At 37.2% G+C, this 71,114-nt stretch overlaps 2 long non-coding RNA genes across 2 annotated transcripts; one reads left to right on the top strand and one right to left on the bottom strand.

The window, feature by feature from the left end:
- The first annotated feature begins 10,657 nt into the window (after window positions 1-10,657).
- LOC148126830 (uncharacterized) lies at window positions 10,658-30,616 on the top strand. The gene is made up of 3 exons (XR_015741611.1): window positions 10,658-10,673; window positions 11,672-11,718; window positions 30,591-30,616. It is a non-coding gene; the product is annotated as an uncharacterized LOC148126830 (long non-coding RNA).
- LOC148126829 (uncharacterized) lies at window positions 26,158-60,421 on the bottom strand. The gene is made up of 3 exons (XR_015741610.1): window positions 60,276-60,421; window positions 30,937-31,064; window positions 26,158-26,247 (listed from the first exon to the last, which is right to left on the bottom strand). It is a non-coding gene; the product is annotated as an uncharacterized LOC148126829 (long non-coding RNA).
- Window positions 60,422-71,114: the final 10,693 nt, after the last annotated feature.

Raw genomic sequence — 71,114 nt, 5'->3', positions numbered from 1 at the left:
AGGGAACCAAAAGAACCAAACATTATAATTAAAGGAGAAGAGCATTTAAATATGACTTATCAATACAGAATGGATCAAAATGGGCTTTGGACATATTGAAGGGTATTTGTGAACACGGGACTCAGTTAATTTTAAGTGTCTATCATTATAGATAGACTGAAATATGTTATAAAAGAAGAACAAGCTTTATCAGACAAAACTAATACTGATCTCAAAGTGAATTTAAAAATGACAGTTTATAAAAATGATATGGTAAAATAAAGTACATTAATTATACAAATAACTGGAAATGTCTTAATAATTTAATGAGATGTGGACTGATCTAGATAAATTTCCTATATTGGATTTATAAAAGAAATATTTTGATGATGAATTATTAGAATTGTTTACACTTGTTGGGGAGAAGAAACAAATAAAGTAAAATTAATGTCAAATCCAAAGTTTGAATCTAGAAGAGAAGAGACAGGGCAGTGTTTATGCCAAGACAGAAGAAACTCATTCATGTAGTGATATGTATAATAACTACTATTAAAATGGCTATGATAACAATTTGGATGACAAATTGGACAAGCATTAGAATGCTGAAGATTAAAAGCATACATTTCTGAGAAATGAGAAATAGAGAATCCTTCATGTTATTGAGAAACAGGATTATTGTTCATTAAAGCTTTATGTTTTGTCCAGTTATGCTGCTATACTTAATGCTAACTTAAAACTGTGCTAGATAAAAATAGTTGATTTGGAAATAGTTGGGAATAACAAATTAGTTGGTAATAATGTAATTTTGTACATGTCAAAAAGAAAAATAACTAATGATGATTACCATAATATATAATTGGGTATAGGACTGATGCCTTGATAAATTAAATTGTTAAGAAAAGTGGTAAAGAGAAATGAGAAGAATTCTCTGTAGCATACAATAACTAGTCAGATACTATATAGAGATATATCATAGATCCCTTTAATTGTTATATCTGCATATTTTTAAATTATGTGCAGGCTAGTGTTAATCTATATGATGAAATGCTATATTCCATATATTACAATTTATACTATCATCTGTGTATGCGAAGATATGTTAAACATCCAAAGAATTCAAATTGTTGAGGTCCAGGTAGACAGACTATTCTGTCATGGTCCCCCACCCTCTGGAACACAGGTGTCAAACTCGATCATGTCCAATGAGGCTCTTCCAAGAGGCCAGGAGAGCCAGGGCCTGCCTCACCTCTGGGGGAAGAATATTCCACATCAGGGGTGGGTGTGGCATGTGCATGATGCATCCGGCGTCCCAGTTGCCAGATTGTCACCCCTGCTGTGGAGGTGAGGCAGGCCCTGGCTCTCCTGGCCTTTTGGAAGACTTGGCTCTTCCAACTTATGTGGGGCTCATACAGTGGCATGGAACCCTGGGGATAATTAGGATCTTGAAGGCATTCCCCATGCCTTTTTAACATTTAATTTATTTTATCTCCGTTTTTATGGGCTCCCTTTTTACATGTTTTCATATGTTTAGTGGTAAACTACCCAGAGTCACTCTGAGTATGAGATGGATGGTACTTTATTTGAGAAATTAAAAAAAAAATTCTATACAATAGCAACAAGAACAATTTACCAGACTATTTTGAAGATGTGCTATTTTTTTAACTTCTTTAAAACTTTGCATGTATACATTTTAGCCATACACACACTATATACTTAACATGGTATTTACATTATTTTTGGCACTTTTTCCAGCCTCAGGCTATACAACTGGAAATACACAAACTGGATAAATACACTAAACTGAAAATACACAAATTGGATAAATATTTTAAATATAAGGATTTATTATCAGGATGGACTAGAGCATCTTTGTTACTTACAAAGTGTAAGAAATTGCTTATCTTCATTTCCACAATATAAAAAGTTCTGTGGCTCAGTGAGGCACCGTATTTAGAAATGCAGAATGGAAATGTGTGTGTGGGGGAGGCGGGGATGATGACAAATGCAGTGTGCTAATAGCATGTGATGATTGATCCTAATACAATGCAATGTATATGATGATTGATTCTAATTTATCAAAGGCCATAGATGGTTTCTTCTGTATCTGATTAACCTTCTCTGTAAGATGACCATTGTTTCTGTAGTGACAACAGATTTATTCCATTTTTGAAGAGATGAATATCGGCTGGGTGTAATCAATAGCTTGCAAAGGATGATATTTTGAATCATCTGGCTACTTTTTTTATCTGCCAGACACTTCCACTATTTAAGCATGCCAACTTAATTTAAAGTATCCTGAAATAATGTGTGCTCTTGTTCTGTTGCTAAATGCATTGTGACACAGAACAGTAAAACTGCATTTTTGTAGAAAAATCAGATAGTGCAGCTGCTATAAGAGACTAAATAAAAGTTTTGTCAAATGACAGATTTCATTGCCACTTCCAAAGCCTATTTGATATTAATCTTTTTGTCACATGTGTGTGGATAAAAACCTTGTTTTAATAAAACTGCAATCTATTCTACAGTGATTAAAACAAGACATTACACGGCTGCTCTGCTGTTTACGTGGAAAAACAAACATTTTCCCTTCTCTGTAAAGCTGATGAAATTTTATTTGTTTAGCCTTCATGGAACTTCCTCTGAGCCTTTCCCCCTGACAGCTTCTGACGCCATTTCATTTCCGAATGTCTTTTTCAGTTGAAATTAACCTTCATTTCATTATTGAGCCTGAGAAAGGACAGGTACTTTAGCTTGGAGAATTGGTGTCTGCCGAGTGAAGCTTCTGTTTTTTTGTTCGTGTTGGCTTCTTGGCATCACTGACTACCTGTTTTAAAGATTTGCACTGCAACTTTCCATTTTCCTCTAATGCACTTTTTAATAACTGAACTTCAACAAATGGAGACATGGAAAACCTTTTGATGTGTATTTTTTAACAAGCTAGAACAAAGGTGGTTTGGCATTGATTTATTCAATGGAGGAAGATTCTACCACATCACATACTGAAGTCTTGTTATTTAGGTAATTTAGTAGTAATATTGTAGAGAAGCAATTTTGTAGTAATACTGTAGAGAAAGCATATGCACATGTGACCCTAGACAGCTGGTGATGCGGCCCCACAAGATTGTAAACTTATAATATTAATATTTAATATTAAGTATTTTGCCAATATTTATATAAATTAACTATATATATTTATATGCAGCCCAAAACAATTCCTTTGATTCAGTGCAGCCCAGGCAAGCCAAAAGGTTGGACACCCATGTTGTAGAGGGCTCTGTATAACAGGAATATCTTATTTTTATAAAAATTTCTCCATGTCATGTCCTTGTTTCATCTTGATCAGTATTTCCAAGTGGGATAGTTATACATCTCCAGCCCTTATTTTAAACTGACAATATTTTCATCAAATGTTCATCCCCCTCTTGTTTAAAGTGTATGACACATCATCTGCCTAAATCAGAATAATCAAGTTTTCCAATTTCTTTGAATATGAACATTACTGCTGGAACCTGACAATAAAAAAATATTTTCCTTCTTGTATGTTATACTTTGTTTTGGTCAGTAAATATATATTTGCAATTTATATAAGCATTCTGACTACTGTTTGTCTGTAAATTCTGCATAGTGTTGATACATATTTATTTTTCAGATCTTTGTGGAAGAATTCTGTTTTAACGTCACAATATTTAAGTAGTGTTTTTACCCCTTTTGGCTGTAGTACTCAAGAATGTTGCTGTTTTAATACACTTAGCTACTGGTGCATATCCCAAAGGTGCTTTTGCCTTGTTTTTCTTGAAGACTTTTCGTTTCTCATTCAAGAAGCATTTTCAGTTCTGACTGGATGATGGAGAATTGAAGAGTTTACATTCCTGGTCATTAGCACTCTCTCTTGAGAGTTGTTGAGGCCATTTGAAGGTTTATCTGTACCCTTAGGATCATCTGAATAGTGCAAATGGGTGTGGAATCTTATTGGAACTGCTGAAAATGTTTTAAAATGAAAGTTAAAAGAAAATTAACTTTACTTAAAATCACAATTTGATCAGAATGAAGGGACATGAATAATTAACTGCATTTGAATGACAAATTTGAGTACATGGTTTAGTTAATTGTGGGGCTATATTTTCCAGTTTCATGAATGAAATAGTTTTGGACATTTTAGACAAGTATGTAGTGATATATTTAGCTGACACATTGATTTCATGATTGAAGGTGGATATACGTGTCTCAAAGCATCTTTAAAAGGCTCCATGAACATAAGCTTTTTAAAAAATTCAACTATTCAGGATATAGTATCTATACCAAAGACACACACATGGATTTAGTAATGTGGGTGATATACATTTTTTCCTGTTCTTTCCTGACTCTTTTTGGCAGTTCATAGCTAATGTTTAGAAGTTGAAACAGGCACTGTTTCAACTTCTAAAAAAGAATTGTAAGCTCATATGGGTTGTTCAAGAGCAAAAAGCATTCAAGAATTGAAAGAGCTGTTCAGTTCATAATCACAGCTCAGCTAATTCATAGTATGGACTGATGCCTCAGATGTGGCAGCAGGAGCAGTTCTTTGCGGAGAGAAAGAAAAGTGGTTGGATGTACTGCTCTCTGCCTTTTACTCAAAGTTGCTTCTCCTTGAAGAAAGATTTTCAAGTCTTAATTCATGGCAACTACCTTGACTAGTCCTGGTACCTTCCTTGGCAAGATTTTTCAGAAGTGGGTTTTCATTGCCTTCTTCCTAAGGTTGAGAGAGAATGACTAGCCTAAAGTCACCTAGCTGAGTTTGTGCCAAAGGCAGGAATATAACTTATAAATTTCTGGTTTCCAGCCTAATATCTTAACCATTATACCAAAATGGTTCCTTATTGCTTAAATAGATCTTTCTAATTGAATGCTTCTGTTTTACGATCCATTATTTAATCCTAACAAAAATGTTTCTTTTTAAGATCAGAGGGAAATGAGTTCTATTGTACCTTTATTTAGATACAAAAATGCTGGAGACAGAAAAGTATAGAGATGAGTTAATCACTTAGTGATTAACAGAATGGACAAATTCTCAGAAACCTAGAGGACAGGAAATGTTACAAAAATAAATAAGGAGTTCCTGGAAAATTACTCAATGTAAATATAACATATTTGTTAGCACCTGGATAGGAATACAATAATTATAAGAGCCACCAAGGATTTGTCACAAAAAAAAGTCATGTCAGATCTCCTTTTTTCTCTGAATTACAACTTTACTAGTTTGGGAGAAGGTCATGAGTACCAGGCAATAATGTCTATAGAGAATGATTAAATAATAATAAATTATATAATCCTATATATTCAGTATGCAGAACAGAAGATTGAGAGGTATACAATAGCAGTCTTCAGTTATCTAAATGGTTGCTGTTAGTGTTTGGGGACAAACCCCCAAGCAGAGTGCACAGCAGCAGTCAAGCCAGGCAGCCAAATGAGAGAGAGGCTGGGCCCAAGAGTATACACACACTGGAGACAAAAACACTGTTTGTAGTTTTAAATAGTTATTTAATTCACACAGAGATTAAGAAGTGTCATTCAGTCCATATGTCATTATCCAGTATATCCATCCAGTTACCTAGTCCATTAACAGTAAATACAATGTCTTTATCTGCTTGTAAATCTTCTCCTTCCGATACCTTTCTCTCAAAGACAACGCTGAGTATGCACAGCTCACCAAGTAAACAGTCCTTTTGTTCAGTAGAAAAAGGTATCTTGCACAGTAGCCAACAAGCAGACGTCTCATACAGGAGTAAAACAACAGGCAGCAGAGATCAGAGAGACCAGCAGACCAGCGACCAGTAACACCAGGAACCAGGAATCAGCAACCAGTAACCAGGAAGTGTTACGTCTCCCTCACTGCCTTATTACTGCTGCTTGCAACCGCACCCTTAATTATCAAATTACATTGCAGTTTTTGTGCTTAAAGCTGCAAACACTTAAACCTAGGTTTATATATTTATTCACCCAAATTAGTTGGTGTATGCATATACCCAACATACTCCCCTTTTGGGTGACATAAATATATAATACCTTTACATTCTAAACCCATACTTTTTACAACTCTCTAGGTGCTTAATGGCACCTTGGGCTTTAGTAAAATTATCAGCTATATTGTCCTCCGACATGCAGTACTCCAGCTGAATCATTTTACTCTTTACAGATTGTCTAACATTTAGATACCTTAAATCTGTATGCTTGCTCCTAGTTTTTACTGCAATATTTGTGGCCATTTGAATTGCTGCCTGATTATCTTCATGTACAATTATAGGGTAATTTACAGTTATACCCATATCATTCAACATTTGTTTATACATAATTAACTCAGTACATAATAGCGATAAACAGGAGAATTCTGCCTCCATAGTAGACAAACTTATATGCTGTTGTCTTATTGACTTCCAACCTATTAATGTCTTACCCAGCATTATGGCTGTTCCTGAAGTCGACTTTCTTGTGTCTCTTTCTGATGCAAAACTAGCATCTGCATAAGCACTCAATATGAGATCACCTTCTGGTTCTAGATACAGTGCATGGTGTAATGTTCCTTTAAGATATCTTAAGATTCTCTTCAATGCATTCCAATGACATTGAAGCGGATCATTATTATGTCGTGCCAGCTGATTAATACTATAAGCAATATCTGGCCTTGACCAATTGCTAATGTATGATAAGCTACCAATCAAAGATTGATATAATACCTTATCAAACTTGGGACTTTGAGCATCCATTTTGCAAATATCCTGACTCATTGGAGTCTTTGCAGGCTTACAAAGTTCCATCTTATAATCTATTAGCAATTTAGATATCTTATCCTCCTGAGATATCTTAAAACCTTCCTGTGTTTTCAGTATATTTAAACCTAGATATCTCTTTATCTCCCCTAATTGCTTGATTTTTATTTTCTTGCCTAATGATGCTATTATTTTATTTGCTTCATCATTAGTCTCAGTAATCAAGGCAATATCATCAGTGAATAATAATAATAATAATGATATTTTTCCATTTGTCTCCCTCTTAAACAGACATGGATCGGCTAAACCAGCTTTAAACCCTATATTGTTCAGTTCCTTCACAATATACTGGTTCCATTCATAGCCCGATTGTTTAAGACCATAAAGGCTCTTTTTTAACAACCAACAATCATTATTATTTTCACCTTTCAATCCAATAGGCTTTTTCATATATACAGTATGTCTTAGTGGAGCATGCAAGTAAGCAGTTTCCACATCTAAATGGTTAACTATATATTTCTTGCTTGCTGCCCACACTAAAGCTGCCCTTAATGTTGCTGCTTTAAGACTAGGTGCAAATACTTCATCATAGTCATTTGCACTTTGTCTAAAACCTTGGGCTACTAATCTTGCCTTATGGATTATATTTCCATCCTTATCAGTTTTTATCTTAAAAATCCATTTGCAGCCAATGGGTTTTATATCTACAGGTAATCTCGCATTTTCATATACTTTCATATCCTTCAAGGATTTCAATTCCTTATTCATTGCTGCATACCAACTTTCCTTATCTTTAGAAGGATACTTTTTTATCTCATCCACAGTATATGGAACTCTATTTACCTGGCACACTGTGTTAGCCTGGTATCTATCAGGCGGTCTAGATATATGTGTAGTTCTTCTGGGAATTACAGGGCTTGTATGAGGACTTTTTTGAATTACTACTTGTTCCTGTTCCTCATCTTGATCAGCTATTGATTCTATTTCTTCTTCTATGGGCTCAGTTTCTTCCTGTACTTCTCTTTTTACTTTATTCTTAAAGTTACAGGGATACTTAATGGGATTTCTATAGGATTCAATAATTACTTCTTTATTGTTATCCTGTTCTAACTTATCCCATCCTACGTGCTCTAGAAATTGGGCATTGGCACTACATAACACCTTAGATGTGCCTTTCTCCCAAAATCTATATGCCCTATGGTTAGCTTGGTAACCAACGAAGAAAAATTGTTTAGCTCTGTGTTGCCCTTTACGCCTGAGTTGTGTAGGGATATGCACCCATGCTGGTGCACCAAATGTGTGCAGGTAACTCAGATCAGGCTTCCTGCCATGCCACATTGTTCAATGTGTTATTAGCACACATTGCAGCCTCCCCCCACAAAGAATCAGGTAATCCAGAATCAGTTAACATTGTTCTAACCATTGCCTGTAGTGTTTGGCCTCTTCTCTCTATAAATGCGTTGTGTTGTGGTCTGTATGGTGCAGATTTCTTGTGCTCTATTCCAGCTGCCTTTAATCTATTCTGGAATTTGCTGTTAACAAATTCGCACCATTATCTGTCACCAGGGTTATCAGTTGCCGTTTGGTTTTTCTTTCTGCAAACTTTAACCAGTTGAAGAAATGTTGATATGTTTCAGTTTTGCTTTTCATTAAGTAGCAAAACCCATATCTAGAGTAATGGTCCATAATGCTCAGTATATATCGAGCACCCCCCATACTGGGTTTCTTTGGACCTATAATGTCTGCAAATACTACTTCTAAAGGTTCTTTAGTTTTGAAACCATTTAGCCTATTTGCAGGCAATATTTTACTCTTATCTTCACAGCAGACATTACAACGCAAATATTTATCACAGGGTTTTAACCTTATTCCTTCAGATAACTCTACTGTACGTTTTAGCATTTTAAAATGTACATGCCCCAAACGCCTATGCAATAAATGGATACATTCATTATGAGGCTTTATATTGTTAAATACAGTCTGTGCCTCCCCTTTCTTACTTTCATGTAACACATACAATGTTCCATTTAAAGCTGCAGTTACCTTTTTGTTATCTTTTTCCAGTATGCACTTATTATTCTTAAATATAACTACATAACCTAGTTTATCTAATACTCTTACAGAAAGTAAGTTCATCTTTAACTGTGGCACATACAACATTTTTATATTCTGGTTTAAACACGGACAATATGCAATACCTTCACCCTTGGCCTTGAGGTGCCAGCCATTCGCGAGTGATATATGTTGAGAGCTTGTAGACATTTTTATAAACTTTGTCTTATCTCTCGTGATGCAGTGGGATGCACCACTGTCCACCACCCATATATCATTCTTCACATCACAGTTGCTAAACATGGCTAGTTCAAAGGATTTCTTTGGCTTCTTTACATTCTGACTTTTTCCTTTTCTGCAGAATCTTGCCAAATGTCCTCTGCCTCCACAATTAAAACACTTTTTAATTGTGTATGCCGTCGAAGATAAATTCTCTTCTTCCGGGTGCTTTACTTTACTAAGCTGGTTTCTGTCAAGCTTTGAAGATAATTTCTCTTCTTTATTAGGCTTATCTTCTCTCAGCTGGTCACGTTCAAACCTTCTTCTGGCTTCTTCTAATAGCCTGCCGGTTATCTCAGTTACTGATAAACTGTCTTTTGGCAATACTTCTAAAGCAGTCACAAAATCATCATAGCTTCGATCCAATGAAGACAGTATGATGTATACTTGTTGCAACTCATTAAATATAAGCTCTTTTTCTTGTAATTCTTGAAAAATGCTTTTCATACAGTTTAAATGAGTTAACATGTCTCCATTCTTCTCAAGATGTGTTCTAAACAGCTTCCGTGTAAGATTGATATGAGCTCCTAAACTGTCTCGAACATAAATCTTCTTGAGATTCTCCCAGCAGTTAGCAGCATTTAACTCTCCACGAATATGAATCAGTTGCTGGTCTGAGAGAGTCAGTCCTATGATGCATAGAGCCTGCTCATTCTTTTGTTTATAGTCCTGTATCTTTTTGGCATCCTCTTCATCATTAGGATCCAAGTTAGATACATCTGGTGGGTTTGTAATTATGTCCCACAAACCTTCTCTTCGTAGAAGTAAACTACATTTCATTGACCATGAAACATAGTTTGTTCCATCTAGTCTGGATATCATGGACAGACTTGGCAAATTTACTTGTGCCATTGCTCTTCAGATAAATAACTATTCAACAAACAGTTTGTACTTACAGTAATGTGCAACTCACCCCAAACTCTAACTGCTATAACCTGGTTAGCTAGACTGTGCACACTGCTGGGCCCATAACCAATGTTAGTGTTTGGGGACAAACCCCCAAGCAGAGTGCACAGCAGCAGTCAAGCCAGGCAGCCAAATGAGAGAGAGGCTGGGCCCAAGAGTATACACACACTGGAGACAAAAACACTGTTTGTAGTTTTAAATAGTTATTTAATTCACACAGAGATTAAGAAGTGTCATTCAGTCCATATGTCATTATCCAGTATATCCATCCAGTTACCTAGTCCATTAACAGTAAATACAATGTCTTTATCTGCTTGTAAATCTTCTCCTTCCGATACCTTTCTCTCAAAGACAACGCTGAGTATGCACAGCTCACCAAGTAAACAGTCCTTTTGTTCAGTAGAAAAAGGTATCTTGCACAGTAGCCAACAAGCAGACGTCTCATACAGGAGTAAAACAACAGGCAGCAGAGATCAGAGAGACCAGCAGACCAGCGACCAGTAACACCAGGAACCAGGAATCAGCAACCAGTAACCAGGAAGTGTTACGTCTCTCTCACTGCCTTATTACTGCTGCTTGCAACCGCACCCTTAATTATCAAATTACATTGCAGTTTTTGTGCTTAAAGCTGCAAACACTTAAACCTAGGTTTATATATTTATTCACCCAAATTAGTTGGTGTATGCATATACCCAACAGTTGCCATACAGAGGAGTAAGTGAACTTTCTGTTTTGTTATTCTCAGTCACAGGATCAGTTTGCTTCATTAAATTATATGTTCCCATTCACAAGAGCTCCTTAAATAGAAACTAGACCTATCTGTAATGCTTTAGAAGAGCCTGCACTGAGCTGATGATGGGGGTGGTGTTAAACTATATGATTTTAGTGGTACCTTCCTACTCTATGCTTCTATAATTACAGAAATAGCCCTTATGCATAACCTATCCAAATGGAAAGAAGGGGAGAAAATTAAACTCTAAGGCCCAGCTAAATAAGTTCCAAAAGGGAAAATTGCATGTTGTATCTTTGTATGATTCACTTTTGATCTATGCAATCCTTCCATTAGGAGTAGTAAATCTTCTATTATCTCAATCAGATTAGATCATTAATGAAACAGAAAGTCAGGAGAATGCTACCTACCGCAGATGAGGTTATTCAATGCATCACTACCTTCATTACTATTCTGGGACTGACTTCTTCCAGAGAAAAAGCACAAAGTCAGAACAATGTCTCCCACCTAAGTATATGGGATATGAAAATACGTATCTGAGGATTTTTTTAAATATTCATTAAAATAATGAATAAACCTATGTGTTCTGAAGAGACCAACACTTCTGTGTGCAGCATCTCTGATTCGGGGCCTCTAGAGTACTAGTTTGCTTAGATAATATCAAAGGTTTTGTTCACCAATGCATTTCTGCAGGGTGCATTTTTCTTCATGTACTAAACCTGGTAAATCTGAGCCATCCACCATTTTATAGTGTATATTTGGTCTCCTTAAGAAAGCAAGTTTTCTTGTTTGCTAGTTACATTACTGAAATTAAAAATACTGCAAACTCACCACTAGACTAACTACAGTCTATTTTTGGTTAAGCGCCCAGCTAGATTCACGTGTCACTATCATATAAAACTTAATACTTAGTGTTGTCTTCAAGTAGCACAAAACCTAAAGTCCAAAGATACATATTCTGATTTGTATCCCTTTTTTGCAGAAACTCTGTTCATGCTTATATCTCTGTTCTACAGAACTATGCTACCGGTATGTTGACTTGACTATTAATTAAAATTCTCTCCGTGTGTGATTGCTACCTTTCTTAGTTTCTACTTTCTCCTTTTATTTAAATCTCTTATTAAAACCTTCCCAAAATGCAAAGAGCATGGATACTGTGAATACAGACACACATACACACACACAGCTTTTGTGGTCTCCAAATGTTGTACGTAAAAAGTGTTCTCTTCTGTGGTTTAGGCAAATAAATTTCAAGTGCCTTCTTTTATGTTTTGCCCTATCATTGGTATGAAGGACAGAAAGATTTGAGGTAAATCTTAACCAGAAGGACTTAAAGGCAAGTCTCGAAATATATGGTGGAAGGAATTCATTAGTAGGAACAAAAACAAACCATACTATATGGATACTATTTCCATATTTGTAGCACTTATTTTCCTTGAGAAGACAAGAAGTGGTGAAAACACAGCATGTTTTTCAAATGCACTGAACATTTTTCAAGCTAAAACTTGAAGCATCTTTCAAGATGGCCCCAATATGTTATAATTTATGGTTCACAGCATTAAAATGAACAGTACCAAAATGAAAACATGCCATTTCTGCAAGAGTTTCTAAAACCCTCTTCAAATGGTAAGTGGACCATTAGGCTTCACTGATTTTTTTTTACTGCAAACCAAATTCTCTGTGTTGTTAAACAGCTTGAAGCTGCAAAGGAATATACCAGATGGAGTGCAAAAGAAAGAGAAACAAACCCATTAAAGAAAGGGGAACCCAGTTACTTCCCATCAGGGGAGAAAATAACCGTATTTGTTTTGTATGAAGAATGTCAGCACTTTTGCTGCTCGTTGAGGCATTCTGCTTGCTAATTTAATAGATAGGAGAATCTTCACCATTGCCCTAAAACCAAAGAATTTCACTAAAAGCAGCAGCTGTCCTGGTATTCTATAAGGAAGATACATATATTAAAAGTGCAATTTAAGCTTTCTCTTAAACCAGTGGTTCCCAAACTTTTTCAGTCCACTGCTCCCTTGGTGCTACAAACTCATCCTCAATGCCCCTAACCCAGGGGTGGGATTCAAATTTCTGTGGGCGTGGCCCAATTTGAGGGTGTGGCTTGCTGGTCACGTGACGTGGTGTGGCTCGCTGGTCACGTGACTGGGTGAGTGTGGTTTGGTGACTGGCAAACCAAATACAAATGGTTCTCACTTAATGGCCGGTTGCTTAGCAAGTGTTTTAATTTATGACTGGCCTCCCCAGAACTACTTGACCTGGAGTTTTGACAGCCATACACACACATATACACATACTCCTTTCCAACCAGGGGTGGGATTTTACCAGTTCGTGCTTATTCGCTAGAAGCGGTTGTTAACATTCTACGCAGTTCGGAGAACTGGTTGTTAGAAGAAATTACTGGCCTAATCCTGTAAGGAAGGCAGGAAGGAAACATTCTGGTACTGCTTACAGAAACTGCCTCTCCGTTAACCCTTATTACATTTTTGGCAGGACTAGACTTCCTGTCTCAGGAACGTCTCCGGAGTGTTTTTCCCCTCCTTTGCTGGTACTTTGCTTGTGTGGAGTGACCATTCAAAGTTACAATGGCACTGAAAAAAGTGACTTATGACCATTTTTCACACTTACGACTGTTGCAGCATCCTCACAGTCATGAGAGGCCAGGCGAGGAGATGCATGTCTTGATGTGAGTGATATTGATTGGCCACACCCAGCCAATAACATGACCACCAAGCCACGTCCACTAGTCACATGACCACCAAGCCACGCCCACCAACTAAGCCATGCCCACATAACCGGTTGTTAAAAAAATTGAATCCCACCCATGCTTCCAACCCTGCTGGAGCAGATCATTGGCTAGAATCGGCAAAGCATCTCTGATTAGATTCTAGTAGTGAATAAAATCTAATCAGAGATGCTTTGCCGATTCTTGTTGATTTGTTTTATTCGTATTTCTTTATTTTATGTTGCTGAATGGCATTGACATGTGTGTCCCTTGTGCACAACCCAGAAGCTTTTGTGATTCTTTGCAGCAAAAATTACTGACCTCTGGCTTTGCTCTACTTTTCAAATGTGCTGACACTGCCGCGTTCTAGGTGCTGGCCCTGCAGGTCCACCCCATTGAGCCCGCTGCACTGGAGGGACCTGCCCAAGCAAGTCCGAGTGGAGGGGTGCACCAAATCAATGGGGTGAGCCTGAGAGAGGGAAAGAGAGAAAAGAGAAAGAGAGAAGGAAGAAAACAAAAAGAGAAAAGGGAAAGAAAGAAAAAGGGATAAAGAAAGGGGGGCATGGAGGGGAGGGGGAGAGAGAGACCTGATGCATCAGATTGAAATGAGGCCTAGTTTAGAGGCCCTTTTCCATATGGAAACGTCTTTGCCAGCACATTGAAACATCTTTGCCTTCTATTAATTAAAGGTTTTGTGGATAAAACGTGGCCAAGACTATCAGGAAGCTCTCGCATTTTGTTGAGGCTTTAAACGGGATCCACTGGACCAGACCTCCACCCTAAAAAATTACTTTTTCCCAATGTATTACAGTTTGAAGAAGGCAAAACCAAAATGTATTGGTAAATTACGAGAACACACACACACGCACACTCCCTTCTAACCCTGCTGGAGCAGGTGATTGGACTAGAATAGATATCTCATTATCTTTCTTCTCCCTCCCTCCATCCTTTATTTCTTTTTCTTTCTGTCCCTTCCTTCCATCCCCCCTCTTTCTTTGTCCCTTTTTCTTTCTTTCCCTTTTCTTTCTCTTCTTCTTTCTCTCTTTCCCTCTCTCAGGCTCATCCCATTGACTTCGAGCACAGCTCCATTTGGACTTGCTTGGGCAGGTGCCTCCAGTGCAATGGGCTCAATTGGGTGGAACATGGCGGCGGAGGGATGTTTGAAAAAGAGAGCAAAGCCACTCTGTCTTTGCTCTCCTTTCCCAACGCTGCATTTGGGGCAACACCTCCACCGTCCCGAACATGGCAGTGGGATGTTTGAAAAGGAGAGCAAAGCCACTCTGGCTTTGTTCTCCTTTCCCAATGCTGCGTTGGGGGAGCTACTTGCACCAGAACGTGCAAGTCAATGGGATGATCCTGTGGGGCCTTGTATCGAACATGGCGGCAGCGGGATTTTTTCTCACCCCTGAATTGTGCCCTGCCGCTCACTTCCAGCGCCCCCCCTGCCGCCTCTTAGTGCCCCCATGCCAGCCCCTTTGCCTCTCAGTGCCCCCCTAAGGCATCTCAGCGCCCCCAGGGTGCAGTACCGCCCACTTTGGGAACCACTGCCTCTCTTAACTATTGCAGGTCCTTCAAACATTTGAGTAGCAACAATAAAGTAATTTGCAGTTGTTGCAAATTTGCTTTGATGTTATACAAAAAGATACTGGTTTGTTGTTACATAGTCACTGAAATAGGATAGCAGGAGGTCAGATTGAATATTTGCTGGCATAATAGCATTTTCGACTTAAATGCCAATATTGTCATAAAGTACATGTCATACTAGCAAATATACTATCAAGCATAGCAACTATACTATCAACAGTGGACTTTGGGGATAAAGTTTATTGTTGTTTATTATTTCCATCAGTGACATAACTTTTTTCAGTCTGGGATGCAGCTCACCTTTAAACCTTCGAATTTCTCTAAAACTTATTTCTTCACCATATTAGGTAAATGCTATTATTTATGATAGCTAATCTTTTTGATTTGTGAGGGGTTTACTTTGGCTTTAAGTTTTTGTGAATAGTGGAAATAGGGTCCTCAGAGAAGTAACCTGCTCATATTAAAAAAGACTTAAACTGTACCACTAAAATTTGGCATGTTAGCTGCCATTTTGTTTTTATTGCAAAACCTCAGGATAGCAATAGCACTTAGATTTATATACTGCTTCACAGTACTTTACAGACCTTTCTAAGCGGTTTACCCAATCAGAATATTGTCCCCAACAATCTGGGTCCTCATTTACTGAATAAGATTTGAACTGTCAAACTTCAGACAGCCAGCAGTAAGCAGGAGTAGCCTGCAGTACTGCATTCTAACCACTGTGCCACCACTTCAATTCATCTTCAGTATGCTGGGAAAATATCATATTATCTGGGTATGATGACACTAAAATTAAAGAAGCAACAAAGTATAAATCTGCTTTTTGTGTGAAGTAATGCTTCTTTCAAACCAAAGTTTGCTCCTGATGATTTTATGAACATATAAATCTAGGCTTTGTGGAAGCTTAGAAGAATTACTTTTTGAACAGCTTTATCTAGTTAATAACTTTGATATTTCCATGCAGTCATCCATGTAAGCATTTTTAAATACAGGATTCAAGCATTAGACATTTTAAATGCAAGGCAGACCACTTTTTGGTTATGTCAAGAATGGATCCTGACAAAAGATATTGGAGAAAAAAACCCTAAAAGAAACAACTGAAAAAAGAAAATGACTTCAGAAAGTAAAAATACAAGTCATAGAACCATGGTGGTGAACCTATGGCAAGCATGCCATAGGTGGCATGCAGAGCCCTCTCTGTGGGCACCTGCGCCGTTGCCCCAACTTGGTTCTGCCATGCATGCAGCTAATCTTTGGGTCTCTGCCATGAATGTGGAGGGGGCGGGGTGCATGCACAAGGGGCAGGGGGCATGCATGGGCAGCACACACGTCGTATTTTGGGTATGCACACACTTTGGGCATGCGGTGCCAAAAAAATTCGCCATCACTGTCTTGAAAGGTAAAGTATTAGAAAATAGGTTCATCTATCCAATTTAAAAAATGAAATATGGACATAAAAAGTGGATATTGGAAACTGGAATTATAAATAATTATATTACAGAATGCCTAATGGAAGTGTGTTAAGTTACACAAATGGCATTTATAGAAAAGATTCTTGGTGGAATGATAAATTGAAGGAAACTGTGGAATAGAAAAAAAGCATGTAAGAAAATGCAAAAAATGAGGAAGACATAAGGTACTGCATATATAGAAAAACTATAGTTGCAAAAAAGAATGAAATTGAAAAGGAAGAGTTAAGTTTAAAAAGACAATGCAAATGCAAACCACTACTGATGAAAACAGATGATGAAATTGGCAAAAAGGAAGTCACAGATGTTCTAAAAATGTGGAAAAATGATAAGGCTGGAAGTGCTGATTATGAAACCAGAGAAATATTAAAATATGGATTGGTTTTGCTGTGGAAGAGTTGTGTGACTTGTTTAATGTGCCTATGAATATTATATCTGCACAGAGTATTGGAAGGATACTGTTATTGTTCCCCTTCACAAATGGGAAAGTAGCAAAAATGAATATGGCCATTTCAGAGGGATTATTTTGTTAAGTATAATTGGGAAAATGTTGAAAAAATTTTCTCATAGAAAAAATACAAAAGGTGACGAGAAAGAAAATTTGCAGTATGCAGTGAGGTTTTATGCTGGGCAGGGTGTGTGCCAAAATGTGACAAATGTATGATGGAGAAAAAGTTGGAAAATATATTCTGTATTTGTTGATTTATAGAGGAAAGAAATAAGAAAACGTGTAATCCCTAGAATAAAAAGGTTTCTTTCTGCAGGGAGTTCACACATTTTAAAAAGAGATTATTTTGTCACATTTTTCCTAGTGAAACAAATATTTCTTTTTATATGATCAATTGCATCCTTGAAAATTGCTTCATGAGATAAATAAAAGATGAAATGTAGCCTTTTATAAATTATTTCAGAATAGCCAGTTTCCTGTTGAAAGGGGTATCTATAAGCCAGGTAACAAACATGGTGTAAGTAAATACTATGAAGCCCTGTATTAAATGCAATTTCAGCTTTTTTTCTGTATCAACTAGGCACTAAATTAGAGGTATGTTCTGCAACCTTCAGAAACTGTAGGTCAGAGATGTATGCTTTTTAATATCTAGTTGCTTTTCAGCAAGGCTTTCATCAAATTAATGACTAAATTGTACCATTTGTAAAGTTGTTGTAATGAGATAATTAGTAAAGCCAATGACAAACCATGGAGAATGAAATAAATGAGCAATTCAATACAAACCAGATTGATATCTTCAATATATTTCTTGTTATCTGCTTATGGTGTTATGCTAAATTGCAGTGAATCAGTACTCAGGAAAATCATTTGAACAACAACAAAAACAAGACTGTCTGAGATTTTTAAAAGCAAACCTCATCTAGTTGCTCATCTCGCAGCTTAACTGACAAGTGTTATCTCTTTCTTTTCAAAGTACTTTGTGAGGCCAATCACCAGTGCAAGGAGGGGACCCCAGATGAGATAATTTTGATAACGACTAGGCAAGAAATAGAAATAATAGCTGTGCTTCAATAAGCTCAGATGATCTTCCTATGAATGGATCTGAGCATAGGCCTGCGTAGAAAAGGTGCCTCCATTTACAGGAATCATCTGGGCAGCATCTTTAGCTGCCTTTGATAGGTGGTGGTGGGGCCTCGCACCTGCCTCAGTAGTGTAAGGTTCTGTCCTGCATTTATAGTTCTCTACTGAACATTGCTGTGTCTCATTTATTGTCTTGTTTCCCAGTATTTCCTGTCTGTCTTATAATGTGCAGTTAAAGTTATTCTTTTGTTTTCCTTTGTTCAATAAATCTGTCAGCTTCTACTTGATTTGTGTGTTTGTAGCATTTGAAGCCATGGACTGGCTGCTCACATTTTTCTGTAGGAAAATACAGGGGAGCCAGAATAGCATTTTTCCAGTCACCGAGCACAAATGCAGCACAAACTTTAAACAAATAATAACTTCATAATCAGGCACACCTACATTACTCCTGTAATATCATCAGTTCTTGCACTCTTATCATTTTTCAACAATGTCATAATATGCTTCCTTTTTATACTGTGAACACTAACATTAATAGCATTTCTTTCATTCTACACTTAGTCATATGATTGTCACTCTCATACAGACTTCTAAAAAATTATTCCAGAATCTCCTCATTTCAGTTTCTTCCCCAAACATTTCATTGCTTTATAATTTTAATTCCATTTAATTTGTTTAGCCTTCTTCACCCATAACCAAAACTATTTTTCTATTCCCATCAAAATAATCTTCATTTTCTCTGCTCTTTTAATTAAATCTTACTAGACCAATAAAGGGGAAATAAAATGGACCAACAAAGAAAGAGACATAATGATAACCCCTAAAATTAAAGTTTAGGGGAAAACAAAATCTGCAAGGAACAAAGGATGAATCCAGCAGAAAAACACAACAGCAAGCTATAAGGTTAAAATTGTAAGTATAAAAAGAGCTAGATAGCAGGAAGTAGAAACAGCCATCTTAAGCAGAGATGCAAATAAATAGTAAGAGAAGACAGAAAACCTTATGGCATAAGAACATAAGTTGCTGCAAAATTAATGAGCTGAAGGCTACAGTCTTGGGTAGAAACTCTCTGGAGCCTCATCTATGAATGGGGGTAATCAATATATATTGAGTAGCTCAGAGATCTCAAGTTGGGCAACTCTGGTACTCTCCAGTGAATATTTTTTATGTATGATGCCACAGTAGATGCCATAGTTCGAATAAAGATAGCAATACATCTATTTTACAGAAGGCACATACTTCAACTGATCGAAGTGCTGTGATATACAGTGGAATAGTGATAGTCTTCCTGTGACAAATTTGTTTGGACCAGAGGATTCTTTACAATTTTCTGTGAGAATTGTTGCTGAAAGAATGATTAGTACATTGCTGTATCAAAGGCTTTCTCTCTTTTTTAAAAAAAGGGTTATAAGTGATCCATCATGTGAAAAATTCCATTCACTTTCTGACAGAGGAAATAATTTCAGAGAGCAGCATAGGATGTCTGCACTGACATCATGACAGGTCTCCTGAACAGCAGACATACATACATAGGATGTCTGCACTGACATCATGACAGGTCTCCTGAACAGCAGACATACATACATGCATTGTGATATTCTGATTTATTTGAGGGAATAACAAGTAGTTTTAAAGCCAGAATGTATAGTATGGTTATAACACCAAAGGAATGTTGAAAAGGTAAAGTTAAAAGTTTCCCCTGTCCACTCATATCTGACACTAGGGGCAGTGCTCATCTCTGATTCACAGCCAAAGAGCCAGCGTTGTCCAAAGATGCTTCTGTGATCATGTGGCTGGCATGACTATATGCCAAGGTTCCCAGAACGCTGTTACCTTCTCACTGAAGTGGTACCTATTTTTCTACTTTCATTTGCATGCTTTTGAAGTTCTAGGTTGGCAGGATCATATGTTGGATATTCACTTAATCAGAATCTGTTTCTGAGTAAAAATTGGTCAATGGATGGATGGGTGAGAGATTACAGTTTATATACTGGTGAATGGAAAGTGGTTACAGTTCATATATTAGCTGCACTAACTTTTATTTTGCCAACATTTTAAATATTTAGAACTAATCATCAGAAGACTTGAATAAGAAATCATACTCATACTCAATTTCTCACCCTTTCACATTTTCTCTCCTTGATTCTGTATCATGATCAAAGCTGCTCAGGAGAGGACAAATGTTTGGATCTGGGTAGTTGTTAATTCTTCTTTGGGGGAGGGGGAAGTCCTGTTGGCTCTTAAGGAGGTGGTGGTACTTCCCTTCCTCAAGGGGTCATCACTCAACCCAACTAATTTGGACAACTTTCATTCAGTTTCCAAACTTTCCTTTTTTTTAGGAAGGCTGTAGAAGCTTCTGACTCTGGAGGAAGCAGATTATTTGGACCCCTTTTGATCCAGATTCAGGTTGAGATATGGGATTGAGAAACATTAGTTGACTTCTGGTAGGAGCAGGATGAGGGTCCCCTTTGAAGCCCTTCGTAGCTTAGGATCAGGACCCGAGGGACCATCTTCTTCCATCATTTCATCCAACCTGTTGGCCTTGAACACCTAATGTGTGCCTGGGTCTGGAGTCCTGACTGTGTAAAGGGCCCCCTTTTTTGGTTATGCTGACATTGACAGGTTATTTTAATTTGTTAATTTGTATGTAATTATCTTTTTGTAGTGTGCTTTAACTGTTTTGATTATTTTTTATGAGTAGTCACCACCAAAGTTACTGATTTGAGATGAGCGGCTATGCAAACTGAATAAATAGTATCATGGATGGATGCATAAAATACTTTTAAAAGTTTTTTTTTTAAAAAAAAAACATGTACTCTCTGTTTGCTTTCCTTAGTCTGTGAAGATGAGGTACCAAATGGAGTATAAAATTTAATATTTTCTCTTAAACTGTTCCACGTGGACAAGTAACAGTAGCTTAAAACAAAAGATAGGATTTCCAAAATTTGATTTTAATTCCCTTGGGAAAACAAAATGGCTTGTAACAGAGTTTGTTGTGCACCTTAATTCAAATATCTTCCGCTTAGATTCTGAGAATGTTCTATATTCACTTATTATATAATATTTGTAAATTGTTTCTATGCATTCTCAGCATGCAGTGTGAAAGGATACAGAGCTGTCTTTAAAGTGCTGTAGTATCTTATTAGCCATCAAAACAAAAATATGCTTTCTAGTTGGCTTTTTACAGTGAAACACACAATTCCTCTAATCTACTCAAATAATTAAATGGTTACATTTTAGCACCTATTTGGGTGTAATTATATACCATGAAAATCCAGGAATTTATAAATTTTATATTTTTTCATTTATATTATTTTATTTTATGTGTTTATAAATCAATCACTTTCACTGTTGAATTACAGCTTTATGATAATTGCTCAACTAGAAATAAATTCAACAGAATATTATAGAAGTGGGACTGCATTTTCTGTCACAAATGCAATTTCATTTGCATGTTGAATGTATGAGCATAATTGTTCTAAACATAATAATACACAGCCTTTAGGTTATATATGACAAATACCTGAAACATTAAATGCCTATATGCTGGAAATGTGAAAGAAATATATTTCAAGTGATAGAGGAACAAAACTGCATCCAAACTGAATTGTGTAATTTATTCAGTTACTTTTGCTATTCTTCTTTACTGCTTGCCTCTTGAATGAATAGCAATAGCATTTAGGCTTACATATCATTCTACAGTGCTTTACAGCACTCTCTGGGAAGTTTACAGCATAAGTATTATTTGACTAGAACAGAACAGAATAGAATAGAACAGAACAGAATAGAATTAAATTCTTTATTGGGCAAGTGTATTGGACAAACAAGGAATTTGTCTTGGTGCAGATGCTCTCAGTATACATAAAAGAAAAGATACATTCATCAAGAGTCAAGAATCATAAGGTACAACACTTAATAATAGTCATAGGGTACAATAAGCAGTCAAATCATACTAGGAAATGGTCAATATACATCGTAAGTATACCAGCGACAAAGTTACAGTCATATAACCACAAGTGGAAGGAGATGGGTAATAAGGAGCGATGAGAAAATTAATACTAATAGTAGTGCAGACTTTGTAAATAGTTGGAGAATGTTGAGGTAATTATTTATTTAGCAGAGTGATGGCATTTGCTCAGTATGTAAACTGCATGGGATCTAACAGTGGGATCCATGATGGTTTTCAGGTGGGACAGCACTAGTCTTTCAAAGATTTTCATAACTACAAATGTTAGAGCAACTGGTCTGTAATCATTCAGTTCCTTGATGGAGGGCTTCTTTGGCACTGGGATGATAGTAGAGCATTTGAAGCAAAAAGGAACATAGCACATCTCTAGCGATTTATTGAAGATTCGGGTGAAGATGGGGGCCAATTGGTCAGCACAGACTTTTAAGCAAGAAGGAGTTATCTTGTCTGATCCTGGTGCTTTTCCTGGCTTTTGTCTGGGAAATAGATCTTGAACTTCTTTTCTTGTGATCACCAGAGGTTGTGAGCCCAGTGGATTGGGGCCAGTTGTAGGAGGCTTGGTTGTTTTTGGTGTGTTTGAGATGGGGGTTGTGGAGATAGGTGGCTGTAGTTTCCTTTCAAACCTGCAGTAAACACATTCCTGGTCATCTGCTAGTTGTTGATTTCCTTTTGCCTGGGAAGGAGGTTTGCTGTAGCCAGTGATGTTATCAAGAGTTTTCCACATGTTTGCTGGTTCATTTGTTGAGAACTGATTCCTTAACTTTTCGGAATAGTTTCTTTTTGCTGCTCTGATCTCTCTTGTTAATATGTTTCTGGCCTGATTATATAGCATTCTGTCACCTTTTCTGTAGGTTTCCTCTTTGGAATGATGTAGCTGCTTAAGTTTAACTGTGAACCAAGGTTTATTGTTACTATATATTTGCAGATTCCTTGGTACACATAAGTCTTCGCAGAAGCTGACATATGATGTTACAGTATCTGTGAGCTCATCTAGGTCTGCAGAGGCATCTTCAAAAACATTCTAATCAGTGTAATCAAGGCAAGCCTGGAGCTTTAGTTTTGCCTCATCAGACCAAGTCCTCACTGATTTAATTGTTGGTTTCATGGTTTTAATTCTTTGTCTGTAGGCATGAATCATGCAGTGATCAGAGTGTCCCATAGCTGCTCGTGGTAAAGACCTATAAGCATCTTTTACAGTTGTATAGCAGTGGTATAAAGTAGTTCTGCCTCTGGTGGCACAATTACATGCTGGAAATATTTTGGGAGCTCTTTCCTTAAATTTGCTTGATTGAAATCTCCTAAAATGATGGGAAGGGAATCTGGGTGTTTGGCTTCAATCTCCATAATTTGATCAGCTAGAGTTCATAATGCCTTTTTTATGCAAGCTTGTGGAGGAACATACACAGCTATTAGGAGAAATGAGGAGAACTCATGTGGAGAATAAAATGACTTGCAGTTGATATGTAAGACTCTAAATTCTCATCACAGAATTTATATATTATAGTTATATCCTGAGACCAGCTGTTGTTGATATATAAACATAATCCTCCACCCTTTGTTTTACCTGATGTCTCTTCAGTTCTGTCTGATCTAAATATCTGAAACCCTGGGATGTACATACTATTGCCCTCAACAATCTGGAAGGCTCCTTTTATAAAGCTACATTATAAAAGATTCTTGGGGTAAGGCTCTTGGTTTGGTACATATAACTAACATTTTATTTACAAAATTAGAATAATAATGGAATCCTTCAGTAACAATATCACTGATAATGAGTACAGATAGTCCTTGATTTATGGCCATTCATTCAGTGTCCATTTTTGAAGTTAAGGTTAGGGTTTGAAGTTTTGATGGTACTGAAAAAAATAGACTTACATGCTCCAAGTTATATGCAGTGCAGTGGGCCCATGGTCTTGCAGTTAAAATTTGGGTATTGGCAGTCTGGCCACACTTATGTCCGCAGGGTGCTTCAAGTCACTACCTCCATCTATCTCCCTCCATCTATGCCCTTTTGACTCTCCTGCACCCTGCCTTGCAGGATAGCAAGCTGCTCCACAATTGCACAGCTCTAGGCCTGGTGCCATGTCCTGGGAAATCTTAGCCACCCCACCCCAGCATAGCAAGTATTCATGTGCCCAGCTGCCTTCTCTCTCAGTTCCCTGCACAGACATTTTGCCTTTTGTGCCCAGCTGCTATGGCCAAAGCAGAAGCATGTCACTCTCTTTGCCTATTTCCCTGCTGATGAATGGAAATGAGTTCTGCACATTGTTCTCATGGTTAAGTTTTCTTGACTATTTGCCAGCTCCATGCACAGAGAGACGACAAAGCTTCTAAGAGTAGACAGACTGCTACATTACAGAACAGATTTGTTAAGCAGTAGAGCTTGTTGAACACTGTTGTTTTTAGAGGTGTTGGAAAAGATTCTGCTTGGAACATCTCTGCAGGAAAGCAGCTCTCACACTCAGGATGGGTTCTAGTATTATAGCAAAGGCTACATGAGCAATAAATAGCATGGGTGGTTCATTCTGTCCAAAGGAAGGAGGTACAAGTTTTGCCAGTCTCTCAGTGGGAAAGATTGCAATACACAAAACAATTATTTGCAAAATACAGTAAGGCGGATAAGCCTGCTTTGAAGGAGAAAAACAGGTGGCTGTGTTTCATTTATGTTTGCAAGCTGCTTAGGAGGTCTGAGAGAGATGCAAGCAAGAGGAAGTGTGCAGAGATAGAGATACAGGAAAGCTCAGGAAAATAAACAGGCTAATTAGAAACAATAATGGATAAGAGCATTCTTAGAAGAAAAAAGGATCAGCAGTTAAAGATTTGCAAAAAAGAAAACAATCTGTTAGAAAAGGGCAGGTAGATGGAATAATAGCAAAAAACAAACTATGTGTTTAACAGATTGCTGAGTGCCGCTAACACTAGCTTCAAAGCAAAAGTGTTCCTGCTGTCCAATGATACAGCAATTAATGATCAGTCTAGAAAATCTTCTTTACATGCTACAGGCTTAAAAACAGATGATGATGATTTCTGGAAGGATACTAATTATCCCCAGATAGTCCAATGTGCACTTTATCTGGCAAAATGGTAAATACTGTCATTTAAACACAGTATAAATATGTGTAAAATTGCCCAATCATGCCATAGAAGGACAATCTTGAGGACATTTTACAACTACTGCTACTAACGTTTCTCCACACGAAACTCAGTAGATGCAAAGCTTGGAAAGTTCTTACAGCTTCCTCAGAAGGACTTGCAAGATATACTACTCAGCAGAAATAGCTCTCTTGGATTTACAGGAAGTAGGAATATGGTAATAATTCCCCCCCTTACATGACATTATAATGCATTTAGCTAAGGTGAGGGCTAATATTACATGCAGCTGGTGCAAAGAAAAATGAGCTCTAAGTATCCTTATAGATTTGGAACCTTGTGAAGATAACACATATTTGAAGCATGCTTTTGAATACAACAATCCCACAAGGGAGCTACAATATTGAAGAGCTGGTGTGGAGTTCTTTAGAGGTTTAGTCATAGAACTAAGAAGGACCATAAAATTCTGTCAGAGTCAGAAATTCTTTGCTTTTTAAATAAACAGACTTCCAGAAAGTTAACAGTAAATTGTTGGCAACATTCAAGAAGCTGCAAGTCTGGTTTCACCTATGTTTACTTAAGTTACCACAGGAATGATCAAAAATGTTTGAATAATGTAAGAATATTCTACATCAGGGTGTCAAACTGGTGGCTGGCAGGCAGGATGCATCACATGCTGGCCACGCCCACCCTCAGTTTAGTGAAGGGAAAAAAAGTTGCAATATATGACATGATGCCGCGAGTTATGACAGCCCTGTTCTACAGTATGGAAGAGAATGTGGGTGTTATTTCAGGTTATGGATTTGTAATTATTTGTCAAGTATGACAAAAACTATTAAGTACATATGACAATAGGTAGAATATAAAAATAGAATTCATGATGAAGCTACTTCAGCTGTTTATTTAGCTTACTTTTGTGTAATTCAGGCATTTTTTAAAACATTTATTTAGTAGTCTTGATATAGAAATCTAGTGCATTTTATTGCGTTGAAGAAAAATAAATGTCATGAAAAACTACTATTGGGGTCTATTGATACAGTTTTGTCTATTTTACTTTGTAATAAATAAAAATGGAAAATACATTTTTTGACTCAGACAATTGTATTAAAATAAGTTCCATTAAGACTACAGAAAATATCCCAGGGAATTTCAGTACTTGCTTCAAAGCGATTTTTGAAGTGACTATTATCTGGAACAGAATAACACAGGGAATTTTTAAGATATCACTCATATGAAGAAGAAAGGAAACGAAGTAGCTGCATTGCTTATTTTGCTAAATAAACACTAGCATTATGGCACTCTTGTTATTGTTACTATAAGACTCAGAAGGATAAAGATGCAGAAAGAGAATTTAACTTCCTTTTCAATCTTAGAATATTTCTTTCACTAAAACATTTTAACTTGCAAATTCCATGAATCAGACCCCATACTAGCCCTGAAGAAAAATAAATAAATAAAAATACATATTTATTTGTAAAGCATTAGTGGCAAAATTCTAGTATGAAGGATTTTAAACTTTTCACTAACGTGCTTAATTTCTCTTGTACAAAGGGTAAAAACTCATGATGGACAGCAGAGTTATGGAAAGGTATAATGAATGAATGTTTTTTATAACCTAGATGTAGCCATATTTCCCTTTTATTTTTCTATCTTTGATTTCTTTATTATTTCTTATTCCCATTCTGTACCTTGTGTAATATTGCTTTAGAAAGAATAGTGTGATGAATATCTGTGGATATGCTTATGTTTGTTCTGGACATAGATACTCACTAATATCAGCATAAAATGAAAGTACTTTTATGGTTTGTTTAGACTTCCGAAGAGTTTTTTTTTTCATTGTATAGGCCATATTATGGGATAGATGTAAATAGTTTGGATTAGAGTCAATGTCCAGGCTTTTTTCCTTCTGGTATATTCTCTGCTCCATGCAGCATATCAATGGTAATGGTGCTTTGATAGCTGAAAGTGCAAAAGACCTGCAAACTCCAGTAATAAAAGTCAAGGATCACAATGAAAAAGTGGATATAAATTAAAAATAAAGACTAAACTAATGATAGCAAGTAGAACAACCAGTAATAGATCTGGCAATGAAGATGCTAAAGTGGTAGATAGATTTTGTCTTTTAGGATCTACCATCAACACTACAGAAACAAGCAGTCAAGAAATACACCACAGACTAGCACATCTCAATATGTCCATAGAAAAGATATATAAAGATGCCATGATGCATTTATACCTACAAAGATCAGAATAGTGTAACCAATGTGCACATGACACTATGGAAGTGAGTTTGACCTTCAAGAAGCTGGATAGAATATTGATGCTTTTGAAATTTGTTGTTAAAGAAAATGTCTGAGAATACCCTCAATAGACTAGAACAGGGGTGTCAAACTAGGTTTCTTTGTGGGCCACATTAGCAATGTAGTTCTCCTCTGCAGGCCAGTGGGGAGGTAGGGAGGGGTGATTGCCTCCTGCAGCACCCTGCTGGCCAAAACAGGGTGCAGAGGGTCTGCATGTGGCCCCTTGCACCTAGTTTTCACTCTCCATGGACTCCTGTAGCACTCTGCTGGCCGTTTTCAAGGCTGTTTTTTAACCCATTTCCGGCCCATTTTTCAGCCCATTTTCAGGCCTTTTAGGCCTGTTTTGGGGGCTGTTTTCCAGGCCATTTTCCAGCATGTTCTTGGCCTACTTATAGGCTGTTTTCCTGCCCATTTGGGGCCATTTTTGGCCCATTTTCAGGTCTGTTTTTGGCCCCTTTTCAGCCCATTTTTGGGCTGTTTTTGGCCAGCAGAGGGCTTCAAGAGGCCATGGACAGTGAAAATGAGATGCACAGGGGCCACACATAGCCCATTTTAGCACCAGTAGCTGGTGACAGTATCATGGGACAGTCTTTTGATATTTCCAGGCCAGTTCCACGGGCCGTATTTAAGTACCCTATGGGCCAGAATCAGCCTGCAGGCCTTGAGTTTGGACACATTATGCAAAGTTTTGGCTCTCTCTAATGCTGGCAAAAGTGGATCAGTTCAATTACAGAATTGATTGTGCACCATTGGAAAACTTGGAAGATATTGTGAAAATCTACCTATGTGGTATCTAAGAGTTGACACCAACCTGATGGCACATAAGCAACCAATAATAGAATTGAGTCAAAATCAGTCACTTTCAACTTATGACAAAGTGAAGGAATTCTTAAGCTATGTTAACAAAACATCAGTTAAGCACCTATACTTTGTAGGAAAAAGTCATTTTATATAAGTCAGCAGACACTGAAATGTCCATTTAATGATTCTAAAAGTATAAAAACTCCCTGTCTGCCAATAATTCATGTTATATATGTGAACAAGAGTCAATATACATTATACATAGTGCTTATTTCTATAATGCACATCTATGAATACTAGATGAAAAATGACAAGAAAAACTGAAAATTAAACAAATTAAATGTATCACAAGTGAGCTGCTGTATCAGTGAAAAGTGCTGATTGTTATTGCTGATATTATTCCTGCTATTATTTAAAAGCATTGTCATTATTTCAAAAATAAATTTATTTCCCAAATTTTACAGTTATACAATTATATATATTTTCTAATGCATTCTTCATCATGATTGTAGATGTAGAGTTTTCAGGTTTGACCAAAGTTAGTATGCCTTTAATAGTGCAATATACACTGAAAAATAGATATATAGCCAAGAAAACAAAATGGGGCCCCTTTCACTTCAGTCTGGCAGAATTAAACTGACTGGGTTATAAAACAGTGATTAATTACAAAGCAGTACATCAATACATTTTAATCTGTTTTCCAATACATGTTTTTTTTCCACTCCTGTTCCCTTCCTCAAGAAGAGGGAGATGAAAGTGTTTATCAGATTTATAAAGACTTACTATATCAGATGCAAGACTACTCATCAAAAGTGTATAATTTAATTTAAAACATTTGTCAGTATCAGCACATCTGCTCAATTAGAAATGCTACAACTGACATTTTACTATTCCATTTAATTTGGTAAAAGAGCATTTTTATATATAAATTATGGAGCCTTGAGGTACGTTAAAAGAAGAATATTGGCTATAGTGTTACAATTATGCATTGGTTATATCTTGGGGAAAAAAATAGGACTATTATTTCAAGGAAAATATAATATGTACTAATTTTATCTCAACAAGATAGATTACATTTATGTATTTTGAAGGTTTTTCTTTAAAAATCTTACATCAGTTGAAGCACTTATTTTTGTGGGGTGGATTCTCTTAAATTAATAAAGGTAAGGGCTAAAATAATCAAACAACCAGCATGTTGTTCAGCAGAATATAATAGATCACAAATTGAAACTATGATTTTTGCTTGATTAAAGACTCACTACTTCTATCACTATTATAAAGCCCTAATAACCCATTTTTAGTGCTTATTTAATAGTTATTAAAAAAGGACCACACTTTTGCCTCCTTGAACACCATAATCCTAAATCAGTTTAACTGTGTACAAACTTGCAGGCTTTATTGCTTACAGGAAATTATTTGGGAGCATACACAAGCAACATTCTCTTTGTGAACACAATAGCAGCATTTCTGTTATAGCATCAATAGCTTGATAAATGCATCAATGTAATGGAGCACGGAAGGAATGGGGAAACCTCACAGCAGGAAGAGGAAGTAAAACAAAATATGTTCACTTGGTTTTCCTTACTGCAGCTGTTCTCTCTAGTTCCATAAAAATCAATGAATTGGTGAAACTGATTAAACCACATGCAGTTCTTGGTTAGCTTCTCTCATAAAGGAAGTTTTATATGTTTGTCTATAAAATGCTACCCAAGCATATATGTGCCTAGAGATTACAGACACATGATGAGAGTTGGGTTGTTGAAACTAAGCAGAGCTTGCCCTGTAAGATAACTGCTGAATGGGAGACTATTGGGGTTCTGCAGAAAAACCATTATTTGCTCGTGGGATTAAAACGGGCAGTAAAATGCAAAACCAATTGAAAAATGTATATGCTAGTTTAAAAAAAGAACAAACACATGGAACAAAAAATTAGCTTGATGAAGAGAGAACACAAAGGAGGTTTCAAATATTGCATAGGCAACACTAAACATTCTTCAGAAGATAAAGAAATAAACTAATATAAAATTGTATTGATAAAAAGAATCCAAAGCTATTAACATTTGGGTGGCTTTACATTCTGGAATAGTGTGGTGTATTTAATTGCAGCTAATCTTTTTTTAGTCTTGCTCCCAATCTGTTACAGAGGATCATCTTTAGTAAGAATTTTGTATTATTTCCTTCGCAGTGCTATTTTGTTCACTTTTCTGCTTACTCTGTTGAGGGGTCTGTGGTTTTCTGACACAAACACCTGCACTATTATCATAATAAAGCACATTTTCTGAACAAAAGAGATGCAAAAGAAAATGTTTTTGAAACAAAAACAATGCATCTAGTTTAAGAGTTTTACAAACCTTGAAGTATATGTGTGAATATGGCATTCACTTTATTATTTTCAGTGAGTCTTTTTTTTATTAACACTATTTTTGTGTAGATGAGAAAGGAATTTCTCACCTGGTATGAAACTGAGGAAGAATAATTAGTATGCATGAAGAAAAATAATTGTGAGTATAAGGATTTTCCTCTAAAAATAAAATAACAAATATGGCAATTATATTTTTGAAGTACTTAATTCATATCTGTATATGTATACTCTCTCTCTCTCTCTCTCTCTCTCTCTCTCTCTCTCTCTCTGTTTTCATACATATTTCAGAAAAGTAGCTTTTCAGAAATCTACATGCAAATTTAATCATTTTTAAAAACTTTCCAAGATGTACAAATTCACAGATATCTTACTGGAACTCAGCCTAAGGAACTATCTGGTGAAGGTAACATCTTACCTTTTACTATCAGGTTCCCAGTGCTGCTGGCTATGCCAAAATGATTTGTTGCTATACATGTATAACTCCCAGCATCTGCTTTGGTAACATTGGCAATTTTTAGAGTTCCATCTTCCAAAATAGTATGTCTGTAAATGGATAAATGCAAGTAATACTTCAGCAAATAGAATAAGGTATATATTTTAAAACAGTTTAAACATTTAAGGAACAATTGACATTTTTATGGAAGTTGATTTGTAAGAATTTTCTGGAGGCTGCAAAGCATTAATATAAAATACCATTTATATAACTTCTTCCTATATTGGTTTGGCAACCCTATATAATGCACAAGTCACTGGAAAAATTGAGACTATCAGTTAAGAACCTTAAAATTGTTCTATTATAATGGAGAAGAATAGCTTACTTAGTGTTGCTTAATTTTGGATGAGTTCTAGATTATTACGGCAAATTTATGATGCACATAGAATGTGATTGGCTTTAAGGATCATGTTTAACAATCATGTTGCATAAATCAATAGTCCATTCTTTTTAACATGATATAATCTATAAGCATTTTCTTTCTACACCATGACTTCCAATTCATAGAGCGATCAATTCAATCACCCAAAAGTATAAGTAGCGTTGATATTTATGATATTCAGCTCCTGATGTGTGAGACTTCAGCTTCTGATGTGTGAGAGGCAAAAGATATCTGCAAATATGATATGATAGAACTATGAACTATGATAGACATTTGTTAGAATAGAAATGTAAGACTGAACATTGACTTTCTGGGAACCAGCAAACTGAGACAGACTGAAATAAGTTGCTTCACATGAGAGGAGTATAGGATCTACTGCAGACAAGAAAATAATAGAAGAAGTTGAGTATCTATTATTATTAACAAAAGTGTGTCAAAGTCAGTGATTGGATGAACCCCCCAAATGATAGAATGAACTCAATTCAAGTCCAAGTCAAGCCAAATAACATCATGACAATCCATTCAATGCTCTAAACTACAGATGCACAAGTAATGAAAATTGAACACTTCTATGATGACTTGCAGCATTTTATTGATACATCAAGAACAAATGCCATGTTAAATACAAGTTTGAAGTGAAACAGCATGTAGAATAATAGGGAGAAATGACATATAAAAAGAATCTAGAGACAGACTAGTAGTGGTCTGCTGAGATCGCTCAGAGTTTATGGTAAATGTCTTCTTTCCAAAACTTAAAAGATTACTTTATAGTTGAACACTGAATGGATAATACCAAAATCAAATTGACTATATATTTTGCAAAAAAGAGGGAGATTGATTAAATCAGTAAGACCTCTGCTGATTGTAGCTCAGATCACAAAGATCTTCTACCACAATTAATTAAGATCTATTCTACAAAACACTTGAAGGCAGGAGAAGTAATGGATGGAAACTTATAAAAGAGAGATCTGACTAAGGAGAAATTTCCCGACAATGAGAAAACTTAATTAGTGGAATGGCTTGCCTCTAGAAGTTGTGGGTGCTCCCTCACTGGAGATTTTTAAGAAGAGATTGGGTAGCCATTTGTCCAGAATGATAAAGGGTCACATTCTTCAACAAGGGTTGAATTAAAAAACTTCCAAGGACCTTTTTTCTTTTATTAAAGAAAAAAAGGATAAGTACAAAAAAATGGAAAGAGGGACACATAACTAAAGCAGAATATCAGCCAATAGCCCAAATCCGCAAATGAAGTCAGGAAAGCAAAGGCTCATAATGAACAAAGACTTGCAACAAAAGTCAAAGATAATAAAAAAAGCTTCTTTCAACATATTAATAACAAGAAAAAAGTCAAGGAAACGGTTGGTCCACTAAAGAGAAAAGATAGCAGGGAGGTAACAGACAGTAGAGAGCTGCTTAACTCATTCTTTGCATCAGTCTTCATGCAAAAAGAAACTATAGCCCAATCTATCAAAAACATAATTGTAAAAGACAGACTAGAAATAAAAATAAAAATAAGCAAGAGAATGATAAGAGAACCCCTGTTTGATCTTGATATATAAATCACCAGGACCTGATGGATTACATTGCAGAATTCTGAAGGAGCTGGCAGATGTTACCTCAGAACCATTGTACCATATTTTTAAAAAATCCTGGAGCATTTGGAAACTGAGTGTTGGAAAAGAGCAGATGTGGTTCCCATCTTCAAAAAAGGGAAAAAAATCAGATCCAGGAAACTACAGACTAATCAGCCTGACATCAATACCTGAGAAGATACTTGAAAAAATAATCAAAAACAGATAGGTAAACATCTAGAAACAAATAAATAACAGATAACAGATAATCAGAGTTGGAAGGGACCTTTTAGGTCATCTAGTCCAACCCCTCCACCCAAGTGAGAGACCCTACACCATTTCTGACAAATGACAGTCCAATCTCTTCTTGAAAGTCTCAAGTGATGGCGCTCCCACAACTTCCGAGGGCAAGCTGTTCCATTGGTTGATTGTTCTCACTGTCAGAAAGTTTCTCCTTATTTCCAGGTTAAATCTCTCCTAGTTCAGTTTCCATCCATTATTCCTTGTCTGGCCTACAGGTGCTTTAGAAAATAGCTTGATCCCTTCCTCTGTGGCAGCCCCTCAAATATTGGAAGACTGCAATCATGTCTCCCCTGGTCCTTCTCTTCACTAGACAAGCCAAACGCAGTTCCTATAACCGTTCTTCGTATGTTTTAGTCTCCAGTCCCCTAATCATCCTGGTTGCTCTTCTCTGTACTTTTTGTAGAGTCTCAGCAACTTTTTTATAATGTGATGAACAAAATTGGATGCAGTACTCTAGGTGTTGTCTTACTAAGGCTTTATAGAATGGAATTAGTACTTCCCTTGATCTTGACTGTATCTCTCTGTTAATACAACTTAGGATTGCATTAGCTTTTTTGGCTGCTGCTACACACTGCTGGCTCATATTTAACTGGTTGTCCACTAAGACTCCAAGATCCCTCTCACAGTTACTGCTATTGAGCCTGGTTTCACCCAGTCTGTATGTGTACTTTTAGTTTCTCTTACCTAAGTGTAGGACTTTACTTTTCTCTACATTGAATTTCATTTTGTTAGATACGGCTCAGTATTCTAATCTGTCAAGATCCATCTGGATCTTCTTGGGTATTAGCTATTCCTGCCAGCTTAGTATCATCTGCAAATTTGGTAAGTTCCCTCATCTAAGTCATTAATGAAGATATTGAAGAGTACTGGGCCTAAGATGGAACCTTGTGCCACCCCACTGCTTACTTCCCTCCATGTAGACTTTGAGCCATTAAGGACTACTCGTTGAGTACGGTTTGTCAGCCAGTTGTGAGTCCATCTAGTGGTGGTGCTATCTATTCCACTTTTTTCTAGCTTACTAAGAAGCGGGTTGTGGTCTACTTTGTTGAATGCCTTGCTGAAATCTAAATACACTGCTCCAAAAAATAAAGGGAACACTTAAACAACACAATATAACTCCAAGTCAATCACACTTCTGTGAAATCAAACTGTCCACTTAGGTAGCAACACTGATTGACAATCAGTTTCACATGCTGTTGTGCAAATGGAATAGACAACAGGTGGAAAGCATAGGCAGTTAGCAAGACATCCCCAGTAAAGGAGTGGTTCTGCAGGTGGTGACCACAGACCACTTCTCAGTTCCTATGCTTTCTGGCTGATGGTTTGGTCAGTTTTGAATGCTGGCAGTGCTTTCACTCTAATGGTAGCATGAGTCTACAACCCACACAAGTGGCCCAGGTAGTGCAGCTCATCCAGGATGGCACATCAATGCAAGCTGTGGCAAGAAGGTTTTCTGTGTCTGTCAGCGTAGTGTCCAGAGCATGGAGGCGCTACCAGGAGACAGGCCAGTACATCAGGAGATGTGGAGGAGGCCGTAGGAGGGCAACAACCCAGCATCAGGACTACTACTTCTGCCTTTGTGCAAGGAGGGACAGGAGGAGCACTGCCAGAGCCCTGCAAAATTACCTCCAGCGGGTCACAAATGTGCATGTGGCTGCTCAAACGGTCAGAAACAGACTCCATGAGGGTGGTATGAGAGCCCGACTTCCACAGGTGGGGGTTGTGCTTACAGCCCAACACGGTGCAAGACATTTGGCATTTTCCAGAGAACACCAAGATTGGCAAATTCGCCACGGGCGCCCTGTGCTCTTCACAGATGAAAGCAAGTTCACACTGAGCACATGTGACAGACATGACAGGGTCTGGAGACACCGTGGAGAACATTCTGCTGCCTGCAACATCCTCCAGCATGACCACTTTGGCAGTGGGTCAGTAATGGTGTGGGGTGGCATTTCTTTAGGGGACTGCACAGCCCTCCATGTGCTTGCCAGAGGTAGCCTGACTGCAATTAGGTACCGAGATGAGATCCTCAGACCCTTGTGAGACCATATGCTGGTGCGGTTGGCCCTGCGTTCCTCCTAATGCATGACAATGCTAGACCTCATATGGCTGTGTCAGCAGTTCCTGCAAGACGAAGGCATTGATGCTATGGACTGGACCACTCATTTCCCAGACCTGAATCCAATTGAGCACATCTGGGACATCATGTCTCGCTCCATCCACCAATGCCACATTGCACCACAGACTGTCCAGGAGTTGGAGGATGCTTTAGTCCAGGTGTGGGAGGAGATCCCTCAGGAGACCATCCGCCACCTCATTAGGAGCATGCCCAGGCGTTGTAGGGAGTTCATACAGGCACGTGGAGGCCACACACTACTGAGCCTCATTTTGACTTGTTTTAAGGACATTACATCAAAGTTGGATCAGCCTGTAGGGTTTTTTTCCACTTTAATTTTGAGTGTAACTCCAAATCCAGACCTCCATGGGTTGCTAAATTTGATTTCCATTGATAATTTTTGTATGATTTTATTGTCAGCACATTCAGCTATGTAATGAACAAAGTATTTAATAAGAATATTTCATTCATTCAGATCTAGGATGTCTTATTTTTTTGTTCCCTTTATTTTTTTTGAACGGTGTATATTATGTCCACAGTATTTTGCTGGTCTACTAGTTTAGTCACTATGTTGAAGAATGAAATAAGATTGGTTTGGCATGATCTGTTCTTAACAAACCCATGCTGATTGCTAGTTATTACTTTAGCTGTTTCTAGATGTTGGCAGATCTATTTTTTATTATCTTTTCCAGTATCTTCCCGGGTATTGATGTTAGGCTGATTGGTCTATAGTTTCCTGGATCTGTTTTTTTTCCTTTTTTGAAGATGGGAACCACACCTGCTCTTTTCCATTCCTCTGGTAGTTCCCTGGTGCTCCAGAATTTTTGTAAGATATGGTGCAGTGGTTCTGAGATGACCTCTGCCAGCTCCTTTAAAACTCTGGGATGTTATCCATCAGGTCCCGGTGATTTGTGTTCATCAAAATCAGACAGGTGTTCTCTTACTATTTTTTTTTTTTGCTTATTTTAACTTTTATTCCTGGTCTGTCTTTTACAGTTATGTTTTGGGTGGGTTGAGCTATAGTTTCTTTTTGCGTGAAGACTGATGCAAAGAATGAGTTAAGCAGTTATGCTTTCTCTCTGTTGCCTGTTACTTCCTTGCCATCTTCTCTCTTTAGTGGACCGACTGTTTCCTTGATTTTTTTTCTTGTTATTTATATGTTGGAAGACACTTTTTTATTATCTTTGACTTTTGTTACAAGTCTTTGTTCATTCAGAGCCTTTGCTATCCTGACTTTGTCTTTGCAAACTCTGGCTATCTGCTGATATTCTGTCTTAGTTGTGTGTCCTTCTTTCCATTTTTTGTACTTGTTCTTTTTTTCTTTCAATTTGCCAGAGAGATCTTTGTGCAGCCATGCTGGTTTCTTCTTGGATTTCTTGTTTTTCTTTCTCAGTGGTATTGTGCTGGTCTGGGGTTCTATGATTATACTTTTTAGAGTTTCCCAAGATTCTTAAGTGGTTTTCCCCTTTAGGATTTTCATCCATAGAATATTTGCCAAGTTCTAACTAATAAAGTTATACCTGGTAGCCAGTAGAAGTCTGTTAAAAACAGATCATGCCAAACTAATCTTATTTCATTCTTTGACAGAGTGACTCAATTAGTAAAGCAGTAAAATGCTGCGGACATAATATACTTAGACTTCAGCAAGTCATTCAACAAAGTAGCCCTCAACCTACTTCTTGATAAACTAGAAAGATGTGGGATAAACAGCATCACCATCAGATAGATTTGTAACTGGCTGATAAACCATATTCAATGAAGAGTCCTTAATGGTACTACATCTACATGAAGGGAAGTAAGCAGTGGGGTACCACAAGGTTCCGCCTTAGGTCCAGTACTCTTCAATATCTTCATCAATGATTTGGACAAGGGGATAGATGGGGAACTAATCCAATTTGTTTTGGTCCATGACATCTTTTCTAAAGTTCTTATTAATGCCATTTATATGATTTTTACGTAAATGTATTATTCAGGATATGGATTTTCTGGTGAAAATTCATTTGCTAGTTTGGTAATTTAAAAATATCTTAGACAACAGACCATTTGTAGTTTATTTTAATACCAAATGAACTATTTCTAATAACTTTGGTGAACTTAATTGAACTTTCATTGAGTTGAAATTATCCTTAGGAAATTAATAGATAATTAATGAGTGTACACACAAACAGAAGCACATATTCCCAAAGATAACCTAATGGTATTCAAACCTTTAAGAATTACACATTCCTTCCTGGGACTTGGTGTGAGGATGTTACTATAACCATCAATTCTACCTGCTAACCTCTTTCCAAAAACAGTTTAAATTTCTAGCCATACCTTTTATCCCATAAATTGTTTGGGGACTCTCTACCTCAAAAATTTTGCTTCTGCAATATATATACTATGTTCATACCCAACATGTATCCATATTACCTTCAGAATTCCTTTTCCAAGTGTCTTTCATAAATAAGCACTATTTAATAGGAAAGAGAAAGGGCTAATAGGATGATTGCAAAAGAACAATAGAAAGAAGATGCCTTTATTATGAATTTGGGGGAAATGGGCTATGTTAAGAGTCAATCAACCAGTTGCTCTAACTCGGGCCTATTAAACTGGTGTCATGCGGGCCAGATACGTCATGCACAGGCCACGTTTGCCCTGGCTCCGCAAAGGCAAAACCGTCACAATACATCACAATATGTCATGTGATGTGATCAAATTTGACATCCATACTCTGTTTCCTTGAGGGGATGTTGACTTGAAAGGGCAGGAGGAAAAAAGATGGGATATCAATCCTGGTATTCTAGCTCAAGAAAGCAATTCCACTCTAAGGCCATAATTCAGTATACTGAATTAAGTTATAGTGACAGAATCTTGAAAGTTCCTTGTATTTTGCTTCTCTAGTTTTTTATTTCAAGAAGGGACCAGTCTAAGCCTCTTCCCAATACTGCTTCTTTTTCAGGACATAAGGAATGCTTTTGCCCATGTTGATTCTCTTATGTCTTCTGAATATTCCCTTGAAGGCCATATCCACTGCTCTACAGTGTGTAATATTGCTTCCTTCTTGTCTGCAATAAAGCAACATATTTTGCACTGCTGGCTGTTAACTAATCAATGAATATGGGGTTGAGTTTTGAGCAGGGATTTATTGCCATGACTGGATAAAGCCTGACAGAGATTACTGGAATCTTCTTTGAAGTACTATGAGTTATTATCAAAGGCAGGCCAAGGTGGACCATAGTGTAAACAAGATTAACTCAACTCAGTGGAACCTAATGATTTCTTGTTATAAGATTTACTTATGCCACATTTACATTGGGTTTAATAGAATTTGTTCAGATTTTTAGTTCAATAATTTTTAATTATTTTAAACTTTATCATTAATCGGTTAAAATACTGTTAAGTTTCACTTTTGATTCCTTAGATACACATCATCTTGGAATGGCATTACACATGGTGTTAAATGTTTGAATCATAAAGTAAATTGTTAGTGAGTTATGTACTGAGCTGGATAACTATTTGATTTCAAAAACAAGAGTAGGCTGCAGTTTAATGAAAAATGATTTTGGTTTTCTTGAAAGAATACATCTAAAAAATCAATGTGGAAAATTCTGGCAGTTTACATAAAATAAATATTTAGTCAATAAATATACAGTATAGACATAAAGATCTAATGGGATCTTTTAAGAAGATTAGAATCCATAGGGTTTTGAATATAACAATTTTCTTCAGCAGTATGAAGAAACTACTTTTTACATATTTTTATAACCAAATAATACTTTATCAACAAATAATACTGGTAGACATACAACCACAATTGAGCCAAAAATTTATCTAGCTGAGTGAGACATTTGTTAAGTGAGGCTTGCCCCATTTTATGAACTTTCTTGCCACAGTTATTAAGTGAATCATTGCAACTGCTAAGTTAGTAACATGGTTGTGAAGTGAATCTGGTTTCCTGTTTGACTTTGCTTTGCCCGAGACACTGTCACCATCATGAATCAGTTGCTAATTGTCTGAATTTTGATCATGTGACTTATAGTCATAAGTCACTTTTTCAGTGATGTAACATTGAAAAATCACTAAATGTAAGTTGAGGACTACCTATATGAAAATAGTTCATAGTCCTTATCTTCTGAGCTAAACTTGGAATATAGCTTTGCTGGGCTCCAATATGAAGATGCTTCAAAATGTTTTTTCACGAGCCATTAATTTTTCATAGAGCAGTGGGCTCCCTTTAATATCTATGAATTCTGACAACCCTGGATAAAAAAAATTGGGGATGTAAATCTGCTGATACAATATAGAAGCTAGGTTAACACAAATGAGTTACATCTGGACTGCTTTTTAGTTATGTTTTTTTATCTGCCATAAAAAAGAAAGTGATAATTGAGCACTGGGAAAAATGAAACTGATAATGAAGTATTCTGCATTTCTATAGAGATAGGTCATCTTATCTATTATGTATTACATTATCTGTAAAATACAGTAGCAGTTGATCTTTGTGGCAGACAAGGTATTTCAAAGCCACTGTGACTTAGAATGCTTCTGGGTTTAGGAGATAAATCAATGCTCTTTTTATTAAAAGTAAAAGCATTTTTAACTTCAAAGACTTTAAAATGTGATGGGTGCTTCCATGTTACAGAGCTGTGTAGCTAACTCGAGACCTTTAGAAAATTACATAAATGTAATAGAATTTCACATTTTAAAGTTATGTCAATCAGAAAGTAGGACTTAATGTTAATCATATAGACATATTTACAAACATGGTTTCACAAAGCAATTTTGAATGTGTTTTACTGAATCACCCTGCCTATGAAATTTCCATGGATCTGTTAAATCTATTGTCACTCCATGCTTTTCAGCTTTGGATGACTTTGAAATATTGATTTGTCCCTGACCTATGATTCATTTAAAGAGTCACTCTTACCTATAAAATGTACCAACAGAATATTGAAGAAAAAAAATCAATACCTTTCAGTATGTTTAAAAAAATGACCAGCTAGCATCCCTGTACCACAGGGATGTCAAACTCAAGGCCCATGGGCTTGATCTGGCCTGCAGGGGTGCTTAGATCTGGCCTGCAGGGCCACCCTGGAAACAGCAAAGGACTGGCCTGTGGTGCCTCTGCCAGCGAAAATGCAGCTTGGGAGGGCTGCATGTGGCTCTTATGAGCTCCATTTTTAGTGGTAAGAGGTTACAAGAGGACATCGTAGCTGAAAATGGAGCTTGGGAGCCCAGGAAACAGCTGGCAGAGCACTCGGGCCACCACAGGAGCCCCCAACACAAGTGACATCAAGCTGGCCATGCCCACTCTGGACCCGAGGTCAAACGCAACCCTGATGTAGCCCTCAATGAAATCAAGTCTGACACTCCTGCTATACACGAATAAGTAGCCTCAGTTTATGTTTTAGTGACATTCTGACTGGATTAAAACAATATTCGGAGTACTTTATGCTCTAATAATGTGACATAATACCACACAAGACTACAACACCAGATTTTTGTTTTGTGCCATGCTCTAGTTGGAACAGATTAACAGAAATATAAAAGATGGAAGAATGTTGGAAAAAGAATGGGAGATGCTATTTTCCAATTTTTAAAAGGTTGTAGAATATTGCGGCAAGCCTGTAATGAATAAACTTATTTGTGACCTTCACTGACAACCTGTCTGTTTATCAATCCCCTTTAGATATTCAAAAAAATCTTCATGACCAGTTATGTGGCCATGCCTTGGGCTTCCATTGAACCAGTAATTTATTTATTCTCCTTTAATGTAGCATTTGATATTTTGGGTTGTTAGGTTATTTATTATTGTGCTTTTTATATTTGAATTTGCTGTTTCTATATTCTTTTATAATATTAATTGCAGTGTGCTGGCCAGAGTCACCTTGGGTGAGCTGGGCAGCTATATAAATTTGATAAATAAATAAAGCAGAAGCAGGTGAAAGAGGTATGCTCCCTAAGGCTAAGTCTTAGCCTTATATGCAGATGCTATTTACAGGTTCCTACACTACAGTTTATTAAAGCCTGGTGGGAAACAAATAGGTGTTCCCTTTCCATTCTCATAGCTGAACTTCACAATAAGCAGCGTTTCAGTAACAAAGACAGTTCATTAACATCAAGTTTGTTCATCCTTCACATATCTTCACAAAAAAATTCTTAATCAAATGTCATTATAAATAGCTTTTTTTAGTGCGAAGTATACTTATGAATATTGTTATTACTGTGGTAAAGGTTACATCATGCTGCAATGAGGACATAAATTATGAGTACATCATACAGACTGTTTAAGCATATGTAAGAAATATAGATCATGTTTAAGCAGAAGGATGATTTTTCCACAGTTCAATTTTATTGGGTCATCTCTGGTTCTACTACTCTCAAGGCATAACTCTTAATGGCTGAAGTTTCTTTGCTTGGTAGCAAAGTATTTTTAACCAAGAAATTAAAGGAACATTATCTGTGTTTCAAAAGTTTTTAATGAAAATTCAATGAAAAAATATGAATTGATCTCATTGATAATGCTGATAAAAAGAAAATTCAACCAATAGAAAGCTCTGGAGGAAGGACACAAATAAATTATAACTAATACTTAGTATAAACAGCATGATTATAGTTGTTCTCTATTAATATTGTGTTCATCTTTTAAAAATATACATAAATCATATGGAAAAATGCCAATTTTAATGGGTTTTTCTAATCACCTTCAAGATAATGTTCCTTTTTTTTTTTCCTTCACAGAAGCTTTTTCAGGGACTAATAAACAGTCTGGAGATGGCTGTGAAATCAGCCAGGTAATATGTATTAATGACTAATTCATCTGCATGAGCTGAGGAGAGGTTTTCCTCATGAGACTAATCTGAATAAATGCAAGTAGTTTTAAATGACAAGTATTTAAAGGAAGAGGAGGCTGTTATGGGGTAGTCCTCAATGTATGAGTGCAAAATTTCTGTTACTAAGAAAAACATTTGATAAGTGAGTTTTGCCCCATTTTATGACCTTTCTTATCCAGTGGTTAAATCAATCACTTCAGTTTTAAATGATTCTGATTTACCTATATGGAATATGAATGTTTGTAAAGGAATTGCCAATATTTAAAAACTGGATCTAAATATTTCATTCAGTTAAAAGGAATATATTTGGAGATAGCGTACAATAACTTTTTGATAGTAAAATGTGCATCAAATTTTAAAAAAATGACTTTTTTTCGAATATTGAGTGATAAGTTTCAGAAAGAGGTTGATAAGTTGAGGTTGTTTGTATCCATTGTGTGAATAATAGCACTTAGACTTATATACCGCTTTATAGTGCTTTACAGCCTTCTCAAAGCAGTTTACAGAGTCAGCATACTACCCTCAACAATTTGGCTCCTCATTTTACCCACTTTGGAATGATGGAAGGCTGAGTCAACCTTGAGCCTGGTGGGATTCGATCTGCCAAATTGCAGTAGGAGTAGCTTGCAATACTGCACTCTAACCATTGCACCACCAAGGCTCCTATATAATGTATTTGATTTATAGTCAACTATTGGAAATAATGGATGCTTGTGTACAGATTTTTTTAACACAATCATCTTTGATCACCAAGTATATATTGAGGAAGTAGTCAAGAATCTAGTGTAAAGTTATTATTAAAAGTAAATATGTGGACTGTCAGAAAACTATTAATGCTACAAAATGGTTAAGCTAGTGATTCTAAAGGCTAGATGATGATGATAATAGGCATTTATTTGCTCCCCATCTTGCCATAAGTGACTCTGGATGGTTTACAACATTAAAAACAAAAAGAATATCACCACCATCCCCAAGAATATGCTGTCTAGCCTAGGAACAATACAGGAAATTATCCTATCTTATTTTATTAAACATGAGTGTCTGAAAAACATCAAAACTTCAAAAGGGCACTTGTCTGGCTTAATATCTAAATAGCTTCAGAACAAGATAGGCTGTCCCCAAGAGAGTTGTCTATAAGAAATTTCATATCTTTGAAAATAAGAAACAACTTCTTAAATTGTATATAGAAAGGCAATGTATATGTCTTTCAGCATTAACATAACAGCAGCTTTGTGATATTCTTCAAGAAATATGGTACCTTACAGTGGATAGGAGTGATTTAGCCAAGGGCATTTTTAACACAACAAAAAATAAATGTGTTCTGCTGCAGAAACAAATGGGAAGAATTTTATTTTAAATTGATAGCTGTAATGCAAGGGAGTTTCTACAAAAAAAGAACAAAGAACAAACCCTTCAAATGTCCATGTACAATTTTAAAAAATAGATTATCCTACACTATTCATAGTACTGTACCCCCAAATTATACAAAAGAGAGACTTGTAAATAGAGTTGTACACATTTCTATGTACCAATTTCTCCCAACATAAGTGTTCAAGTTTAAAAGAACAATATTCTGAATGTTGGTGTGTATTGCAATAAAAGGCAGCATGGTTAACAGTTCCCACAGTGCTGACGAACTGTTAAATGAGATAAACAAAATATAAGTTCATTCTATTAAATTTAATGTAGCTTACTCCCAGGTATATATAAGTACCCTGACATTTCTTTGTAGCTGATATATCATCATTTATGCGGAAAAGATAATAGAAGAGATTTACAAATACAGTTTTGTTTCAACTCTGATATCCTGGATTGAAGCAAACAAATGTATTGAACATGATGTAAAATCCTACAATAAACACACAAATTGTTAGTTTCTCTCTCTCTCTCTCTCTCTCTCTCTCTCACACACACACACACACACACACACACACACCCTCCCTCCCTAACGATCAGATCTATACCAGATCTAAAAATAAATAAAAAGAACTGCTGCCCTCCATTTCAAAAATCATGCATTCTAACATAGGATTCCGAAACCTGACATGGAAATCTATTATCACTTAGACCACTTTTGAATGACAATTGCAATGGACAAACTTCTGGTATAATTAGCAACTGTGAATTGCAATCACTTGGAAGAACAATTCAATTTTGTAAGAGATAAATTGCTTAGAAAACTCAAAGGTGAACAGATTCTTGTATGATTAGGAGGAAGGTGGCTTGGGCAATATACTTTGGTCCCAGGAGAAGGACAAGGTTGTAATAAAATGAAACTTCAGGAGGTCTTTATAATTGCCAATCACACTGAGCTTCATTTAGCCTATTGCTTATGAAAAATTAGCAATTAGATTTTTTTTCATCTCTCTAGTTCATACCTAATTCTTAATATTAATGATGTGGAATGTTAAATGTATTTCATTCAAAAAAGCAAATTGCTGTTGGAAATGTATTTCTTGTATTCTCACCAGGAATCCTATATGCAGGTTTGAGATAGACATGAACTAGATATTTGTCAGGTTATAAAGGCTAATATTTCCTATAAAATAAAAGGGATGATTTGTTCTAGTGAAAAAGTCATTGTTTTTTACAATATTATTTTGCATAAAGAAATGCTTTGTACTAGCTTTTATTAATATGTGTATACTAGAAAGCAACATTTGTTCCCCACTTAATTTTTCCTTGTAGTTTAATTTCATATTTTCAAGGTAAACATAAACTAGATGACATTTTTTGAGAAAGCCAAGAGAAAGATTTATTAATAATTTTCATGTATTTACAAGATTACTGAAGTCAGATCTATCTGTGAAAATACATGCAGATTGTCTAAGAAGACAATGTTCTCATATGCTAATAAAGTTAATCTGAAAAGAAATTCCAAAAGAAAATAAATTAATGCTAAAAACAGAAAGAACAGACTTATTAATTTGTTCAGTATACAAATGAAAATAAAATAAATTAGGTCTGTAGAAGCTGATTATAAATTATCGCTCAGGTGTCTTTTCATGAGTTAATGTTACAATGCTCTATTCTTAATTAGTCTATAACTAACAGAATGGTTCATTTATTAACCAACTCCAAATATATATTTCTGTCCAGATTTCATAACTGGTCATTATCATTAAAAAAAAAATGCTTTCTGATTTTTATTGTGAATTAAATGTTTTTATCTATCATGTTCATATTCCCTTCCTCCTATTAGCCTCTTTATTTCACCAGCCCACTGTCTATCTTTATTTCTTCCTTAAATGCACAAAACTTTTGTCTATTGACATTTTTACCATCAACTGTAAATGTACTAAGCATGCAGATTTCCACTATTTGTCTTTTAATCATTGAACATTAATTCAGAATTTTTATTTTTCATTTTTATGTTCATAAGTGGTCTAGATTTTTCTTCATCCAATCAACAAAGTGGTCTTATCTACATTTCTCAAATGTAAGTGTTTCAATTTTCAGTTTGGCTTCAGGTTTCATTTCATTTCTATTTACCCTGCCATTCTTTTTATATATTTACTGCACACATTTGAAAATCTGGGACAATATCTATTTTGTCTCACTTCTTTCTCTCTTCAGACTACTATTATAATTATTAGAATACCTTTTATCCTTCTAAAACTTCCATATTAGAACGATGAAGTGTTCTGTCATTCCCATTAGATTTAATATGTTCTGCATTTGGCATGATCTACAAAATAAGGACTTTATTATAATGTATGAAGAAAATGTAAATTTTCTAGTATTTTCGGATCCTTTTCATTAACCACTTATACTATCTATCTTGCCTCCTCTCTTTCTTAACTAAGTGTAAGTTTGTATAACATTTTACACTCCCCTCCCCTGGGGCTCTGGCTTTATACCATCTTAATCAAAACATAGCTTCCTTGAGTAATTAGTGTAAAGCTTCTATTAAATGCACATTATCTTCCAAATATTTACTTAATTATCCCAAATTCTGGGTACATAGATTTGCTTAATAGTCTATTATGACTTTTCTTGTCTCTTATCAATCAACATGTCATTATTTTCTCTTTGACAGTCAATTTACAGCTTTTTTTTTACCTCAGTTTCTACTGAAGTTAGGTCATGATTGTCTTTTCCCTCTACAAATATTTCTATCACTATGTAATCTCATTTGCAAATGATTGAAAGAATGAACCTTATTGTTTTAAAAGCTTTGTCTTTTCTTGACTCTTCCTACCTTTGTTGTATATTAACCTATGTTTTCTCTGCTCCTAAACTGTGCTCTGATTTTCCTTTTGTTCTTATATTCCTTTCTTTAATAACATTCTCACTGGAGATACCTTCCTTGACCTTCCTTGTTTGAGATCAGAAGCCTGCATTCAACTTCTACTTGCTCGGGGCATCCATCCTCCATGTTTCCTTGGTTATCAGAACAGCTTACACTGGAAACCTAGATCTTTTTCTTTCTGATACCTGATTTTTTTTCCCACGGGGAGATAGGATTTGGTTTTCATATCTTGCTTTAGCTCTTCAGATTCTTGTATGCAGAAATTAAAAACGGTGAACCTGTTCCTAGTCCTTGCATTTATCAGTGACAAAGCCTTATGTTTTAAGAGAAGAAATTCCCTTGTGTGAATCTTATATTCCAACATTAATTTGAACTTTGCATTATATGTTAATATATGGAAATGAAAGATGTGGCCTTTTAGATGTTGCTGAACTTTCCATTTTCTAGCCAATCCACCTAATAATTGCAAGTGAATCTGGGATGTGCCATTCAGCAACAACTACAAAGCCAGCCATTGGATGAGAAGTGAAACATCTTCAAAAGAACAAACAAGAAAGTCCAGTTGCCTCCTGAAAAACCACCTGTGGGACAACCATGATTTGAATGACTGATAATCTCTATAGACTACAAAGCCATCCTTTCCCCATCCTGGATTTTAAAAATTCAAAGAGGGTAAACAAAACAAAAATAAAGTTTTCCCATCATTTTACTGTGAGCCTTATCTAAATTGCCCTGAGCATAACATATCATACTTACAACCAGTATAGATCACCAGGGTAGCCTGCCTCGTGATAATTCTATTCTATCCAGCTGCAAAAATGTATCAACAATTTATTTTTTTAATTGTAGGAAAATATAAAGAAACATGTTTTGGACCTTCCAGCCTAAAAATATATAAACTATGTGTCAACCTAAAATAAAGTGAGGCCATTTTTTTGCCAGGTGGAAAAAATTCTCAATGACAAATATTATCATTAAAGTCTGAAGCAAGTCTCTAAACATAAAACAGAGTGTAAGGGGGAAAGGGAGGGTGAAAATAGCATGTAAAGAACTCCAATAAAATCAAAACACTCAACCTAGGTATTCTTTTATTATTCTTCATTTATTACCACTTTGAATGATGCAGATGGAAGCATTATTCCCATCCTCGCTATCCCAAATCCCTTCAAAGTAGTTTGAAACTCAATTTGCAATAATCTTCATTGCTATAGACTTCAAATATAAAGGACATGTAAGAAATACCATGCTTTCTTTTCATCTGACCAATTCCACATCTGAGAATACAAAAATCATCCCAACAAAAATATATTCCAGTGTATAAACTATTATATAATATATTAAATATATTATATATATATAAAATCTCTCTCTCTCTCTCTTTACACACACACACACACACTATATATACATATACATATACATATACATATACATATACATATACATACACATACATACATACATACATACATACATACATATATATGTTGTGACTGGGAGGTTTGAGCCTGCTGTGCGCTTTGGGTCTGATGTGTCAGAAGACATAGGTTCGAGTGATGAGGAGGGTTTGGCATTGGGGTTTGAGCCTGCTTTAATGGGAGATGCAGACGTGAGCCAGGAGGATGAGGAAGTGTCGGAATCACCTTCCTCTTCAGAACCTTCCTCGTCAATTATGCCTCAGGTGTCAGCAGATGATCGACAGAACGTGCCAGAGTCCTTGGGAGATGATCAAGCCGATGAATGTTGGGTTGATGTATGGACTAGACGTAGGCTGAGACGTCAAGCACAAATTGAAAGGAAACGTCAAATCAGGGACTGAGTAGAGAGACTGACACGCCTCTTTAAGGAATATAAGGAGGCGTGTTAGCTTGGGATCCCCGTTCGGGTCAAACGTTGTTATTTAGGTTCACAGTTCGGAAAAAGTTTTCTGTTTGCAGTTCGGCTCTGATTTATAGTGCGGCTCGTTATCTGGATTTACAGACGGCTTCTGGGAAAGCTGCCAACGATGACTACAGCCAGAGGAAAGTTAATTCTGTTGTTTCTGATATTGTCTGTTCGTGTTTTTTACTTTGGACATTTGGACTCTCACCTTGTGGCCACAGGTGAGACAGAACATTTTTTGACCCGAACCCTGAATTCCATTTTCTGACTAAAATGGAGCAAAACAGCTAGAGCAGCAGCAGCAGCAGATATCTCAACTGTTGCAAGATAACCAGGTTTTGCAGCAACAAGTCACTCAGCTGGTTAACCATCTTATGCTGATGCAAGCCCCTGCTGTTTCTCATGCCCTTCCCCGTAGGAAATGCCCGGTAGCTGTGCTGGATAAATTCTCTGGACAGCCTGGAATGTTCCCGGCTTTTTTGGGGCAGTGTCAATTATTTCTCTCTCTTCGGCCAGAAGATTTCCCTGATGACCGGGCTCGGGTGGGGTTTGTTATCAGCCTCTTGTCAGGTTCGGCTGCTAGATGGGCCACTCCTTTGTTGGTGCAAAATAGTCCTTTATTGAATGACTATCAGGGCTTTTGGCACCATTTATGTTCTATGTATGAGGACTCCATGAAAACTCAAACTGTAGCCAGACGTTTAAAGGACATTCGTCAGGGGAAACGCCCTTTGCAAGAGTTTATTGCATGGACTCTGCTTGGAATGAGGCAGCCCACAGGAACACTTTTCAGGAGGGTTTGGCAGAAGAAATTCAAGATGAGTTGGTGCATGTGGAGCCGGCTCTAACCCTGGATGTGCTGGTGGTGCAATGTTTGTGCATTGACACCCAGCTTCAACGGTGCAAGACTAGATGCCTAGCTCCGGAGCCGCCCTCCCGCTCAAGGCCGCAGCCTCCCGTACAACCAGCGGCCCTGGTATCCCACAGTGCCATGACCAGGACCAAGGAACCGATGGAGTTGGGTGCACTCCGCCCTCAGTTGACGGCACAAGAATGCACACGGAGGTTTCAGGGAGGCTTGTGCCTGTATTGTGGGGGGTCGGAACTTTTTGCCAGTTCCTGTCCTGGTAAACGATGGGGGGCACGAAAGCCAGTGCCCGAATCTAATCCTGTACTGTCGGGGAAACAAGGTCGGTCTGGGAAACGGTCGGGGAAACTCTGAGCCAGACACGTATCAACCAACCGCCCAAAGTAGCAGAGGTGAATTCTGGTCCCCTCCCATTTGCTTTTGGACACGCGGGTTTTCTTGCAGTCCCGGTTGGAGGGGATTCCTGCGGTTACGTTGGTGGACTCCAGGGCTACTACCAATTTCATGGACCGGGCTTTTGCAACACATTATGAAATTCCCTTGATTGCGGTGGAGCAGCCCATTAAGGTGGAAACCATTGGTGGGCGGGAACTGCGGTCTGGGCCCATTCATTTTGCTACTCAGCCATTACGCCTGGTCATTGGGGACTATGAGGAGGCGATTAGTTTTTATATCACCTCGGACCTCCATCTCCCCTTGGTTCTCAGAATGGCTTGGCTACGGTTGCACGATCCTCGGGTGGCATGGGCACAGAACACCATTTCGTTCCCAAGTCTCCAGTGTGTGGACCACCTAAAACAGTGGCCCCCAACCTGTTTTGTGCCGCAGCTCAGTACTGGCATCACAAAATCATCCACGGCCCAGTACCGGCATCAGCACGCATGGCAAGGCGAGCCGAGCGACCGGCCAGCCAGCCGTCCCCCGCTTCTTCCCGCCACCTTCAACTCCTCCTTTGTACCTGTGTCAATGGGCTTCGGGACGGCTTCAGGACGGTCGCTTGACTCGCCTTGCCATGCGTGCTGAAAGAATCCTCGCTCCTTAGTTTTGTTCGAAGCCACCTCCCCCTTGATGAAACTAAGGCGCGAGGATTCTTTCAGCACCCAAACACCACTTTCTACCCGGAAAAGCTCACTGGAATCACTTTTTCATCAAAACAAGATGGCAGCGCCCAGCAAACCGGCGGCCCGGTAGAAATTGTTCCACGGACCAATACCGGTCTGGGGACCGGTGGTTGGGGACCCCTGACCTAAAACACATCTGTGCTGGTCAAGACATCGCTGCCCCCACTGTCTCTGTACCTCCTGAACTATCTGACTTCTCAGATGTTTTTAGTGAGAAGGAGGTGGATCGGTTACTTCCGCATCGACCTTATGACTGTCCTGTGGACCTCCTGCCCAATGCTCCACTACCCAAGGTAGTTTGTATTCAATGTCTGAGCCCGAATTGGCCGCTCTTTGAGATTTTCTGGACAAGAACTTGGCCTGGGGGTTTATCAGACCGTCGTCATCTCCTCTTTCTGCTCCTGTCCTTTTTGTGAAAAAGAAGACGGGGGATTTGCTCTTGTGTTGTGACTACCGCAGGCTAAACGCCATTACGTTGAAAAATAGTTATCTTTTGCCGCTCATTCCAGAGCTGATGGAGCGATTACGAGAGGCCACTATTTTCACCAAGCTCGATCTTCGAGGGGCTTATAACCCGGTGTGGATGCACAAAGGAGACGAGTGGAAGACAGTGTTTGGTACTAGATACGGCCACTTTGAATATACTGTGATGCCTTTTGGGTTGACCAATGCCCCCGTGGTCTTCCAACATTTCATGAACGATATTTTTAGGGACATGCTTGACCGCTTTGTGGTGGTGTACCTGGTTGACATTTTGATCTATTCTAAGTTCAGGGAAAGCCACTTTTGCCAAGTTCACCAGGTACTACAACGTCTTCGGAAGCAGAGACTATATGCGAAACTGGAGAAATGCCTCTTTTTCCAGATTTCCATAGAGTTCTTGGGACATATCATCTCTCCCGAAGGCATTGCCATGGACTCGTGCAAGGTGGAGGCTCTGTGTAGTTGGGAACCCCCTCATCGAGTGAAAGACGTACAACGGCTCTTGGGGTTTGCTAATTATTACAGGTCCTTCACCCCGGGTTTTGCCAAACTGATGGATCCCATCACCCAGTTCCTTTGCAAGAAGGTTCCATTCCAGTGGGGGCCCCCACAGCAACAGGCCTTTGAGGCCATCAAGAAAGCCTTCGTTGCGGAACCGATCTTGAGGCATCCCAACCCCCATCGTCCATTTGTAGTGGAGACGGATGCATCGAACATGGCCATTGGTGCGGTGTTGTTACAAGCCCCAGTGGATGACCTCTTTTTCCATGCGCATATTATTTATGGAAACTTACTACTTCCGAGCGTAATTATACAATCTGGGAGAAAGAGTTGCTGGCCATTAAGGCTGCGTTTGAGATCTGGCGACATCACCTGGAGGGGGCTCGGCACAAGGTGGAAGCTCAGACAGATCATCGTAATCTGAAGCACTTGACCACTGCTCAGAAATTGAACCAACGGCAGATCCGATGGTTGCTGTTCTTTGCTAGGTTCAATTTTTCGGTCACGTACATCCCTAGTGGTCAAAATAAAAAAGCAGATGCCCTGTCACACAAACCGGAATATCTGTGTCCTGAAGAACCTCTTCCTCCACGTACGGTGCTACCATCGGAATCTTTGGCCGTTATCCAGGAACCGGTGGATTTGAGGGCTCGGGTATGAGAGGCGCAGCGCTTAGACGATTGGTCGCAGCAGAGAATGGAGGAAATTGGACCTGACTCCCCATGGACTCTGGAGGCAGGTTTACTACGACATCGGGGCCGATTGCATGTGCCCACCAGGACACTTAGAGCCCTCATCATGATCCAATGTCATGACAACCCAGCTGCGGGTCATTTGGGGTTCTTCAAAACCCTTCATCTGGTCACAAGGACTTTTTGGTGGCCTCGAGTCCGGCATGATGTCTTCGCTTATGTTGCCTCTTGTGTACCGTGTCGGCAAGCAAAAGCTGCATCGGGTGCACCTCCTGACCTTCTTCAACCACTACCAACTCCAAACCAACCCTGCGGGGCAATTTCCATGGACTTTTTAACACACTTGCCCTCGTCGTCGGGTTATACGATGGTACTTATGGTGGTTGACATGCTCACCAAGATGGCCTATTTCATCCCATGTAGAAGGTTACCATCGGCTTGTGTTACTGCCTGGCTTTTTCTGCAACATGTATTCCGTTTGCATGGCTTACCAGACAGAGTTGTTTCAGATCATGGTGTCCAGTCACTGCTCAATTCTGGAAGAGCCTAATGAATGCATTACGGGTGCAAGTATGTTTAGCGTTGGCGCACCATCCGGAAACCAATGGCGGGACTGAGAAAGTAATTGGTATCCTCGCCCAATACCAGATGTTTTGTTAATCAACGACAAAACGACTGGGTGACCTATCTTCCTTTGGCGGAGTTCACTTCTAACAATTCTCAGCACATCTCCACCCACATGACGCCTTTTTACGCAAATATGGGTTACCATCCGAGGTTTTTCCCCTTTTCGATCTTGGATTCCCCGGTTCCAGAGATGCGAGAATTTTTATCAGAACTGCATTCGGTGCACCAATTGGTCTCACAACAGTTGGAACGGGCTAAGGCAGAGTATAAAAGGTTTGCAGATCATTCGCGTAGGGCGACACTGTTAGGAATAACAAGGTTACCTAACGTAGTTTGGGTAAAATAATATATATAAACTATGATAGTAAGTTTAAGTGAGTGTCCCTTTAAACTGCAAAGCATGTAATTTTGGGTGCGGTTGTGAAACCGCCATAAGAGGGAGCAAGAGAACCTGCTGGATTGCTGACGATTCCTGACGATTGATGGTTTGCCTGGATTGATGGTGTGCTAACTGCGTGTTCCCTGCTGCTGAAGGAAGAAAGGAGATTTGACTTCTTCATATCTCTACTGCGAGGAGATATATTACTGGACTGATATTTGTAAGTTTACTGACCTCTTTTTTGACACTGGACTTTGCAACTGAATAATTCCTGGACGGACTGAATTAGTAAATGATATATGGACTGTTTGACTATGCTAAAACTCTTACTGGAATAAACTATTTAACTAGCACAGTGTATCTGTTTTACTGAGTGTAAGCTACAAAAACGTTTATCTCACATATTTTGCCTGCCTGCCTGCCTGCCGTGCAGATTCTGCTAGGGTGTATCCCTAACAGACACCTCCGCTGGCTGTAGGAGACAAGGTGTGGTTATCCACGAAGCACCTACAGGTCGATCGTCTGATTAAGAAGTTGGACCATCGCTTCATTGGTCCCTTCCCTATCAAGGCGGTCATCAATCCTGTTGCTTATCGGCTCACCCTACCGCGCTCCATGCGCATTCATCCTGTCTTTCACAGTCCCCTTTTGGTACCTGACACCCCATCATGTAAGCTCCGTTCTCCCAACGATATGGGTTCTCCATCTAGGCCCAGCGATGATCCTGTTGTTGACGCCACAGTGGTTGGCATTCATGATTCACGATGGCTGAAAGGACGATTTCAGTACTTTGTCAGGAGGCTGGAGAATGAAACAGAGATTTGTTCCTGGGAGGATGTGTCCAAGGTGTATGCCCCGGACCTTATCTAGCTATATCATGCACAATTTCCATCGAAACCACATCCGGATCGTCAGACTCGGGGGAAGGGCCCTGCGGTGAGGGATAGCATTGTGACTGGGAGGTTTGAGCCTGCTGTGCGCTTTGAGTCTGATGTGTCAGAAGACAGAGGTTCGAATGATGAGCTGGGTTTGGCATTGGGATTTGAGCCTGCTTTAATGGGAGGTGCAGACGTGAGCCAGGAGGATGAGGAAGTGTCGGAATCACCTTCCTCTCAGAACCTTCCTCGTCAATTATGCCTCAGGTGTCAGCAGATGATCGACAGAACATGCCAGAGTCCTTGGGGGATGATCAAGCTGATGAATGTTGGGTTGATGTAAGGACTAGACGTAGGCTGAGATGTCAAGCACAAATTGAAAGGAAACGTCAAATCAGGGACTGAGTAGAGAGACTGACACGCCCCTTTAAGGAATATAAGGAGGCATGTTAGCTTGGAATCCCCGTTCGGGTCAAACTTTGTTATTTACGTTCACAGTTCGGAAAAAGTTTTCTTTTTGCAGTTTGGCTCTGATTTATAGTGCGGCTTGTTATCTGTATTTACAGACGGCTTCTGGGAAAGCTGCCAACGGCGACTACAGCCAGAGGAAAGTTAACTCTGTTGTTTCTGACATTGTCTGTTCGTGTTTTTTCCTTTGGACATTTGGACTCTCGCCTTGTGGCAACAGGTGAGACAGAATACACACACACACACACACACACAAACACACACACACACACACACACGAAATACCACTCACAAAATCTCCACAACCATAAAGCCTACAAACTTGAAATTTTGGCTTCTAGGTGCTTACTAAGAAAGGATTTTTCTAAATGACCATCAGAGCATTAGTATTTCCTATATTATTATCACGCTCTGATGCTAAGGAGTTCTACTCCCCCTCCCCACCTGAAAAAAAATCTGTTCCAAATGCAAAACACAAGCAGAGGATAGGAGTTTCACAGCAGCAACCAGCTTTAGTACAGAACAGTTGAGCTAAGCCATGCCCAGGCTTCTTGTTGTCTCCTTTTTACTCACAGAGCAAATACTTTTTCAGCTTCCATGTTTCAGTTTCCAAACAGCCCTCAACTCTTTTGGTCCCCCAAAACTAAGCCCGATCACATAGTTTTGTAGCGAAGCACAGGTATAGAGCTAGTATATTATATTCCAAAGTATAAAATATATAACATAAAACAATTACTATATATTGCATTATACAATATTATGTAATAAACATATATAGTACTGTATATATAGGTAGTCCTCAACTTACCACCATTTGTTTAATGAAGTTACAACAGCACTAAAAAATGTGGTTGTGTTTTTCACACTTATCACATTTGCAGCATCTCTATGGACAACTAATCAAAATTGGATGCTTGGCAACAGGTGTGTATTTATGATGGTTGCAGTGTTCCAGGGTCATGTGATCATTTTTTGCAACCTTGTGACAAGCAAAGTCAATGTGGAAGCCCAATTCACTCAACAAATGTGTTACTAACTTAATATCACTTAATATCTATGGAAAAATACAAAAATATAAAAATATAAAAACCATGCAAGGAAGGAAGGAAGGAAGGAAGGAAGGGAAAGACCATCAGATCCAGCAGAAGAGACATGCTACTCAATCCTATCTGCTATGAAGCTACACTTGGTTAGTGTCAGCAGGAAGGCCTTCTATGCTATGGTGCCCATTTTATGCAACTTCTTCATTCCCAAAGTGTGATTTGCTTCAGCCCTTTGAATTTTTCCAGAAGCCCCTGAAAACCTGGTTATATCACCAGTCTCTGATAATTCTATTATCTTTAATTGTAAGAAAGAATTAAAAAAAACACCACATTATGTGCAAGATGAAGATCGCAAGATTATTAACTATAAAGGAGCAAAAGAACAATGATGTGAAAAAAAATATTTTATTACAGAGAATATATTTTGTTAAAATAGAAAGCCTCATCGGATTCTTTGTGTGTTTAAAATACTTCTTGCTTTAGAAAAATGGCACAATGATTTTGACAGGAAAGGGGATAATTAATGGTAAACTCTTGGGCTCAGTGAAAACTAAGTTATATCTGGAAAAAAATAAATCACAACAATGAGAAAAGATTTAGCATCAAATAACACATAATGAGGTAGTCTGAAAATAAAGATTTTTTTCACCCATCTGCATTGTACAATGATCTTTTGTCTGAAACAGAATTGGTTAGAACAGGGGTTTCCAGTACTACTTTTCATATCATTATGTTACATTACATTATATTATTTTTATAATACTCAATTATAAGGCAACACTTGATCTCAACTGATAGTAACTAAGCATTTTAGCCAATTAATATCAGTCAGTGGGTCTTAAGTTTTATAGAAGGTAACAATGACTTTACTTTTAACCATTCAGACTTGATTAGGGTAGTATAAATTATTGTTAAGTATATAAAGAAACTGTCATTACCTCTAGTTTAGATTTTAAAACATTTTAACAGTACCTGAGTATTTGGAAAGTTGAAAGACTAGAAAGTTGAAAGAAAAATAATAAACTAAGTCAAACTTGTTTTATGGTTAGCTTACGATTGGCTGAGAGTTGCAGGTTTCCATTGTGCTCATAGCTGCTAATATCGACTGGACTCTTAAGACTAACTGGCTCATTTCTTAATCACTTTGGATTTAAGTTTTTATTTTCTGGCTTTCTTTAAACTTTAAGAACCTTAAGACGGGCAAATTTTAATGAATTCACTAGGTTGAGTGTCTTCCAATCCTTTTTTTAAAAAAACAGTTTAAAGATTTAAGCACTGTATAAGTTTAAAGATTTGTATTTTGGGGGGGTTATACAGCAAGAGTATGATAGCTGTTGGCTTTGGAAAGTTTCTTTAATGTATCTCTTTATTTTGTAGCTGTATAAGTTTTATTTGCATCATATAAAAAAGGAGGGATGGGGTTTTAGAGGATGGGTTTATAGAAACTGGGGAAGATATGGAATGAAGAAATGTTTGCTTTTATTTTAAAAGTTAGTGATATGGTCTTAATGTTAGTGGGGCTGAAGGGGAAGATTTATTTATTTTCTTTTCTGTTTTTATTTTTATCTTTTTATAAGTTTTACTTGTATTATATAATACATAATGAAATTACTGAGAAAATGAAGAAAGTACAGGCTAAACATCCAGCAACTGAGACTAAGATCTAAATGAATGCTTATGAATAATTACTCTTTATTTCTTGAACCAAAGTTCTGAATTATAATATATGTAAATCTGTTTCATAGCATTAAATAATTTACGTTCTGCAGTATTTATGGCACTTACCTCTCCAAGACATGATTGCCATTATTATGGTGATGAAGTATCTTTAATGAGTACAATTGTGTAACTGTACTCTAGGGAAAAATACTTCATGCAAAAGTATAGCTTTCAAGTACCATTAAGAGATAACTTTAGCTATTTTACAAGAAACAGTAATTCTACTTCATGAAAGTAATCCAAAATCTAAAATCATCCATCCATCCATCCATCCATCCATCTCTATCTATCATCTATCTATCTATGCAAGATAATATCTGCATCTTGAGAAAGTATTGATCAGACATGATTCTACTTTGCTATCTTTGGCAGCTTCTAGAAAAGAAGACCTAGATCCACCATAAAATTAATGTTATTACTTTGTCTAGACACTCAGTTCAAATATGACACTCTACTGCAAATATTACAGGCAAATCACTTAGGTGTTTTCATCGAATAATCAAATTCTGTACATCTCTAGGACCTCCTTAACCATATAAACAGAATTAGAACACAATGCACGACAGCCTTTTTTCTCTGTTTTGCATGGATGCCTTTTCAAAATTAACTTGCACAACCATGAGTACATGGTTTGAAATATATTGAAATATATTTTCAATCCTCTTTTTCAGAACTAAATATTAAAAGAGCTTTTGATATTGAAAGAAACTTTTAAAATATCTTATTCAAGTAACATAATTTCTTATAATAGTTTAAGAATTACTCACTTAAAAAGGAAAACAGCATTGGTTTGAGGATGATAGGAATATTTTTTTTAACCCTTTAAGGGGAATATTTTCATCTGTTGTTTTAATATTTCTATTACAGCTTAGTTATGTTTTCCCAACAATTCCACAAGGATATTCGGTTTTGGTAAAGCCTTATCAACTTCAGTTTTCCCTAAGTTCTAAAAGTTTTATCTATGTGCATCACAGGGCAACCATTTTTGAATCAAGACACATCATCAGATAGGCTAATATATGGCTCCCATGAGTCCTGAGGGAATAAAATTTCCAAATTTTCCAGTTCACAATCCCTTGCTCCCTCCTCCACTCAGCAAATAAGGAATTAATTTATCATGGAGGCAGCATCTGAATATGAGAGATGATTTATGTACAACATACCTACAAAATTGCTGTCATTATACCAAACAACACTGAAACCAAACCAATATTACAGCACATTATGTTGAGAGAACATGGAGATGGTTTGCCAATAATTTTAGAGTCATCTGTAACTTGAGTTATGGCAACAGGACTTATTTTCTTTTTTTGGAAGCCTCGTTGCCATGACTAACTTACAGACAACTTTGCCTAGATGACTGACAAACTTCATCAACATTTCCAGAGTCACATTATTTCTTTGACAATTTTCAATACATATTTTTCTCTCCTCTAGGACATGGTGGCTGACATCATCGGCTCTAAACAGGAAACAACAAGATCCTAATGACAATGTGTTACTATGTATATCAAACAACGAACTAGAGGAGGAGTATTAGATTGAAGGTGAGAGGCTGAATTACATGACAGCAATCCACTCATTCTGGTCATTTTGTTTAGAAGTATCTCCAAAACAATGAATCATGGGGCACGGATTGCCTAAGACAAACAGAGCACCCTCTCCATTTATTTGACCTCAGTACACTTTGCATTTAGAAAATCTGTGCAGATGTTTATCTTTCACTAAGTTTTTTAAAGTTTTTAAAACTTTTTAGATTGAAGACCGAGTATACATTTAATTATCCATGGCTCATTAAATAATTAATGCACAAATTTATCTCATCTGGCTGTTCAGTGGAATGGAATAGTGAGATCATTAATCTATTAATAATAGTTGTACAACTTTGCCTACATGATTGTGACCATCGTGACTATTATTCCTAAAAAAAAGTGGTGCTATTAAAGATCTATTATTTGTTCTCCTAAAAACTACATAGATTGGGAAAACATCTTGTTTTTCCATTTTTAAATTGGGTACCAGTCAGATTTACATGTAATATTTTTAATTCGTTATTATTATTATTATATATTACTATATATAACATGGTTTGGCAAGTCCTAGAATTCCTGAAGCAGTATCTCAGGTAGGCACAATTTATGAAATAAATGTACATGCTATATGAAACATGAATAGAAATAGCTGCTTTCCAGGGCAGTTATGAAACATGTTGAGGGTACAGTATTTTTGGCATTATTTAGTTCGTTGTTTATTAAATTGTGGTCCTAAACCCCTGTGAGTCCTCCAAGACTTTCTCAAAGTTTCATGAAATTACAATTAATTGGCAGCCTATTTTGAAAAATAATAAAATATTAAAATCCTCTCAAACAATCGTAAGAAGCGATATTGGGAGTGGATGCATCTATAGGGTAAGGATTGGTAGAACCTAGGAGTGGAGTTAAAAGAGGGATCAGCCTAGAATCTCAATGTAGCCACAAATGAGCTTAGTCCAACCCTCCACAAAACAAAATTCTGTTGAACCTTATCTAACTCCTAGAAGGTGCTAACCTTTAATTGAAAATATTCCTGTGGATAGGTATAAATCAATTTAATTGGACCTTCACCTATGGACCTGATCTTTTGGACCTGTCAACATCAATTTTGATACTCTAAATTTCAATTAATATAGTTCCAAACAAACAAAAGTTCTTTTGGATTCTTCCATAGTTTTTTTAAAGTGAAAAGTGGTCCTGGGAGAAAAATAAATCCCTTTAAGAAACATTTACTTGAACAAATTAATAAATATATTTAGTCTATTTACTTCTTTGTGCACATTATAAATAATTATCTGAAAGATTCTGATTTATTTTGGAGTACGATTGCAGGGCTTTACAGCTGCCAATCATTTCTTTATAATATGTTACTGAATAATTAATTTTAGAAAGCTGAATAATAATGACAAGTAGCTGCAAAGTTCCAGAGAGATTGCATTCTGATAATTTATGAAAAGATAATTTATGAAAAGTGATCTTCAAAAAAAAAAATCCCTGAAGAATGAAACAACATACTATGTGTAAGTTTGTTTGTTTTATCAAGAAGTTGTTTATCTAAAAGTTGTTCCTGATTACATTTTTTTAAAGTCACACAAAACTCAATAGCAACAGAAGTTGTATTTTCATACATTACCTCTCACTTTCCTTTATGATCTCTTTTCCTTTCTTCCAAGTAAAAGTTGGCCTTGGAGAAGCTTTAGGCTTACATTCAATGGTTGCATCACTACCGACTTTAACAAAAGTTATTTTTTTTAAGAAGGTTTTGGAAAAATCTGGACCGACAGCTGAAAGATAATAGAGAACTCAGAATTAGTGAAAACTGCCATCAAATTGTCTTGAAATAAATGCTGAATTTATTCTGAATTCTCTTAGAATGTATCATTATTGGTTTATGTTATGATATGTACAGAATATCCCTTGAGTAACAAGGATATGCACATGGAAACATTTATGAGAATAGTTATGAATAATTTATTCAGCCACACACAAATACACTAAATTGAGTTAAAGTTTACTTTAAGAAATAGCACAGTCCAATAAATGGTCCAGGTCATATACTTTTACCAGTCCAAAGAATATCCAATTACAAAGTCTTCTTACTGGTTGCCTTTGTCATTTACAGTAAACAAAGATATCAAAGTATAAGCACAGCATACCTACAACAGAGAACCTTAGACAGCAACAGAATGTCACAGAGAGCAAGCTATGATCTCTAGCTCCCTCTTATGGTAATTTGCAATATAATCACCAATCGGAATATAGTATAAATCAATACAGTGATTTTGTCTTAAAGCTACAAACATACATTGTTGGTTTATATATTGCCAACTCAACTAATTGGTATATAGATTCCTAACAGTTTACATAATTAACCTTCAGAATATCCACAAACCATAGTTAAAAGAGATAAATAAAACAAGTAGGACATCAGTTTTCATTAACTAATTCGTTTGGTACGTTCTCTGTATTCCTGAAAAGGTATTCCAGAGGTTGACGAATCAGCTAGGACAATGAACATTGTGTTCCGAATAATCACTGAAAAGGGTTGTAATCTTGCACCAATTAAATGTTGGATGGAAAACAATGTAATTATGAAATACATGTTAAATTCAGTGATAGTAAACATTGGATGTGGTTCCCTAGGAATTTCATGACCTTCATGGTTGCTTATGATAATAACTTGCTTATGAACTTGTGTATCACAAATCAAATAATGCAGCCAGAACTTTCATCAGTCCCACTTGAAATCCCCCCACCGCCAATAGCAATTCATATCTCTGTGCTTTGCCTCCATCCTTGCAAATAAAATTACAGATTAGGAGATGACAAATAACACCTATGAATGAATGAATGAATGAAACAAAATGGTAGATGGACTACAGAATTAAAGCCTTGACCCTTTTTACATGCTTGTGATGCTTATTTAAAAGGCATGAAGCTTCCTGTATCTTCATTTTTTTAACCCTAAACCCATAGTCACCCTTAGGATTAAAATGATGTGATTCATCTAGTATTATTAAATCTTCCACATTTCCTTTTTAAATGCATACTAGTCCTATACCTCTATATGACCCTTTTCCCATATCCAGTTAATGTCTGCATTGTGCCATCTTATTCACTTTTATATCTAAATATGGTTTCACAAAAAACATGATTGCTCAGTGGCTAAGACACTGAGCTTGTTGATCAGAAAGGTCAGCAGTTTGGTGGTTTGAAACCCCAGAGCCGTGTAAAGGAGTAAGCTCCTGTCACTTGTCCCAGCTTCTGCCAACCTAGCAGTTCCAAAGCATGTAAAACTGCAAGTAGAAAAATAGGGGCCACCTCAGTGGGAAGGAAACAGCATTCTGTGTGCCTTTGGCATTTAGTCATGCCGGCCACATGACCACGGAGACATCTTCAGACAGTGCTGGTTCTTTAGCTTTGTAACAGAGATGAGGACCACCCCCTAGAGCTGGAAATGACTAGCACGTATGTGCGAGGGGAACCTTTACCTTTATACCTTATGGTTTCGCAAATTAACAATTATTTATTACGCCCATAGGAAGCATTTTTCCGTTCAATTTTGTTGAGGTGGAGAAGGGGAAATTGTGCATTCCTTTCTCCTATCCAAAACTGATTTTTCAAAAGCTGACTGCACAGTAGCTTAGCTCCTAAAGAGTTATAAGGTAATGAGGCAATAAATGAGTTGGGTAGCTTCTGGGGCCGAGGTTTGAAGCAGATTTGGAGAAAACCTTTTCTCCATAATTTGTTTCTAGGTGATTAGTAAGAGATCTATTCTTTATTTTCCCGGATGTAATATGAATCAACTTTTCTTCAATAGCTGCAGGGTCCACAATGGCAAATGAACGTTTATCATATCAAGCATCTAGCGAGAGAAAACTGGTCTAGCATTGAGTAGTAATAATGATTTAAACAGCCACTGAAAAACATGAGCTCAAGGATGTTTTCCATCAGATTTACGGGCTCACAGTATAAGTGATCCATCACACCATCACAGAATCACTTAGGAGATTGGAAGACATTATGCCTGAACATCAAGTGGCAAAGATAAAAGCTGTGAATAATGTTGTGAATGAGGAGACAGAAAGATATCATAGAAAAGAATTACAATTAAGTCTTTTTTTCTGTATTAGGAAAAGGGTAGACACCAGTATTACCAGAGAGACTGTAGTTCCTTCATTCAAAGTGAAGTAGAGTATGTCATTGTATGTGCTCTCTAATTAAAAATCTTCTAAATATAATAGTCTTTTTCCCTGCTGTGCTTTCACTGTACAACTTTATATTTAATATTTAATAACGTCAGGTCATCTAATCATTTCAGGAGTTTTTTTTTTTGCAAGATGGAAATATATTTCTGGGAGCTTTATACCACGGCTCAATAACCAATGATTAAAACACTTAAAAATGATTTCCTAATATAGAATGCCACTTAATTCAGCATCTGGGGAAAAAAAATCAATCTGAACCAAATCTAGAAAGGCCTGTCTTCTAGAAAAAAATCTATGTTATCATAGAACAGTAACACAGATGCAAAGTAGCCCTTCAGTATAAACATTTCCTTCAATTTATACTTTTGATATTTGGAGGTATTCATAGATGAGGACAGAATTCTTATTTCCACTGAGGAGAGGCTGGCAAAATGTGCTTCAAACCTTTATTGCCCTCAGTAGAATTAAATTCATGTGCTCTCTAAAAGTCCAAATACAATTTTTTTCTCCAAATTAACTGACAACCACAACTGAGCCCCAAATTTGTTAAGTGAGATATTTGTTAAGTGAATTTTGCCCCATTTTATGACCTTTCTTGCCACAGTTGTTAAGTGAATCACTGCAGTTAAATTAGAAATACAGTTGTTAAGTGTATCTGTCTTCCCCATTGATGTTGCCTCTCAAAAGATTGTAAAAGGTGATCACATGACCTTGGGACACAGCAATGGTCATATGTATGAACCAGTTGCCAAGTGTTTGAATTTTGATCACATGATCATGGGGATACAATAAAGGTTGTAACTGTAAAAAAATGGTCATAAGTCACTTTTTTCAGTGCCGTTGCAACTTTGAATGGTCACTAAGTCTCCCTGTACAAACAACATGCAAACTTATGTTCAAAATCATTTTGTTTAATAAGGAGACATACCTTCTCTGCAACTAGCCAATCAGCACTATATTTTCATTATAATGGATCTCCTTCAATGGTTGCTCCTTAGCAACTACTTTTCTTTTGTGACAGACATAATGGCAAAACTAGGACAATATTGATATTGCATGGAGATGTTGCATTTTGAAAAGATTTAAACTGATAGACCTATCTAGCTTGTACAATAATTTTCTCAAGCATAGTTTTCTAATAAAAAAACCTAGTTTTGTTATCTCAAGAATACATCTTTAGCATCATTTAGTATCAGATAAAAAACTTGAATTTTATTTCCAATACTAGGCTTCAAAAGGAATTCTTTAAGTGATACATAGCAATTCCTCAATTTTTTATGACTACAATTGAGTCCAGAATTTCTAAATGAGTTAGAAATTCTTGCTAAGTGAGAGAATTGTTAAGTGAATGACTGAAACTGTTAAGTTAGTAACCCCGACTGTAAAGTGAAACTGAATTTGCTTGTCAAAAGGTTGCAAAAGATGATTACATGACCCCGGGACACTGCATCTGTCGTAAATAATCAGAATCTGCCAAACATCTGAATTTGGATTATGTGACTATAAGGATGCTCCAACGATTGTGTGAAAAAGGGTCACAAATCACTTTTCCCAGTGCCTTGTAACTTTAATTGGTTACTAAACAAACTGTTGTAAGTCAAAGACTACCTGTATTCCAATGCATGGTACTCTAGTGAGAATCATAAAAAATCCTGGAAAAAGATGAATGTAAAATGGAAATTATTAGTACTGAGCAGACTACCAAATCGATGTGTTTAAAAGAAATCCATTGTAAGATTTGGATATATGGAGAATATATGCACATTTGTTTGACAAGAACTAAGATTTTTAGATTGCCAGTGGCTCAAATATCAAATAATAATGATGGCTATCTCCTAACAAAATTAAATTAGGCTCCAATTTCCCTTTACTTTGTTATGCAATACAGAATATATCATATTGGACAAATGGTATTTGTGCACATACCGTAGTTTCGTTGAATGATTATTTCATTTACAAATAATTCCTTAAAGATACATCTTTTATAACAAAAGATTGATCTGTATGGGAAAAAATACTTTCAGGTCTATCTCATTATATTAAGAACCTATAGACCTTCTCCTCATTTAGCAATCATTGTCCATTCCAGCAATTTTGTTACTAAATGAAATAGGAGGGAGGGAGGGAGGATGGGAGAGAGAGAGAGGGAGAGAGGGAGGGAGGATCCAGATTGTTGGGAGTAATATGCTGACTATATGACTCTATGTGTTATTGCTGCCATTTCATTTAGATAAAGCTCTCTTGGGTAGCTATGCCAGAAGTACTCGCAATCTGGTGCCAGGCACATCAAATTTAGTCATAAGTGTAGCATAAGTGTAGCATTGGTTGGGAAATGTTTTTTTTTTAAATTACTATTGCGTTTGCAAACGATTGCTAAAGAAGGTAAAGAATTATTGACTGCTTTTTAATGTTTTTTTTCCTAAGTTACATTTTATCAAAAACTATAGTTACAATCATTATATTTGGGACTTCAATAGCTTGCACACAATAGAGAAAAATAAAAAGCTAGTTGCACAAATTGATTGTACTTTGAAAACCATACCTTTTTCAAAGGAATATTTGCCTATGAATATACATTAAAATGAAATTATTTCTAGAGCTGTTGATCATTGTGACTTTTTAAAAAATACAAACCTCTACCTCGACAATTTCACTTTCAAAATACCATTAATATATGAAATTTCCCCCCTCCCCCGGGGTTTGAATACATTTCATCTCCTGGTTTTGTTTTCTAAGCAAAAACTACATCAAGTTTGAGGAAGGTTTGAGATCAGATGAAAATGGCCTATCCTTTTCAAGTTAGTATATACCTTAAATAATTGGATCATAGCAAGATCTAGCTACTGCAGCTCTGTGATTGCTCTGTGATTATCTTATCTTCCTTAAGACTTCCTACAAGACTGATTTCTTTAATATGGATGTCTGGAAAAATGTTGTGCATTTTATCCACTCATTCTAGTATGTTTAATCTTTTTCAACTAATTAGGAACTGTTGTGTATATCATGTTACCTTTGTAACAATAAATGTAGAAATATTCTTCTAATTTTCATTGTTATGTCTTTATGCTTAGACAAAAAAAAATTATAGGTACTAGAAACAATTTAACACAAGACAAAATTGAACACTTTTCCATTATACATAATTTGTATTTCTATAAGTATACTGTACAATAATATACTATAGGTAGTCCTGACTTACATACTGTCTCATTCATTGACTATTCAGAGTTACAACGGTGTTATCTCTTAGTCATATGATTATTATTATAGTCAGTACAAACTGACCTGTGTCTGACCTTTGTTTTTTTTTTCCCTGCAGAGAAAGAGACTGGATAAGAAGAGCTTAAAAGAGAGGAAAAAGTCCACTAGAGATATTAAAAGGTCTGGCACTGGTAGCTATGAGTTTATACAAACATGAATATGCAAACAGCCTAGTGAACTAACTCTTCATTCTGTTCTTGCTTATTCTCTTCTAATCCATTTTTTCTCCACTCTCTCTCCTTGAAATGAAGGCATAAAAAACAAGCAAGTTTTATAGGCAATCTCTCTTATGCTTGATCCCCACCCCACCCCACCCCAAACAGGGATATTTGATAAGAAGGAATTAAAAGAGAACAAGTAGGCAGAGAGTGTGGACTACACCAGCCTGTTTACATAGTGGTTTGTGACTGTCAACCCCAACACATTGCTTTCGATGGATATTCCCCATTATGTGCCTGTATACTCTTTTACAATCCCTTCCTCTCTAATTAATGCAAAAACAAATATAATTTTCTTTCTTGTTAATTATCCCAGTGCTAGGATAAGCATTCAAAAGGGTGAAGAATGGTTTAGAGGAAAATAAAAGCTAAAGGTGTAAAATGATTGGTCTTGTCACTTTTAAGCCAGCTATCCCTGTGCTGTCTAAGGGGTCTAGCAATGGGGAAAAGGAGAACACAATTGGGACAACGTGATTTCACACTTAGTGAACACTTCATTCAGCAAAAGAGTTGCCCCTTCCAATCATGGTTACTAAATGAGAACTCCCTGGAGTAACTTAATAGATTTTGAAGGCATCCAGAGTTTTCTTTAGATTCCTTTTATATGAAATAATCTCATATGAGATAAAACTTTCCAGTATGGATCCTATTTTGCTGAACTCTATTGCTCTTCCTGAAAACATCTATTGGTTTAAAAAAAATGAGCAAAAAATAAAATTCTGCTTATGAAATATTTTAAATATTTTAAATCATAAAATATAAATTTATGCTGCTGAACATTCTTTTTCAAACATAAAAATCTACTCAAAATTTTATTCACTGTTTTAAAAATGAGACATATTAAAGGTTCCAATCTGGGTCAGTCACTGGGACCAGAATTTTTTATTCACCTGAGATTTCGGAGTCATGAAGCCCAAGGAACTTCTCTGTATGCTTTGGGCCAGGGGTCGCTAACCTTTTGGATCTCAGGGACCACCAAACTCATACTTTTAAATCCCGAGGACCACTAATACAATTTTTTAAAAAAGCTAATATATTTAATATATTTTTATGTATATAATATATATATATATATATATATATATATATATATATATATATATATATATATATATATATATATATATATATATTTGTGTGATCTTTGGTTGTTCGGGTTTTCTCCTGCGTAAGATTCAAAGTATCTAGGCAACGTTTCGATGAAGTCTCATTCATCATCTTCAGGCTTCTTTCTTCAGCTCTGTGCTTCTCAGAGTGATGTGAGATTGCAGCTGCATACATGTATGTATACATACATACATATGTTTTTTTAAGTTTCTGCCAAAACGTTGCTACAACTTTAAAAGCACAATTATAATGACATGGGAAAATACCCGAACAAAGCTGAATACCATACATATAAATACCCGCAGAAACTTAAGAAAACAAATACACACACGCGCGCGCACACACACACTCACACATATGTTTTCATAGATTTTCACGGGTACAGGTATGCAGGTCTTGGCGTGTTCGCGTCTTTTCCCATGTAAGATTGAGAGCATCTTGGCAACGTTTTGACGAGGTCCCACTCGCCATCTTCAGGCTGGTGCTTTTGGCTTCATGCTTGTGCGAGCAAAGCGTGATCGGAGCTGCCGTCTCCCTATATATACTGGTGGGGAGGTTGGCTGTGTTGTCATTTCTTGATTGGTTGATGGAGTTGATGTTTGCAGATTGGCTAACTTTTTCATAAGAACATGTGTGGCTGAGGTATTGGCTGTGTATCTATCAGCCTTCTGTGTTGTAACGACCTGGGTAAAGGGCTGTGTGATGACCTTCTGAGTTCTATTGTTTTGACATCCTGGGTCTTGTGATGTAATCTTCTGGGTCGTAATGACCTGGGTCATGGGCTGTGTGATGACCTTCTGAGTTCTGGGTCTTGTGCTTGACCCATCCTGGGTCTTGTGCTGTAATTTCCAGAGAAAAATTGAACATGACAAGAAAGCCCCCGACAACTCACAACAACACCTGAAACAATTAGTATACAACGTTTCCAACAGAGAACTCACCAAAACAGAAACAAATGTCTTAACCAAAGGATTCCACTATGCTATAGCACCCCCAAAAATCCCCACAGAATCCATCATATGCGGAGTGGAATCCAGCTTAACTAAATTAAATACAGATGAAGCTGATAGAACGAGACACCAAGTCGCTAACATCCTATGCACAAGTAAACTACCCAAAAGCAACTTACACAAAGAGGAACTAAAAGCCCTGCAAGCCCTAAGGAATGACAGCAGCATAATCATACTTCCAGCAGATAAAGGTAATGCCACAGTAGTAATGGATAGAAAAGACTACGAAACAGAATTGACAGACCTACTCCAAGACTCCACATACAAACCCATAAACATGGACCCAAGCACATATCTGGAAAAAAATAACCAAGAAGAAAATCATAACCAGCAACATGAGCAAAGAGATCCAACAGATGATCATCCCAAGAGAAAAATCTTCCAGATGCCCCAAACTATACGGCCTCCCAAAAATACACAAAGAAGGAATACCTCTCAGACCCATAGTCAGCTCCAGAGGAGCACCACTACAAAACCTAGCCAAATACCTAGCAAAGCAGCTACAGCCCCATGCTGAAGCAGCAGCTTCACATGTACAAAACTCATACCACCTCTTGGAAATGATCAAAGATCTACATGTGGAACAAAACGATCTGCTTGTAAGTTTCAACGTGATTTCACTATTCACTCAAGTCCCAATAAAAGAAACCCTAGAAATCATCAAAAATAAATACCAACCACCCAAACACCTCATGGAACTAGCAGAACACTGCTTAACCAACACATATTTCATATACAAAGGACAAAGATACAAGCAAATTGAAGAAGACCCTATGGGATCACCACTGTCACCCATCATTGCAAACCTGTTCATGGAAGAATTCAAATCCAGAGCCCTAGCCAATGCCACCCACAAACCCAAACTATGGTTAAGATACATCAATGACACATTTGTCATTTGACCCCATGGAAAAGAAAACCTAAACAATTTCCTAACACACCTAAACAGCACACACTCCAAAATCAAGTTCACCATGGAAACAAAAACAAATAAACAATTACCATTCCTAGATATACTAATCTACAAAAAAACAGATGGCACACTTGGACACACCATATACCAGAAGAAAACACACACCAACCATGACCTCAATGCCCAATCCCACCAGCACCCAGCACAGATAAACTCTGTGGCCAAAACACTAATTGCCAGAACCAAATGCCTGGCAGACAAGACACATGTAAAGACTGAACTATGCACCCTGACTAAAGTACTGACAGCCAATGGCTTCCACAAAGCAAAATCACAGGCCTGATCCACAAAAACACAGAGACATAATGGAGAACTAGAAGATGAACAGACCTATGGAACATCTGTCCTGCTCTACATAAGAGGTACTACAGACAAAATCAGCAAGATACTACACAGGCATCATATCAAGACTGCCTTCAAAACAGACAGAAAAATAGCAGCCATCCTTAGAAACCCCAAAGATAAAATTGACCTGGAAAACCAAGGCATATACGAAGTCCCCTGTGCATCATGCCCTGCCACATACATTGGACAGACCAGTAGAGGAATAAATACCATCCTGGACAAACACAAATATGCAGTAAAAAAGCTAGAACACACTTCTTCGCTAGTCCAAAACATGAGAGCCACAGGTCAAAGCATCGACTTCAATGGCACCAAAGCCCTAGCCACTATAGAAAACCCCAGCCACAGAATCATCAGAGAAGCCATAGAGATTGAAAAAAGACCTGAAAGCATGAATAGAAGAGATGACTCCACTAGACTGTCAATTATCTGGAAGCCTGCACTCATAAACAAAAAAATCTCCACATCACAAGCAAGGCAAACACCTGGGCACAAACAGACCCCCCCCCCCCAATACCTCCAGCTCAAACACACCCCAACCAGGCACCCAGATGAAACCTAGCTTCCAAATAAATGGTAGCCATCCGTTTACCGAAGCCAAGCTGCACAAAAAGCCTCCAATACAGGAAACACAATGTTGCCAGCCAATCAAGACAAAAAAACGCTACAAAACAGACAGAAGATATTAAAAATCAATCAAGCAGAACACAACAAACTCCGAGACCAATAAACACAGACCAAGACTTGCAACCAATCAGGATGAAGAAAAAACCATTCTGGCACAGCAGTAGGCTACCATCAAATTTTAAACAGAAACGGCTGGGAAAGCCTGACTCACAAATGAACACAATATACAAGCCTGATGATGGCAGATGAGATTCTGCCGAAATGTCGCTACAACTTTAAAAGCACAGCTATAATGACGTGGGAAAATACCCGGACAAAGCTGAATACCTTACATATAAATACCTGTGAAAACTTAAGCAAATAAATATTTTGAGGTTTGAGCCTGCTGTGCGCTTTGAGTCTGATGTGTCAGAAGACACAGGTTCGAGTGATGAGGAGGGTTTGGCATTGGGGTTTGAGCCTGCTTTAATGGGAGATGCAGATGTGAGCCAGGAGGATGAGGAAGTGTCGCCTCAGGTGTCAGCAGATGATTGACAGAATGTGCCAGAGTCCTTGGGGGCTGATCAATTTTGGCCGATGAATGTTGGGTTGATGTAAGGACTAGACGTTGGCTGAGACATCAAGCACAAATTGAAAGGAAACATCAAATCAGGGACTGAGTAGAGAGACTGACACGCCCCTTTAAGGAATATAAGGAGGTGTGTTAGCTTGGAATCCCCGTTC

Source organism: Pseudonaja textilis, chromosome 2, assembly GCF_049901715.1.
Source record: "Pseudonaja textilis isolate UNSWEBS1 chromosome 2, rPseTex1.2, whole genome shotgun sequence".
Lineage (NCBI taxonomy): Eukaryota > Metazoa > Chordata > Lepidosauria > Squamata > Elapidae > Pseudonaja > Pseudonaja textilis.
This window is presented reverse-complemented; position numbering and strand designations above follow the sequence as displayed.